The sequence below is a fragment of the Lotus japonicus genome, chromosome 1, assembly GCF_012489685.1.
Source record: "Lotus japonicus ecotype B-129 chromosome 1, LjGifu_v1.2".
NCBI lineage: Eukaryota > Viridiplantae > Streptophyta > Magnoliopsida > Fabales > Fabaceae > Lotus > Lotus japonicus.
In genome coordinates, this window is record NC_080041.1 from 22,575,829 (window position 1) to 22,647,917 (window position 72,089).

At 36.6% G+C, this 72,089-nt stretch overlaps 5 protein-coding genes and 1 pseudogene across 5 annotated transcripts; 2 read left to right on the forward strand and 4 right to left on the reverse strand.

The window, feature by feature from the left end:
- Window positions 1-14,608: 14,608 nt before the first annotated feature.
- On the forward strand, window positions 14,609-15,029 carry LOC130731710 (uncharacterized; annotated as a pseudogene).
- Window positions 15,030-21,846: 6,817 nt separating this feature from the next.
- LOC130734156 (uncharacterized) lies at window positions 21,847-25,976 on the forward strand. Its single transcript, XM_057586484.1, has 6 exons — window positions 21,847-22,297; window positions 23,233-23,323; window positions 23,441-23,595; window positions 25,072-25,099; window positions 25,294-25,402; window positions 25,659-25,976. The coding sequence occupies exons 1-6, from the start codon at window positions 22,100-22,102 to the stop codon at window positions 25,738-25,740; spliced, it is 663 nt and encodes a 220-aa protein (XP_057442467.1). The 5' UTR covers window positions 21,847-22,099; the 3' UTR covers window positions 25,741-25,976.
- A 3,474-nt stretch (window positions 25,977-29,450) lies between these two features.
- On the reverse strand, window positions 29,451-40,284 carry LOC130734157 (uncharacterized). Its single transcript, XM_057586485.1, has 23 exons — window positions 40,154-40,284; window positions 39,841-39,918; window positions 38,976-39,569; window positions 38,190-38,392; window positions 38,007-38,078; window positions 37,797-37,931; window positions 37,539-37,657; window positions 37,113-37,421; window positions 36,005-36,092; window positions 35,829-35,934; window positions 35,623-35,736; window positions 34,785-34,948; window positions 34,554-34,674; window positions 34,129-34,353; window positions 33,852-34,042; window positions 32,844-33,011; window positions 32,620-32,725; window positions 32,320-32,457; window positions 31,705-31,866; window positions 31,421-31,621; window positions 30,719-30,913; window positions 30,441-30,512; window positions 29,451-29,914 (listed from the first exon to the last, which is right to left on the reverse strand). Exons 2-23 carry the CDS (start codon window positions 39,886-39,888, stop codon window positions 29,762-29,764), a joined length of 3,684 nt encoding a protein of 1,227 aa, XP_057442468.1. The 5' UTR covers window positions 39,889-39,918; window positions 40,154-40,284; the 3' UTR covers window positions 29,451-29,761.
- Window positions 40,285-45,230: 4,946 nt separating this feature from the next.
- LOC130731711 (transcription factor bHLH130-like) lies at window positions 45,231-46,051 on the reverse strand. The gene is made up of 2 exons (XM_057583961.1): window positions 45,610-46,051; window positions 45,231-45,526 (listed from the first exon to the last, which is right to left on the reverse strand). The coding sequence occupies exons 1-2, from the start codon at window positions 45,799-45,801 to the stop codon at window positions 45,377-45,379; spliced, it is 342 nt and encodes a 113-aa protein (XP_057439944.1). The 5' UTR covers window positions 45,802-46,051; the 3' UTR covers window positions 45,231-45,376.
- Window positions 46,052-53,603: 7,552 nt separating this feature from the next.
- On the reverse strand, window positions 53,604-54,104 carry LOC130730198 (uncharacterized). The gene has a single exon (XM_057582147.1). The coding sequence runs from the start codon at window positions 54,102-54,104 to the stop codon at window positions 53,604-53,606; it is 501 nt and encodes a 166-aa protein (XP_057438130.1).
- A 4,041-nt stretch (window positions 54,105-58,145) lies between these two features.
- LOC130730218 (F-box/LRR-repeat protein At3g59200-like) lies at window positions 58,146-58,694 on the reverse strand. Its single transcript, XM_057582167.1, has one exon. It carries the CDS (start codon window positions 58,692-58,694, stop codon window positions 58,146-58,148), a length of 549 nt encoding a protein of 182 aa, XP_057438150.1.
- Window positions 58,695-72,089: the final 13,395 nt, after the last annotated feature.

Here is a 72,089-nt window from a genome sequence, read left to right on the forward strand (position 1 = left end):
ATTTAGAGCTTTCCTTTGGAGCCAAGATCAAGGGAGGAGAAAAATAAGCTGGATTGGCTGGGATCAAATATGCCTAAATAGAGATGCTGGTGGACTAGGACTTGGATTTATTGAATGGAAAAATAGAGCACTCCTTTTGAAGTGGGCATGGCGGTATGGAAGAGAAACTCAGAATCTATGGAGAATATTCATTGTGGAAAAATATAGTCTTGATACTCATTCTTTGCTTTGGCACAAAGAACACATTAACTCTTCTTCATGCTCAAGGATCATGCAAGACATATTGAAAATTCTATTGGCTGACCATCTCCTATCCGCTGGCTTTAGAGACCATTTGATGATTTCAGTGGGAGACGGCAAGAGAGTCAATTTCTGGCATGATCCGTGGGTATCCGATGTCTCCCTCTGCAATTTATACCCTCGCTTGTTTTCCATTTGTGAAAATAAAACTGCCAAAATTTCAGAAGTGGGAACTTTCATGAATGGAAATTGGCAGTGGTCACTCTCTTATCGTAGACGATTATTCAGTTGGGAAGAAGAGATATATGCCCAGTTTCGCAACAACATCAATGGGATTATTCTAGCTGTTGGCATGGAGGACAAATTAGTCTGGTGCCTCAATCAAAATGGTCTTTTCACAGTCAAAGACATTTGCCTTTGGGTTGAAGGTCAAATATTTCACCAAGACAATTGCCATGCCCCCAAATCTGTCTCAAAATTTCTGCCCCCAAAAGTATCTCTGTTTGTCTGGCGGGCCATGAAGAACAAAATTGCAACAAGAGACAACTTAATTGCAAGAGGGATTGATTTAAATGGAGCAATCCACTGTCCTCTGTGCACTGAGTGTAGTGAATCATGCTCCCATCTATTTTTACATTGCCATCCTATCTGGAACCTTTGGTGTGAGATCCTGGCCCGTGAAGGACTCTGTTGGGTGATTCCTTCCTCACTGAATGATCTATTTCTTGAATGGGACTGCCTCCATAACACCTCAGATAAAATACTTTGGAACTTAATCCCATATGCGCTACTGTGGTCAATTTGGCTTGAACGTAATAATATATGCTTCAACCAGAAACAATTCAATAGCCTCGAGGTCTGGGATGCTCATCTCCTACGAATTGGGTGGTGGGCTCATGATCTTCTTCAGCAAAATGCGTATACTATTGATCAGTTATCCAGGAATTTTAATCATATCAAATTTGCTCCCAAACTTCAAAAGCTGAGAGTGGCTTCTTGGTCTCCTCCAGATGCTGGTATAATAAAAGCTAATGTTGATGGATCTGCAAAAGGATCACCGGGGAGATGTGGAATTGGAGGGATCCTAAGAAAAGTGAGAATATGATTCTGGGATTCTTTTCAAAGTAGGGATGGCAGAGAAGCCCGAACCCATGGGCACCCGACCCGACCCGACCCGATTTCTTGGGTGAAAACCCGAGTTAAATGGGTTCGGGTTCGGGTTTTACCCGATCACTTTCGGGTTCGGGTTTGGGTTTGGCCAAACCCGCACCCGAACCCTACCCGAACCCGGATCTGTATAAGTGAAACCTAAGTATTTTGCTTGTGCAATACAATATATGCAGCATCTTGCATATTAATTTAACAGTAACATGGCAATTACAATGTTACATTACATAATATAGCTCTCTTCACAGTCTTTTTCAGGTCGGGTTTCCGAGTTCAACTGTTTGTTTGAGGTTGTGTGCGGGTGTGGGTACGGGTCGGGTGAACCCGAAACCCAATGGGTTCGGGTGTGGGTTTAAGTTCACCACCCATTTCGGGTTCGGGTGCGGGTGCGGGTGTGGGTTTTTGATTTCGGGTTTGGGTTTGGGTTTGGCAAAACCCGCACCCTACCCGACCCATTGCCATCCCTATTTCAAAGAATATTGGGGAGGGTTTTGCTTTTGAAGCTGAGGTTTGGGCTATTCATGAGATGCTGCATTTCTGTGTTGTTAGGCAGCTCAAGTTTTTAATTATAGAAAGTGATTCATCTCTGGCAGTAGGTTGGGTTAACAACAGAAGCAATAGGCCATGGAAACTCATTAATGTCCTAAACCAAATTGACCAGTGGATGAAGGTTGTGAGATGCCTGAAAGTGATTCATATTTTCAGAGAAGCAAACTCGGAAGCGGATAGATTAGCTCATAGAGGTGCAGATTTTTTCAAAGACTTGGTATACTTCAAAGACTCCATTTAATCTTGTTGGAATCTGAGGCTAGCTTACTGGGGGGCAGGTTCAATTCCTTGATTTGTACCTTCATTTATAGTGGCTAAGTTTATAGGGGGTGGGCTGTGTTGTTAGCTACGGGTGGTGATTGGGTACTCTTTTTCCTCTCTTGGGTTTTTCCCACAGGATTTTTCTAAGAGAGGTTTTAACGAGGCTTGATCATGACTCTTCTTTTTGTCGCCCCCTCTTGTACCATGTACCTACTGTGAGAGGGTTGTTCTCACAATTTCCCAACTTTCAATAATACATCGCTATTTGTTCTCAAAAAAAAAAAGTTTTATCTTTACTACTATTTAATTTAATTTAAATTATTAAAGTTGTCTGCATATAAATATATTTCTTGATTTTTTCTCTCAATTTATGATTGATAGTTAATATTCTAACTATTTTAAGTACTACGTAATAAGTTATTCTTTTGTATAAGAAAATGAAAAGTTGACAATTAATAGTTAATAATAATGTTAATAACATAAAATATTCATCAATAATTTATTACTATCATTATTAAGAAAAATCACAAGTTAATTTAAAATTATTTTTTAAAATAACACAAAACTACATTATAGTTAATTTAAACAACATGCATAGTCATTTCACATTTTAAAAGTAAATTCCAAAATATATATTTACAAAAAGCATTCAACCATGAACTAATTGCAGTATTTAACATGTTTATTTTATTTAAAATATATTTATTTGTGCTATTTTTGTATCTATTCATATTTTCAACCTTATGTCGATAATTAATTGATATGAAAATGAAAATTTATGTAATCTTGCCGGTAATGTAGAACTCAAGTCTTATATATATATAATTTATTAAGATGATATCTATCTTTAGTACTTAATTTTTTATTTATACGTAAAATGTAGTAATAAGTTTTATTGGTTAATTTTTAAAATTTATCAACTTATGATTAATATTTAAAATTAAAATTAAAATTAAAATTATAATTATAATTATAATTTGAATATATTAGAGTTTAAATTTTTTTACAATTAGTTATACATGTAAAATTTATTTTACTATATATTTTTATTAATGTATAGGTAGTCAATATAAATTATTATTATTCAAAATTTGTCTTCAAGTTATAATTAATAGTTAAAATTTAATAATTATTAAAAATCATTTTACAATACGTGAAATTGAATTTTTTTTTAATTTCAAAATTGAAAGATTTAACAATTATTAATTAATATAATGAATAATAAAGTAGATGTAGTTATTTTTTTAGTTTTGTATTTTATTATCTATATCTATATATATATATATATATATATATATATATATATATATATTTAAAGCTCACTTGAGCTACAAGTATTAAATGCATTAAACAATAAAGTTAAAAAAATTAAATTTCTATTCAACTTTCAATATAATGTAACTTTTGAAACATCTTAATCTTTTTGTTTTTTGACTTCACACATGCCAATATGATGTAACCTTTGAATTAAATTATAATTTTTTTATTAAATACATTAAATATAAAGATTGAAAACTGAAAGAAATTAACTAAAGACTATTTAGCTACCTATACTAAATAATACAAATATTTCTTTATATCCGGAAAAAAATCATCAAGTATAAAAAAAAATACATTAAATCATATGGCAGTACTATATAATAAATAGTAAAAATAGAAAATACATTAAATAATAAAAAACTCATGTTTGTGTTAATTGTATTATCGATTAATTATAAATTCCAGTTACTTATAAGAAAATAGTTTATCCAATATTAATTAAAAAAATTTAAAATATTAATTATCAATCATAAATTGAAGGGGAGAAAATTAATATAAAACCAAGTAATATTTTGATATACAAAAAATATTGAGAGTTAAAATTAATTATAATAAAATAATATTTATTAAAAATAATTAAGAAAAAGTAGTCTTTAAATAAAAAGTGGCACTCTATCGGTATTTACGATTAACTATAATGTGTGTGTGTATTCGTTGAAAAAATTCTTAAAATATAATTTTTGATTTATTATATATTAGTAGAAATGTCTTGAGAAAGAATAACATACTAAAATAACTATGACCAAAGTTGAATAAATTTAAGTCTAATAAATAATTCTTTACACTAAAAAATCATTTCTTATTATAAAAAGTTAAAATTACTTTATTGTGGATATAAAGTGTAAAAAATATGTCATTATAACTTATTTATGATATTAAAAACTTATTACTTGAATATATTTCAAATTCACATAATGAATTTCTATATTTTTAAATGAATAAAATATTAAGACTACTTCAATACTAATTATTTATAATATCAATTACTAGAGTATAGAGAGAAATGCACGCGTGTTTAATAACAAAGTTATTTCTATTGAAAATATATGAGACTATTGCTTGGTTTGTGTGTTTTGGTGGGTCAAGGGGAAGTGGAATGATTGTCGATATGATTTGGAACAGTTTGCTAGAGGCTTTGAGCGTATTGAATGGTCATGAAAACAAAAGATGCCACGAACAATGTATTGGGAGTCACCGTCATCAGCCACTGTTTTGAAGTTTAATGTGGATGAGGCGTCGAAAGGGAACCCAATGGTGAGTGGTATTGGCATGGTTTTGAGGGATCAAGAAGGGGAGGTTTCAGGTTACTTTGCAAAATGAACTAAAATGTTGTGGGCTTTTGACGAAGGTTCAAGTAGTGTTACATGCTTTGTTATTTTTCCAGCAATTTAAATTTTCAAATATGGTGGTTGAGAGTGATTCCTCATTAGGGTTGGATGAGTGTCTAGGGGAGATAGGAGGTCAAGGAAATTGGAACATGTATTTAATCATATAGATCATTAGATGTCTATAATTCAGTGTGTTGGTGTGGTGCATGTATTGTGTCACTCTGACAAACTTTTAGGCAAATCAAGGGTGTGGTAGGGAACAACAGATATGAGTATGTTGTGATCAAATGCAATTATCTAAATGAGAAGATTGTTCTCATTTTTATTGTGTTTCAATACAGTTTTCCTTTTTAAAAAATATCAATTATTAAATTTGAGTAAACTCAAATTATATTCAATGAAATGTCTCACCTCCATTACTATTTAATTTATTATATTTTATGATTACACATATTTTAATATTTATATATTTATTAAAACTATAATAATCATATATAATTTTTAAAAAATTATAAATAAACCCGTGCGTCACGGGTATAATTTCTAGTATATATGTAAAGCACACTTGTGTTTTTGCATGCAATTAATGTATTAAACCATAAAAGCTCACATACCTTTATATTAAATACACTAAAAAATAAAAATTTAATAAACTAAAAACTGAAAAAAATTGTATTATAAAAACCTATTCAACTATTTATGTTAAATAACAACATTCATAGACTTAAAATTGACTTGAGCTTTGCATTTGACAAATTTAAAAATCAAAATAAAAAATAATATTTATTAATAAATAATTTAGATAAAATACTTTTAAAATAAAAAAATTTCTATCAATATATATCTATCTATATTGTACTTGGGGCTCTTATTTCCCAAAGTAATTATATATATATTTGGTTTTTCAAAAAAAAAATATCTATCTATCTATATCTATATATATTAGTAAAGCTCACTTGAGCTAAGTATTAAGTACAAATACACATATGTATAAAACCATAAAAGCTCACATACCTTTATATTAAATACATTAAAAAATAAAAAATCTAATAAACTAAAAACTGAAAAAAATTGTATTATAAAAACCTATTCAACTACTTATATTAAATAACAACATTCATAGACTTAAAATTGACTTGAGCTTTGCATTTGACAAATTTAAAAAATCAAAATAAAAAACAAAATAATATTTATTAATAAATAATTTAGATAAAATACTTTTAAAATAAAAAAATTTCTATCAATATATATCTATCTATATTGTACTTGGGGCTCTTATTTCCCAAAGTAATTATATATATATATATATATATATATATATATTTGGTTTTTCCAAAAAAAAAATATCTATCTATCTATATATATTAGTAAAGCTCACTTGAGCTAAGTATTAAGTACAAATACACGTGAGAACCTACATACATTAGTAAAAAAATTGGTGTTTTAATGAGATAGCTTAGTGGGTGAATGAACGGGTAGTGGAAACTTGTGCACTAATGATTTCAGTTTTAAACTTAATAAATATCAAATGTATAAGCAAAAGAGTAACATCCATGCCAAAAGTGTAACAGACCACAAAGTTATATCTGCAAATGTAGCACAGTACCTTAAATTAAAATCAAATTTAATGTTAATTTTAAACTAATATCAATTTAGTCCAAGAAAAAAAAACTATTAACAATAAAGCATACTTCCGCCAAAATTAATCTTGATATGCAATGGTCTTAGTTTGCTGTCCAATTTTCTACACGAATATATGTCTATTTTTCTTAAACTCACAAACTCTTAGAATTCCTTAACATAGTAACTCTGAAGAAAAACTAACATTAAATTAAAAATAGTAGCATGATGGCAATACCAGTGTCAAAAACTGAATAAAATTGTTAATGTCAGGAGGCTATTCAACTATCTACATTAAATAAATAAAAAATGAAATGTATTATATTGAACCATGCATCTATTATATCTCTATATAAACAAACCAGTGAAATCACTCACAAACTCAAATTATTCATATTTCTTAGACTTCAGCTGCTGGTGAGAAAAAAATGACAATTGTCTCTAACTACTTCAACAAGTATGTCATTTTTAATTATTTTAGTTAATTTCAAAATTTCTTTTTTAAATTACTCATTCTTATTTCTTTATTGCAGGAGAAAGATCATCAACAACAACAAGAAACACACATTACTTAGTGATATATCCCCGTTGCAGATAATTGGAAAATAAAACTGTGAGTTTCACATATATGGTAATTTACTAAACAATTCTTCTCATTCAATTGAAATCATACAAATATATCATCATTTCTATATTTATATGACACAAATCAGTAACAAAGTGTGAGCCACATAAATTTATATACTGCACTAGAAAGATAAGTGTAAAATGTAGTACTCACTTCTTGATAAGAAATAGGAATCTTTCACTCTTCAATATTGTCATATTATGGAAAAAAATAGCAACTTAATCATTCAAAGGGAACAAATGACGTCCATCCTGCAGTTAGATAGAATCTATTTTTATGTTCGTGAAAGTGATTTTAAAAGAACTTCTATGTCACCAGCAATGGTAAACAACCACATCAATCTTGATAAAAAAAAATTAGCACAACTGATAACGTCATTGCAACGACTAAATCAATATTAGAAAAAAAAAATAGTAAACTACCACGTTCATTTCAATACTAATCTAATTAAATAATTAAATTTCTTTTATATCAAAAAAAAACTACTCTCATTTCAATCTCAATAGAAATTTACCTATTTTTTCTTCCGATGAAGCAAAAAAAAAAAAGAAATCTACCTGTTTGATCCTTTTTTCCCTTATTAGAGAAAGAAAGTGTGAGAATATCATAACTCAATTATATTTAATTATACATATATTCTAAATATTCTTCTAAATAATAGTTTTCTTACCTTTCTGCAAATTTAAATATTACAATTAAAAAATACAAATTAAAAACGAACCCGTGCAACGCACGGGTTTAATTTCTAGTCTAATGTATTTAATAAAAAGGTAAGGTAATTAATGTAAAAAAGTTCAAATCTCCTTTATTTATTTATATATATATATATAGAAGATTAGATTGATTGAAGTTTACCATGCACTTTTCAATTTAATTTAGACCACATTTATGCTCCCGGCCCCATTTTGAGAAATCTATTGGTCTTCTTCTTCTGAACTTTATTTTCCCCTATTATTTCGTCCTCTACTAATCTCAATGTTAAATATCCATTTTGATTCACAGATCAATTAGCAGAAACAGAATGCAAAGAGCTAAGAATGACCTTGATGAAGCACAGGCCATAGATGTGTATAACGAAAAAAGAAACAAAAACAAAAAAACAAAAAGTTGCCAATTTGTTCCACTTTGTCTTTTCCTCTTAATATTCCCTTTGATCAAAGCTGCCACACTCCATTTTCTCCATGAGTCCAATGTCCTTTCTTTGATGCTACCTTTTTTCCATTTTCTGCCAATGTATTGGACAGAATACAGTGAGACCCAAAAAACTTGCTAGCAACTCCACTATCTTTCCCTTTTATTTTTAGTAATGTATCATCACTCTAGTTATGAGACTAATTCATTTTAGTCTATGATATCACATTAAGTGGATAAATCTTTTTCCAACAAATACTTCTGGATACATACAACTTATAAATCAAACCTTGAACAAAATATTTAAGGAGTTCAACCATCTACCTCTAAACCTTGTTTGTGTTTCCCACTCTATGTATAACATGATACACAGACCAAAAAAGAGGGGAGAGGTAACTAGACTACGCTCTGCTCCCCATTTTCTTCTTCAGCATTTTTCACAAAAAACAGCTTCAACAACCTTCCTCCACCGACCAAGCTACCTCCATAACTCTTCTCCCTGCACTCTTAAAATTAAATAAAATAAAAACATTAATTCTTTGTTCCCTCACCGTTCGGCACCTAAAAACACCACTCTGCACTCACCTTCATTCCAACCTCCATCAACAACCCACAAGTGCTTCCATGTTTCCATTATGAACCCAACGACAACATCTTGAGGAAACAAAACTCAACATCTCTATTTTGCTTCTCATTACACTTTTAGTTTGGGTTGTCATTACTATTTATCTTCCTCTGTTATGTTTGTTTCTTTTGTTTTTAATTTGTTCATTTTCATGCGTGTTTAAAAGCTATGGCATGTTGGTAGCCTTCCCTTTGTGTTTTGTTTTGTTCATTACACATTTACACTTAGTAAGTCTTGTTCATTTTCTGCTTTATCCGTTTCAAAATAATGGTTTAAAAAGAGAAAAAACACATATTAAAATGTGTAACTAAAATTGCTAATTTTTTAAAAATATAGTTTGTTTTTTTTAATTTACTCTTTGAAGTGTATCTATATTTCTTTTCAAAATTATATTATTGTTCTTATAGGGGTATTATATGAGAAAACATTAACTAATGCTTCTTAAAATTTTAAGTGGACACAGTTATTATGAAATAAATAAAAAACTCTAATTGAACAGTGATTTTGGAATGGATGAAGTAATTCATATTTCTTTTCAACTTCTGCAATTTATTATTACCTAATGGGGTCCGTTTAACGTGCACCATCCAATTAGGTGGTGTACGCGTCCTCCACAAAAAACTGTCATTAGATATAATTATATAATATTAGACGGACGAGATTGGTAACGGTATAAATAGAACCTGTTGCTAAAAATTTATTAAAAATTGCAATTTGGTACCTAAAAATTATTATATTAATTTATTGCCATGCATAAGACAGGTTATTGAATCCACTCACTGCCAAGGACTAGCAATAGCAGCAAAAGTAACAAGATCCATAAACAAGTTCTTAGGGGGCGTTTGTTTCACGGATTGGAAAAGGATTCCCGGGAATGTTTGGGCCGGAATCTACATTCCAGTGTTTGGTAGCAGATTTGAAAAAAATATTCCCGGGTATCTTTCATTCATGGGTAAGTCATATGCCCATCCAGAAGCATTTCTCATTCCCATGATGGAGATGTGGCCAAGTTGAATCCTGAATAGAAGGGAATGAGATTTTTGGTGTGAAATCTCTGAATTGTCACTACCCACTACCCATTACCCACTACCAACTACCCATTACCCATGTCTTTTACCGCGAAGGGTATTTTAAGAATTTTACTATCTATTTCCAGGAATATACATTTTGAACCAAACATATATTATAATTATACCCAGGAATATTAAAAAAGATTCCCAGGAACTGATTTTGTGAACCAAACGAATTTTTTAAAGATGTCTGGGAATAACATTCCCATCATAACATTCCCGAGAATAACATTCCCAGGTATCCTTTTCCAATCCGTGAAACAAACGCCCCCTTATCTTTTTGTTTGGATCCATCTTGCTAAAGAGATAGACATCTTAAGATAACCATTGTCCCGGTCAAAGAGCTTCTCAACCAGATTGGCGACACAAAATCCTTTCATCATGTCAGTTACCAAGTCAGAAGACCAACAAGGAGATCTAGAAGGGCCCTTGACTTTCTCCTACAATTTCAAAGGGAAAATCGCCGCTCCAAAGGTAGCCATGAATTTTAAGCTAAGTCTCTGCAGATCTATAGCACCATAGCCCAGATCTACAGCACCTCTGCGTGTGGGAAGCGGTGGACATGATCGGCAACGACAGTGTTTTTTAGCAGTTAGTGGTGTGGTGGTCTTCGTGGCATGCCCCGAGTTCAAGGGGTTCTGGGTTCAGGGTTGGAGGTGGGTTCTGGGTTGGGGATGAGTTTTGGGTTCTGGGTTGGGGGTTGATTCTGAGTTCTATGTTGAAATCATCTGTCAACAACAGAGCATTCCCGTTCTGAGTTCTCCAATGTCGTTCCAGTCTTTAGTCAAGTCAAAGTTTTATCAGTTCTTTCTCAAAAAATCATTTTTGTGATGTTATTTTTCTTTTCAATTCGAACTTGGAGTTTCCTTTGGCCTTGTCGGTTGTTGTCTCTTGGATTTGAAGCGGCGGATTTTGGGGATAATATGAATGATATGAACTGGGTTGATCAGCTAGGATAATTTCATGTTTTTTTCTTCAAAATATTAATCTTAATTTCATCGCTACATGAAGTAAGAACATATGATCTACAGAATCGTGTTTTAGATGCTAGTTTGAATTTTTTGAAAATTAAGTCTTGTTTGGAGGGTAAAAAAAGAATTTCCCGTATAGCTCAAACTTCTTCAATTAATAATATGTATCGGGACCCCACATAAAATATATACAAGTCCTTCCCTTGCAAATACGAAAAACTCAAATACAACCGACAAAACTCACTGCAGTAGGTTATTTTTATGGAGTACGCGCACACCACCTACTTGGATGGTGCACGTTAAACGGACCCTAACTAATGTGTTTTTCATTTTTTGGTTTAGCTAGCATTTTGTACTATCTGGAATTCTGGATCAGTCTTATATTAGGTCGTAATTTGCAGATTTTATAACCTGAGAGTTTGTGTTCTTAATTAAATTTAGCATAATAATATGTTTTTCCCAATCCGGTTTCATAAACCACTTGAAGTAAAGGCACTTTTTATTTTCTCCTTTAAAAATACTTTTATGAATGTTAAATCATTAAAATACCAAAAACTTATTTGCTGTTTTAGGGTAAAATGTATATTTTTTAAAGTTATTAATTTTTGTACAATCAATCAATGGTAACTGTTTCTATAAATGTTGTATGGGGCTAACACCTTTTCTACATGTAAATGACACCAAATCTCAAACTGCACAGAAATGTTCAAATTATTTTGAGGGTTTCAATTTCTCTAAATAAAATCGTGATTCTGATTGTGACACTTCCTATTTGGGCAATGAGTTAACCTTTCTATTGTCGTTTTGTATTATGATTTGTGGTTGTTCACTACTAGAAAAAGGACTTTTCACATCAGCGTTTTCACATCGGTGGATAAATTAACTGATGTAAAAGATAACGCGGTGGCAATATTGAAATTATATTGAACTTTTATGAGAGTTTTCACATCGGTTGGGAATATGTCTGATGTGAAAAGTAATTAGTAAACATTTTTTACAACGGTTGTTAGAATAAGCGATGTGAAAGCTAAATGCGGTGACATTTTTGAAATTTTAATGAAATACTTTTCACATCGGTTATAATATAACCGTTGGGAAAAGTCCCTTTTTCTTTAGTTTTCACATCGGTTATAATATAACCGATGTGAAAAGTCTCTCTTTTCTTTAGTTTTCACATCGGTTATAATATAACCGTTGGGAAAAGTCTCTCTTTTCTTTAGTTTTTACACAGGATACAAAGGATTAGAAAACGTTGAAAGCTTTCTTCCTCTTTCGCCGTTGAAAACCTAAGTCGCCTACGCTCTCGCCGTCGCTCGTGCGTTGTGCAGCTCTTGTTTCGTCGTTGCTCGCCGTCGCTCACCGTTCACCTCACTCTCATTCTCTCTCGGTCTCCAATTCCCTTGCTCCACTTCCGTCGTCGCTCGTCGTCGCTCGTGCAGCTCTGTGCTCCACTTTGATTCCTTGCGTTAAGGTGCGTTGCTTCCTTGTTCTTTGTTTCTTTGAAGGTTCATGGATTGGAGCATATTGTTTGATATGGGTTTTGATTATAGCCATGTGGGTTTAGTGGTTTTTAGGTCAACTGCTATGCGTTACTGAGCATATTGTGTGTGTGTGTGTGTGTGTGTGTATTGAGTGAACCAAATGATTTTGGTCAAGCTTTTTGACGTTTTTTGTATTGGTGAACTAATTAAATATTTTGATTCCATCAGTTATTAGCTTGTTTGTGGTGGGGACTGGGGTGTTTGGTTTCTGGTTCTTCTTTTGGACCTCTTTGCTTTGGAAAATTTAAGTATATCCTGTTTTAATCTCATTGGCATGAGTGTTAAATTTTTACATGTGTCAGTGTTTTTGATTTGTTATTTGAGCAGGGTTTTGTCAAGTGAAGACTTCACACATTGGTGCATAATCATATTCAGGGGAAGTAGAAGCTCTGAAGCAGAAGCTGAAGCATCCCTTGCAGAAGCTGAAGCAGAAGCAGAAGCTCTGAGATTCACTGGCTTCTGAGATTCACTGGCTTCACTTGCAGATTGTAAGCATCCCAAAACAGCTGAAGATTTTCTTAAGCCCACAACCACAAGAAACCCCAAGGTTTGATACCTCAATTTTGTTTTTTTTTTGTTAATTCTTACTTGATCTAATGAAAAAGAAAAAGCAATGAATCCAATTTTTCCTCTTCATTTCATCTTGCAGGCGAAGCTATTGAGATTTGGAAGCTTCTCTGAAATTCTTCCTTCATCTTGATTCAGCATGTGGATTGTTAGATGAGCACAAGGTAAGGCTCCCTTCATCCTGATTCAGCATGTATGTGTGTGTGTGTATCTCAGAAAATTTGAGGTTTTAAGTGGCTTCCCAATAAAACGGGAAAATAGTAGTTTGGTGTTTCTTAGCTTGATTGCGGTTTTCAGTATTCACTTATCTCTAAAATTTGGTGTGAATGCTGCGTGTCTCTAGATTGTCTTAGCCTGTAACATTCCTGATATGACAATCTCAATTATGATGTAAGTTGTATAGCCCATATATCCCATGGTGAGGGTACCCATGTAGCTATGTTGCATCGTTGGAAGCAAATGTCTAATGGTAGCTGCTATTTAATCTGGCGATCTTATTTACATTAAATCCAAGTAGTTCCAACTTTTGCTATCCATCTGCGAAGTGATGTTAGTGATAAGCCATAACTGCATAAGATGATATTTATGTGATAGTGATAATTGACAAAAGAAACTGATTGGTACTTGTGCCCCTGTACAAGAAACTGATTGGTACTTGCTATTTTATATAACATGTAAAGCACACAATGTTGCTATGGTTTTTGCCACAAACATGACACAGGTTTGTTTAAGCCTTGCTGACTAGTGTTGGGTCATTTTCTTATCTGATAGCGGTGGGCAGTAGATTATGCAATTATAGTGTGTTGTTTAATTGCTAGGTTCTATCTTTGTTTCTTTGTTGGGTTATTGTGTCACTGTGTTAGTTTTCCAGATATTAGTTGGCTCTTGTGCTAACATTTTCTTCTCATTTTCATGAACCTTGCCTCTTCATTCAAGCATCTTCTTAAAGTGATTCTTAGAAATGATTATGATGCTTTCTACATAAGAATCAATTAGATTGCTGATTCAGAAGTGATTTAATTTCACTTATTGTGGGTGGCATGACAGGACTTCTGGTGAGAACAAGCATTATGGGACACCAACCAATCCTCTGTTGTCGTCTTGCATTCCTGGAGGTTCTTCAAGTGGTTCAGCTCTAGCGGTTGCTGCTGGCCTAGTTGACTTTTCTATTGGTGAGTTTACTTGGTTACCACTTTCATGTTCCATCATTCATTTCAAAAATGCTAATCTGTCCATTTATTTATTGCCTTTCCATGTTTTTGTTATTTATCAGACGTCTCAGATTTACACCTTCATCTTCACGAATTCAGCGAACTCTTCCAGCCACTCTAGCTCCGGCAAACTCTTCCGGCCATTGCAAAACTCTTCCATCTTGCTGTAAGTTTGTTTTCACTTTAAAACTATTTTCTAAAATTGGCTCTGAATTCGTGATTCGTTTTTGGCTTATTTAATTTGAATGCTTGTTCATGTTCGATTTTCTTCAATTAATTTTTAGGTTGTCTTTAGCTTATCATTTGAAAAATGGTGATGAGTTTGGTTCTAGGGTCACAATTCTTTAATTTAGTATGTGTTAATTTTCATAACGTAGTTATGGATCGTAGTTGGATGAGAGCTAATCGATTAAGTGATGAGTTTGATAATGGAGTGGTTGAATTTCTAGAATTTGCTGAAAAGAATCTTCCAAACAATAAGGGACTTTTTCCATGTCCTTGTGTTTCTTGTGGGAACCGGGACCCAAAACTTACTAAGGATGAAATAAGGGGTCATCTAGCTTGGACAGGGATTTGTCAAAATTATACACAAGGGATATGGCATGGTGAAGTAGTAACGCCAAGTGTACCACAAAGAGAGAAAGTATGTGTAGATATGGATGATCGGCTAGAAGACATGATACATGATATTGGAGAAGAATCATTTAAGAGAGCGCATGTGTATGATACTTTATGTAAAGACAAGGAAGAACCTTTGTACCCGGGATGCACAAACTTTACACGGTTGTCAATTGTGTTAAGATTGTTTAATTTGAAGGCGAAAAATGGATGGAGTGATAAAAGTTTCACTGATTTGCTTGGATTGTTGAAAGAAATGCTTCCAGAAGGTAACACAATGCCGAATCGTCATTATGAAGCCAAGAAAGTATTGTGTCCGATGGGCATGGAGTATGAAAAAATACATGCATGCCCTAATGATTGCATCTTATACAGAAAAGAGTTTGAAAAATATGATCATTGTCCGAAGTGCAAGGCGTCACGCTACAAAAAGAAAGATGGTGATTCCAGTGATGATGTGAGCACAAAGGGCCCTCCTGCAAAAGTGTTATGGTACTTTCCAATAATTTTAAGGTTCAAGAGATTGTTCTCTAATGCAAATGACGCAAAGAACCTTAGATGGCATGCAGAAGAGAGAAATGAAGATGGAAAAATTCGCCATGTAGCTGATTCTTTGCAATGGAACAAAATTGATTTGAAGTTTCAAAATTTTGGCAAAGAGTCGAGAAACCTTAGACTTGGACTTGCTACCGATGGAATGAATCTGTATGGTAATCTAAGTTGTAACCATAGTTCATGGCCTGTTCTCTTGATTATTTACAACCTATCTCCTTTGTTGTGCATGAAGCGTAAATATATGATGTTATCTATGATGATTCCGGGCCCAAAACAACCAGGAAACGACATAGATGTTTATCTAAGTCCGTTGATTGATGATTTAAGATTGTTGTGGGAGCAAGGAGTTGATGTTCTTGATGCGTATTCTGGTGAACATTTCAATATGCGTGCCATGTTGTTTTGCACCATCAACGACTTTCCGACATACGGTAATTTGTCTGGTTACAACGTTAAAGGGCATAAAGCGTGTCCTATATGTGAGAAAGATACAAGTTACCATCAGCTTAATCATGGAAGGAAGACCGTTTATCTTGGGCATCGGAAATTTTTAGACCGTCATCATCCATATCGTAAAAAGAAGAAAGCTTTCAACGGAAAATCAGAGTATGGTGTTGCTCCAAAACCCTTGATTGGAGAGGAAGTTTATCAACGACAACAACATGTGAAGGTTATCTTTGGAAAGAAACAAAAGAAGCCTATTGAAAAAAAAAAATATGGAAAAAGAGGTCGGTGTTCTTTGATCTTCCATATTGGTCAAGTCTTGATGTAAGACATTGTATTGATTTGATGCATGTAGAGAAAAATGTTTGTGATAGTCTGATTGGCACACTTCTTCACATTAATGGCAAGACAAAAGATGGGTTAAGTGCTCGTTTAGATTTGGCTGAAATGGGTATACGACAACAGTTAACTCCACAACAGATAGGTAACAAGACATATTTGCCTCCAACATGTCACACTTTGTCTAAGAAAGAGAAAAAAAGTTTTTGTGAGTGTTTACAAGGTATCAAAGTACCGCAAGGTTACTCATCAAATATCAAGAGACTTGTTTCAATGAAAGATCTCAAGTTAATTGGCTTAAAATCTCATGACTTTCATGTTCTGATGCAACAACTACTACCAGTGGCTATTCGTGGAATATTGCCTATTAAAGTTAGGAAAACTATAACTAGGTTGTGCTTATTCTTCAATGCAATATGTACTAAAGTCATTGATTAATTAGTACCCATGGAAGAGCTAGTGAGTTTTTATTTTTTGTTGGAATAAGTTAGTAAATTTAGTACCCATGTATGCTACATGTTATATCTATTTGATTAATTACTTTATATGTCATTCGTTTATATGCTAATGATACTTATATTATTCCATTTATTTGTGCATTGATTCTGAAATCTTTTTGTTTTCTGTAAACAGATAAATGGCTGATTCAACCAACATCCCTCTTTCATCTAGTGGACCTAATCATTCGTCTAGTGAAGATAAAAAGAGAATGGTTAGAGGTTGCACTAAGATGAAGGATATTGTTACAAAGTAAGTGTATATTTTATGTCGCTTTTGTTATATATTATTATGTCCTTTTACACTAAAATGTATAACTTACTTTGATGATTGTTTTTAATTTTTTTGATATAGAGCTATGGAGGTTTATCAATTGGCCGAGGGTAATAAAAAAAGTCTCAATGGCTTCATCCAAAAGTAAGTGTAGTGTAGATTATGGTTGCGTCTTGCTTTTGCTGTTTATACTACTTGACACTAGCTGTAATATGTACTGTTTTGATATATATTCAGTGTATAAAAATCGATTCATTTGTAGGCAAGGTTGCAACCTAATGGGAATGACTGTGGATATTATGTGATGAAGAATATGCTTGACATTGTCTCTGCTAGTATTACTAAGTCTTGGATGGAGGTATTACAAATGTTTGTCTCCCTATTTGTCTCATTGTTTGAGTTCTTCATCAAAATGTCACAAAATTGGTATTTTAACCTATTGTACAAATTGTAGGTATTCAATGATCCAACGGAATTAACAGTCCAAGAGTTGTATGATTTGCGAAACAGTTGGGCAACTTGCTTTCTTGACTTGCTTAAACCTTAGAATTTATTTGGTATGTATTTAAAGTTTGTGCCTAAACAGTTTGAATTAAAGTTTGGGCAACTTGGTTTCTAAATTAGCTAATATTTCTCAACTACATTATCTCATAGATTGTTCATCTCTGTATTTATTGCATCTGTTTATAGGGTTCAAAGTTTCTTGTCTCCGGTGCTCTCCTAATTTATGCTTATGGTGCTGGTGGCTTTCCTGCTTGGGGCATTAATTTGCTGAACTGTTGTTGTTGACTATTTTATGTACTAGTTCTTTAAAGCTATTCTGTTTAACTATTTTATGTACTAATTTTCTGAACTGTTGTTGTTTAACTACATTTAAAGAACTAGAATTGCTGAATTGTTCTAGTTCTTTTAGGCTTTGTTTGGGAATAGTAAAGCTTCTCCGGGAAGATAAAGCTTCTCAGGAAAGATAACTTTGAAAATTTTGGGAAGGTGAAAAGTGGAGTAGTCATTCAACTCTGACTACCTGCCACCTTGGGTTAACTTCGGTTAACTAAGGTTAACTTAATTTCTTTTTCCCTTTTTCGGTTATTAAAAAATGAAATAACTTAAAATAAATTCCTTGCCACCTGCACCTTTCTAATTGGTCCACGTCATACCCTAACTTATTTCTGTATCATACCTGAGTAAACGTTGAGGTATCCTAGTATTCACCCCTTAAAAATACCAAATTAATATTTGCTGCAAAAGCTAGGTTGCTCAATTCATAGGCACAAATCCAACCGATGCAATAACATCATGTTTGTGTGACAGAATTTGAACAACAAATGAAATTGTTAAGTCCCTAAAACACTTCACTTTGAAAGCCCACACAAGTTAAGACTACGATTTTTTGGCCCACGACCACGAGTATAACCTCATCATGGTGCTTTCAAAGTAATGTTTTTTAGACTTATACAATTTTTTTGTCGTTCAATCTTTACCAACACTAACTTGAAATGATGCTACTCCTTTGGTTGGATCGTGACCCATATACTGACACCCCACCTTTGCAGCAAATTGCAATTTACTATTGTAAGGTGTTCCACAGAGTAAGACTACAACTGTCAGATAATTTTTACAGCAATGCAGAACAGTTCCCTTAAATTTTGAACAATTAGCATAGTTCATTATGTGAAAGTGTGTTTACAATTGTTTCTGTAAAATCAAATTTCAAAATTCATTTTGATGTAGAAGCAATAAAGTGTAGTTAAAATGGTGCAGATTTTTTGTTCACCACTCAATTATAGTGATGAACCTATTGAAGATTGACTTCACACCTTTACACCTGTTCCTATTCCTATTGTTGAGCTAGAAGACGATTTTGAGGGATCAATTAGGCATGAGGTAACCTCTTTCTTTCATGGAGATCCTTCAAATCCCACTATATGTGTACCAAGGGGTAACTCCACTCTTTATGAATCTTACACATATGTGTGTATTTTTTTACTTTTGTTTTCTTTTTCTTGAATGTAGTGTATGTGCTTCTATTGTTGAACAACTTTGCAATGGAGCTTGTAGATTTGTCTTGTGTGGTCTTCGTTTATTCATACATATGGAAATGATAGGTACATATTTTTTTATTATTAATCAGTTTAATTGTTCTTTATTTTTCTATGCTTCTATTAAATATTTTACAATTTGTTGGGGGTTTGCAATCACCGGTAAAAGTTAAGTATGACCATTACAAATGGATTTTATGGCAGCATATCTAGTGTTTCAGACTGCTAATAGTTGCTAAACAATAAAAAATTAGTTTTCATTTTGCGACGGTTTCTAACAACTTCTACAGTTATTCCAGCGATTGGTCAAAACCTCCATAAATTGAACCGCTGCAAAATGAAGTTTTTCAGTGTTAGTAACCATAAAACTTTAATTTAAAATTTGAAATAATTCATATCAATCTTGAACATATAAATGTCCCAATGAAAGGAAAATATGATCAATATTTGGGAATATAGATTTAGGAGGATATTTTGTTAAATATTTTAGGGATTGTTTGCTTTGAGAAATCATTTCATGTTTTCATTTTTTAAATCAAGAGTTCTCGTTATTTATTTTATTCATGAACCCAATCCAATTCAACATGATCTTTCATTCACAATTTTTCCGAGTTTTATAAAACTCTTGGACTCACAAATTTGAGTATCCTACTTCCAAGCAATTCACAACCCGATTTTAAAAGGGGGAGATCCTTTCCAATTTTTTCGTTTTCTAGACCCGTAGTTAAAAAATATATTTTCTTACGATTACGAGGTTTATTTGAATATGAAATCCAAGCCTGGAAATACAATATTCCACACTTTTTTGCTACCCAAGGTTTTGATACATTTTGAAATCGCGAAATATCTATCAAACATGTTTGTTATAAATTTATATTTTCTAATTTTATATACAAAAATAAAATAGTGAAAATTTGTTTGGTTTGACTGTTTTAAATACAACTTTGAAAAATCTTTTTATATAAAGAATTTATGTTTATAACCGTATATTTATATACTTGTTAATGAAATTTTATTTTATATTGGTGTATTTGGGTTGATTATGTTGTTTGAGAGTCTTTATGTCATGGGCAGTTTTTGCTTTAATTTTGGTAACATTATATTTGGATGGGGTGTTTTTCTTTTCACTATTTTATGAGAAAGTTTTTCTCATGGAACCTTATTATATCCAAAAAATCTACTAGCTTTCCAAAAAATAATTTTGGTATGTCTTTTTTATAACGAATTCCAACTAGAATACCATATTTTTTCAGTGGCATGCAACAAATTCAAAATAAACAAAGTAAGCAACATATATACCAAAATCTAAAGTATTTCTCAAGTAGCATGACAACAAAATGTTGAAACCAAAAGTGATTGTAGTGATCACAACGTAAGAATGACATGTATATTAAGGATTAAAACGACGAACCATCAGTGCTATAAAGCAATGAGATATCAAACTATGATTATGCTCGATGGTTTTACATCTTTTTTTAAAGGGAATACAAAACCATATGTGTGTTGGTCTGCCATTGTTACACCATACAACCTTCCACCTGAAACTTACATGATTAGACCAGAAATGGTTCTGACTTGTCTAGTTCAGGGCACAGACAACCCGAATCAATTGACTGATGTGTTTCTAGAGCTGTTAATTAGTGAATTACAAGATTTATGGAACATTGGATTGGAAACATATGATATCTTTAGGAAGAAAACTTTTGTAGCGTGGGTGGCTGTAATGTAGACTGTAATGACTTTCCTATTAAAGTTATGTTATCGGGGCAAAACACTCATGGAAGATTGACATATCTATACTATATGTATAACACAATGCCCAACGACGGTGACCATGGAAGTGGCGTCGACCAGCTCCTGGTACAATAAAATGCAATTTTAATGCGTCTTTTCGTGATGGTGGCACAACAAGCCTGGGTATGGTAGAATAGTGAGGGCGAAGTAATGGCAACAACTTGCTCTTTTCCAGTTTCCATTAGCTCACCACTCCTTGCAGAGGCTATGGTATGAGGTGGTCGATTCAGTTGGCTATTGATTTGGGCTTTCATCGTATTTGTTTAGAGACTGATTGTTTGCAACTGTTTAAGTCATGGAAGACGCAGGAGGATGAGAGATCTTATTTGAGTTCCATTATTAGGGATTGTCGTTTGTTAGTTTCTGCTTTTGATTTTGTGTCTGCTTCTTTTGTTCGTCACACGGGTAATATCTTTGCGGAGTTTTTGGCTAGGAATACGGACACCTATGTCAATATGGTTTGGGTGGAAGAGATTCTAATTGATGTTGTTCCTTTAGTGAACTTTGATGTAATGACTTCTTTGCTGGTTGGCCTTTAATATATTTGCAGTTTAATTTAAAAAAAATACTATAACTTACACCTATTATTTCTTTTCAATCACAACCCTCCAAATTTATTGTTATATCTAAAGAGTAAAACATACTTCATCCCCATGAAGAAAAACCTAATTTACTCTTCAACCTTGACTAGTTTCTTCCGATATTAAACAATTGTGCATTATTGCTTGTTTGGTTTTTATGAACATCTGACAAACCAGGTTTGTTCACACACTTATCTAATTGAATTACAACACATCAGAAAATCCATATTTATAATATTAAATAAAAATAAAAACTATTAAATATGCTGTGATTGATTATGAGTCAGTGTAAAACAGTTTTACATTTACCGTGCATATCCATTAAACTCAAAAACAATAAATAATCAAAAGAGATACAATACACTCAAGCCATCGCTTTCCCTTTGCAATTTGCAAGGTTGGATCATCGTAAGGGCTGCGCCACCCTCTGCCACCTTCGTTTTATTCCTTTTTCTTCCTTCCCCACCACCACCACCACTTCCCAACACGACAAACAACAACAACAACATATTACAAATCAAAATTAAACAAAACAACGTAAAAACCAAAACCCACGTTTCTTCTCTCTCTCTCTCTCTCTCTCTAAACCCAAAAACAAAAAGATAAAATAAAAACAAAACAACCTTTTATTTTCCCCTTTTTCTTGTGTTGTACCATTCTAGGGTTTCGAAATCCGAAACCATCGAGAAGCGAATTTCGCCGGCGGGATCCGATTCTCTCCGACCCGGAATGGATGCTGTTGTTGTTGGAGTATCCGATCCGGTGGACCCGGTTCGGGTGAAGAGGAAGACCCTTCAGGCTGTGCTGGAACAGTGCCAGAGAGCCCTTGAGCTCATCAACAACGCTTCCGATGATGACAACGACGACGTTTCGGGTTCCTCCGATGATTCCACCCCTTCTACGAGACCTGATCCAGAAACCGATCAGGTTAGGTTACTCTTTCTGCTTTTTTGTTTTCCCCAATTGTAGCAATACAACTGAATTTTGATTTTGAATTTTGGTTATGTTGAGTGTTTTGGGTGTTTTGTGCTGAATCAAGTGAATGAAGCTTGCAATTTTTTAAGAGGATTTTGGGGTTTTTCTTCTGATTGCAGAGGAGAATTTTGATTCTGGATGCATTTTTTTTTGTCAAACGAGCTAGTGTATCTGTTTCATTGTGTTGACACATTTATTACTGTGGGAAAATTTAGAGAAATAGGAATTGATGATTGAAAATTACTGTGTTGAATGTATTAGTAACTGAAAGCATTTAGCTTTTGTGACTAGTTAGTGTTTTTGAAACCTTAGCCACTGCCATTTTAGCATTTGCTTTTCCTTTAAAAAACTGAAAAGAAGCAAGCTGGTCCAAGTATCAATTTATAATGGAGACAGACAATTGCACTAATACAAGTATATATGAGTGCTTTGATATAAGTATGTATATATTAGCCACTGGCCCACTGCCATTTAAGCATTTTTTTTTCCTTTAAAGAACTCAAAAGAAGCTGATCCAAGTATCAATCAGTGTTGCCAAATAGTGGTTATAGCGGCGCTATATCGTAGCGCTTTTTTGGCTTGCCGCTATTTGCCCCTATTTGCCGCTTTTTCCCGCTATTTTCTGCTTTAAGAGCCTGGAAATAGCGGATTTTTGGCTTGCTGCTATAGTCTGTGATCCGCGATTAACAACAATACTATCAATTTTTAATGGAGACAGACAATTGCGCTGAATTGCTGATACAAGTGTTTATTATTGCTGTGATATAATCATATAAGTAGATGATGATGTTGTTGTTCTGTTGGTCACTGCATGATATGTGTGAGAGTCTTGCTTAATTGTTTGTGATTATTGTTCATAATGTGACATTTTATTTGCCCTGCTGCAGTTGTGTGACCTGCTCAAATCTAGAGTTGAGTGCCCTGACTTTCTTCAGAAGTTAGAGTGTGCTCAAGCATCGGTTTTGCTGAACGCAGCTGGTATGTTATTTGTCTGAATTATTCATGTGTTGAACGTGGTGCTTGGCGTGTCAATGTTTCTCTTTGTTGTTTGGATTTCGGAATGCTAACGAAAGGAAAATGCTTGGGTTGTTGCAGAAGAAGGTAACTCTTGGGATTTGGTCAGTGAAAATGATCTTTGGGAAGGTTCTGAGTTAGACCAAGAAGATTTTGTTCTTGTTAGACAAGAAGATATAGTGGAGGGAATTGCTTGCTTCATGGCTGCATATTTATTGTCCCTTAAGCAAACCAAGGTGTGTTACCCCTTACCTATATATTCTCTTGTTATGCCAGAGGCTCTGCCATACACCCTCCGGTCACTATTATAAGCAAAAGTTAGTATTTTAGATTCATTCAATAAATGATGTATGTAGTCATTAAAATGGTCACATACATCATTTATTGAATGAACCTACAAAACTAACTTTTGCTTATAATGGTGACCGGAGGGTGTACCTGTGAATTTAATACATTGGTATATGATAGCTTCATTTTGGTATAGTCAGCCTGAATGGTTGCAATGATTTGAAAAAAAAAAAGGAAAAACCTATATGTTATGAACCATGATTTAACGAAATGCAAGAACAATTTAAAAAACTAGTGTTGGTTTCTTAATCTACTATCAACATGGCCCACCGTGTATGGTTGTCAAAAGCTGATTGAACAATTTTTAACTTTGTAAATATGCTTGCCTGAATCAGTCATACTAAATAGGGGTTCTCAAAAATAAAAATGAAAATATAAATTTAGGCTTCTCAGTTTAGATGCAAATTCCCGACAGGGAAAAATGTCTTATATGTTTTCTGAAAGGTTGTGGGGATTTGTTCTTCCCCAGCCATTTTTAAAGTTGTCGTATATGTGTACTTCCATGGTATTTGAGGAATCAGGATTATTTGGTATTATAAACTGTTCCTTTCCTTGGTTCTTCTTACCATTGTTGAAGATTGTCAAAACTAATTTTTAACTAATATTCGTAAAGAGCAATCATAGTTGATGAATTCTCATCGACTTGATTTTTGTCTAACTTTGTAGCAGTGTTTTTTTTACCATGATGCTATAATTTTGCTGGAGCTCAATGGCAAACAATGGTTTATGTGTTTAGTGCTTATTTCTTTGCATTAAAATAAGTTCAATCACAATCACTTGCACACAGGGTCACCTGAAATTACTAGAATAGTATTTTTTTTCTTGTTTGCCAAGTCGGACTGGAAACTTGCACTTAACGATAAAGTTCATAATGCTCTTTTTTTCTCTGCAAAGATATCCACTTTGAGGTTGGTTATATTTGAATATCAGGGAAAACTGCAAAATGAAAATTTCATTAACAACCACCTCCAAATAACAGATACACAAAGAGAGCATATGTTGTTTTCCATTCTTCTTTGGCTTTCATGTTGCTGTCCCTGGTGATATGGATACAGATTTGCCTTGCAACCCTATGCTCATAAAGTTATCCCTTTAAAGAAGAGGGCCTTTTCCATCATATGGTTCTCTATAGGTGCTTTGCTTTCTAGTTTAAACTTAAAAAGCTCTTTTCGTGCTTCTGTAGCCTAACGACCATTCCTATTGAATAGTGTTTTTCTATTCTCCTCTTCTCTGTCTGTAAAGAAAGTGATTATAAGCATGTCGACTATGATCATTAACAGTAAATATATTGTATAAATTTGTCTGTTCTATCTGAAATTTCCATTGTTGCTTGCCTCTCTAACTGATTCCTTTGCTTTTTGCAGGATTTGACCCCAAATCAACTCCAGGAAGGTGGGTCTGACAGTTTCCTTGTATGATATCTGATTAGTCATCTATATATTTGAGTAAAAAGCAAAGAGACTCAAATCCTTAGCTACATTTCTCATTCCTGATAAATTGTGGTGCTCCACTTTGAACAATCTATTGCCAGTTAGCTAAAAAAATGGGAAGTGATTTCTGACTTGCTTTTGGCATGTTTTTATTAGCTCTCAGCAAGACATTCTCTCTGAAAAAGAAAAAGGGAAAGCTTCGAAAGGCATGGGATGGGAGCAAAGTTATTTATAATGTTGCTTCATGGGGGGCTACAGCTATTGGGTAAGTAGCTATACGCAACACCCCTTCTTTTCTCTCTAAATATTAAGGAATTGATTCAACATGGCAAAATCTTGCTTCTTCGATCCACGTTAAAGTTTAAACTTATGTGACACTTCTCTGTTGATATCTTGAGATATCTGAAATCACGTTTATGTCTTGCACAAAAACCAAAACAAACATGCAGTTAACTGTGTAGAAGATAGAATTGTTTTCCCTCCTCTTTTCGGCTAATAGTTTCAATTTTCATTCTTGACAGGATATATCAAAACCCTGTTATTCTAAGGGCAGCAACAAAAGCATTCTGGACTTCTTGCCATGTTATATCAAAGCTACTCTGATTAGTCGATGCAGTTCCGAGAATCGTTTGATGTAGTTATTTATATAACGTACTTGTGCTTGTGCTGCTGCATTGCTTACAGCTTGGTCTTCCACTCTCTGCTTGATGTACAGTTCAATTTGTTTGCAACACAGATCAATTGATCTTAGTGTAGTTTGATCTTGTAAATATCTCTACTCAAAATGTTCAGAGTGTAATTCAAATTCTTATTCACTCAAGCCGGAAATGTTATCTTTATTTCCCCATCTCAGAATGCAACCTGCCATTTATCTGCATCAGTCATCTATGGCAAAGTTGCAATCATTATTTTCTTAAAAAAAGTAAGACTTCGTATAAGTTCATACTAAAAGGGGCAATATCTGGGTGTATGCAGTGATTTAGTTGGGACAAAACTACTCCAGTTAGACTAACTTCTGCTATCCAATTTTACTCTGAAAGTGTTATAAACAGATTAACTTAATGCAGATTGAAAAATTGATTAATAAAAAAAGTTGAATGAATTTAATTTTTTTTTATCCCTATTAATTGATTTTCAGATTTGATTTCAAACATTAATCAGGTTCAGTTTAAATTGATTTTAGACTATTTTTTTTCATGCCCTTCATCTTTTAGTTTGCCATATATTGTAAAAATTATCAGGTTATATTCAATTAGAAGTATTACTTTGTAAAGATAGATTTTGTTAGTAAACAATTAAGAAAATTATGTGAATGGAGACAACTGTAATTTATATTATAATTTTTTACTGATTATGTGAAGGGAGACAACTGTAATTTATATTATAACTTTTATGATTTGAATTATTAATAATTATGGAACTGTCTGGATTGTTTTCAAATATATAGATTTGAAACCAACAAGTGCTAAATAATCTAGACTTCCGAAAGAATGAGAACACAAATTCAAATGCCCAAAAAGTTAAATTCTTTTTGTGGCCTAGTCTGTCCGCAGAAGTTCAGCATACTGATTTGTACAGGATGACGCATGACATGATGCAATCAAGTATTGTTCCAACAGCCATAACTAGCCCCATTTGCATTTTCATCCCTATAATGAGCATATGGCCAAATAAGTTAAAAGCATGTAAACCTTATTTGAAAGATAACTCTTTTTTTCTGTCAAAAAAAAGAGTTATTTGAGTTTATCTTATGTTATAAGTGTTTGGCATACATATAATCAATTCTTAATTTATTTTTAGCTTATTATTGTAATATCACAATACTATTATAAGATACTTATTTCCTTTCTGATGTGATTGTACAATTGTAATTAGGGGATTTGTATAAATTTTGAGCTTAATTACACACTTGGTCCCCACTTTACATGAATGTGCAAACGAGGTCCCTACATTTTCATAATCTCAATTTTGATCCCACATCTGTCGTTTGCAATTTTGGTCCTGCCGTCCATTTCCATTAAATAAAACCAACGTTTTTTTTGGGTTTTAGAAATTAATTAAAAAAAAACCACTCATCTCTTTCTTCTAGAGGTGTAATCGGACTGGATTTGTTCGAATTTAGGGTGTTTAAATGTCCAAACCAATCAAATATGCTCGATTTAGGTTGGTTTGAATTTCTTGATTTTTGCTTCTGGACTGAACCAAACCAACCCGATTTCAATTGGATTGGTTCGGTGTGGAGGTCGAATTCAGAATGAAAAAGTATTATTTTGAATTGGAAGAAATTTATTCTAAAAATGTGACAAATTATAGAAACTTCATATAATCCAACATCTATATAAAAAAAATCCATAATCATATAATCCAACATAAACAAACTAAAACCAATATCTCTAATACAAACCTAAATGATGGCTACCAGGTTAAAGCAAATCTGTAAATGTGTTAGGGTGTAAATCAAAATTAGTAAATGTAAATTATGTAATGGGCCAGAGCTCTTTGGGCTGAATGGTAGTAAAAAAAATTCTAATACCCTTGGGTTGGTTCGATTCATCGGATATTCAATCCTCAACTTCGATACTCGAGCCGGTAGTGATTAGATTCAGTAAAAAATATGAACCGATCAAATAACCAAATCCAACCCACCATAATGTTTGGGTCGGTTCGGTTTAATTAGGTTGACGGATCGGACTGAACGCACTTACACCCCTACTTTCTTCCAACATATTCTCCATCGTCATCTTCCCCCAAAGAATTGAAAATAAGGTATAAAAATTGAAGAATGAACTATATCGGCCCCAACAATCTCCTTGAGGTTGGTTTGGGATATAGACCATGTTGTCTTGGGATATAGACAGAGGCATGGTGATCATACCCTCTTCATAAAAGATGCTAAGAATGGTAAACTCGCAATCTTATTTGTCTATGTAGATTGCATGATTATTGCAAAAGATAATGAATGTGAAAAGCATAATCTGGAAGAGAATTCGGCTTCTCAATTTGAAACGAAGGATCTTGGGAAGTTGAAATAGACCCTTGGAATGGTGGTCGCTTACTCAAAACATTGGAAATTCATTTATAAAGGGAAGTATGCCTTGGATCTACTTAAAGAAACTAGAAAATTGGTGTGTAAAAACATAGGAGCCCCTATAAAGAAGAATCACATGATTACAAATTTACAAGTGATAAGGAGAACCTATAGGTAGAGAGAACCCAATATCATAGACTTGTGGACAAGCTCATCAAACTATATCACACCATACCAGATATAGCCTACTCAGTGAGTGTTGTTAGCAAGTTCATGCAAGACCTACAAGAGAGTCATCTACAAGCTGTAAATAAAATTTTACGGTACCTAAGAACTAGTCCAGGAAGAGAGCTATTATTCAGAAGAGGGGGAAATTATCTAGGGAAGTTTACACATATGGAGGGTCAATCATTGATAGAAAGTCTACTGCTGGATACTGCATGTTCTTTGGTAAAAATTTAGTAACATGAAAGAGTAAGCAGCAAAATGTAGTTGCAAGGTCAAGTGGATAGGCTGAGTTCAAAGCTATGATTCAAGAAGTATGTGAATTATAGTGGATCAAAATTATATTAGATGGTCTCAAGATAAGTATGAGACTCCTATGTAAATGTAATTATATTGAGATAACAAATCTGTCATTAGCATTGCTCATAACCCAATACGTGATAAAACAAAGCACATCAAGATAAATCGGCATTTTATCAAGGAGAACTGGGTAATGTTCTCTTATTTACAGAGTATGTATCTCCTAAAGATGTGTTCACCAAAGGACTTCCCATATAGCAGTTTTGAGATCTTACTTGCAAGCTGAGAATGGTAAATATACATTCACCGGCATGAGGGGAAGTGCTGTAATTTCACAATATTTTTATGAAGATTTTTTTTAAGGAAACTGATATCAATTAATTAAGTAGAAACAAGCCAAGAGGCCAATACGTCTACTGCTCACTACTACGGCTCTTAACAAAATAAAAAGCAATAGAAAAAGTACAACAATTGAAATCATGAAATGTGAGACATTTATTTCCTTATTTAGGTGGTTTTACAATTGTAATTATGTGACTTGTATAGATTTTTCCTATCAAAAAAAATGTGACTTGTATAGATATTATTCTTTGTAATTATTTCCTTAATTATGATGGCCTTATTTATCATAAACGCTTAATTAACAGATTATCCAAACTCACCATAATATAAGAGTTTTGATGAAGGCATAATAGAATTGTGAGTCTGTTTTAATTAAGAATCGTGTGATTAGGATCAAGTAATGCTGGACACAACCTAATGATTAGAATACAGAGAACATGTTGAACAGAATATGAATGCTGTTAGAACTGCATTTCTTAACAAACAGGCCAAGGTTTGATTGAGAGAATGCAAAAAATTAATAAAGCTATATATTACTGCCCAAGTAATACAATGAATCAATTACTGTATATATACCTTGTACTGGTAGAAGACACTATTCCCACTGAAGAGCACATTAATCTTCCTATGAGCAGTTGAGTTGCTTGCTCCTGCTACAAAATTGGGTGACCACCATTGATTGTTATCTTTTTAACCCGTTTCCCTCTCATGATATTTACATGTATTTGCCTAAAAGTAAAAACTATTATCCTTGTGGTTGGCAGCATCCTTGCAAAGCATGGAACGAACTTCCATGATGCATCTAGGAGGATCCAGGTCTTTTTCTTGTAATGAATTTCCTAGAAGCTGTTGCATTTGTGAGGCAAATGTATCATCCAGAACCTGCATAGATGACTTTAAGTCAGAAATCACTAGCCTATTTATTCAGCACATAAAATAAGGCAAAGCAAGAGGAAAAAGCCATCTGAAACTTCAATAACTAAGTTGGCAACACAAGGTAAGTGTGCGGGAAGAGTTCTCAGATTCGTTCCCCGCACAATACAACTAGGGGGAGGGATGAAGAGCCTTAACTGTGACTAAATCCCAAATCCGGAATAGTCAGCATCCGAAGGGTGACCGGATACCGGGTGTGTATACCCAAAAAAACTAAAAATATAACCAAACTTGCATTTAGAAATTAATGGTGAGGTCTTATTGCCACTGCGATAATCAACAATAGGACAACTCTACTGACTGTAATCAATCAGCCGCAATGTGTACTTTTGGCACCTCAAATCTCACGGACAGAAACTGATGCAATTCTGATATCAAGCAATATATAAAAATAAAATAACTTCTTTATCATTCTTCATCCCTATGTGCAAAAAAAAAACACTGTTAAATAATAAAGCAGAGGTTAGCTACTTACAGAAACAGCCACCCTTGAACCCTTGTACCACGATCTATTCTCTTTTCTGTTCTCCAAGAAACTTAAAATTTCCTGTCAAAGAAAGAATACCATAATATGCAATCAATGACAGAGTCTTACATCTAAATATGTCTGGATTATGACATACTGTATTCAACATATAATCAAAAACTTCTTGGAAAGGCATAGAGAAAAGAAAACACAATTTTTTTAAACAACCAGCTAATCCAAATATGTTACGAGGCAAAGTAAGGAAATCCAAATGAAAGTAAATTTACCTGCCCCATACGATCCCAATAACCTCGACATATTGCAATAAAAACATGAGTCTCAAAGACACTGTGAAGGTGACTTATGGTATCAACCAACTTCTCTTTCAGTGGCTGCATTCTACTTCTTAAATCAGACTCTACCACAGTTTCCTTGGACTCTTGGAGAATCTTTTTTAATTTGGTGGTGTTATGCAACTTAGTCTGGAACAACATAAAAGATGGATATCAGGGGTCACATTAACATACACGTGTTATGTTTAACAATAGGCTACAAAAAAATGCAAGAAAGATGAGTAAAACAAATTTAATATAACTTGCACTACATAAATATGAAGGAAACAGGAACTCAACAACCAGCCAAGTCAGTGGCAATCACAATTTGATTTTCCTATATGGACATTAGTAATATCCTGTTATTGTATATACAATTTCTAGTTAGTATTACTAGAAAGATGAGTTACAAAATACTAGAAGAAACATAATGTCATGTATATAAATATCCCGGCTGCAGTACTGCTCTACCCACACAAGTCTTAGCAGACATTAAAACTTTTTTCTCATAGGTGAAGTTCATCATGTCCACACGTTGGGAGGTAGGTCACAAAAGTGCTTGGTGTTCCTAACATAGCTTTAATTATGATTTTACCAAGGGCATCAAGTATATTGTGGTAATATCAACAATAAATTTGCTTTTAAAAAGCTACTAACATTTTCCACAAGTTTCTCCACAATAGCCTGAAGGTAGTTCCTGAACTTAGCTCTCAGCATCACTGTCACTTCACTAAGTCTCTCACCAGGTGCTGTGTTTCCAGCATGTGGCAAGCACGATCCCCATGACTTGAACTGTGATTCTACCCTGGGACGCAAGATGTCAAGCATTCTCTTTAAAGAATTCAATAGAATTCCGAGCTGAAAAAGGTGACATAAGATTAAGAACAAATAAGTGTATTCATGTCCCAAAGAACAAATAAATTTTAAGAAATTCAACTCACCTCATCAGGAACCACATAGGCACATGTAGAGCGTTTGGCAAGTTTCTGGACATATTTAAGCCCAAACTTCTTAGGAGTCATGCTTTCTTTGAGAGGAGATAAAACATCTGCATATTGTTTGTCTAAAGCTTCCACAATGGCCTTCTCAATATCAGCAATGGCCTGTCATAATTTATTAAAAAAATTCTAACTTGAATTCTGCAATCTTTTGTTGATCTAATTTAATACAATAAATAATGCATTCAGGATCATGAAATAAATAATGCATTCAGGATGATGGAAATGTTGAAATGTAAAATTTTCAAGTTGAACTAATGACTGTATCAGGGTTACTGTAGTAAGAACTATGGACTAATTACATGAGCTTCTGCTTACCCCAGACACTTCTTAAACAGAAGGGAATAACTCTTGCCAAAATACCAAGTATTTTTTACCGATACTACATTGTAGCACAAATTTCAATGTAAAATAGATTCTCAATATGTAGGTTACCGGTTGACTAAATTAGAAAGATGAAAGCATGAAAATGGGAATTGATGACATCTGAAATTTATGGGAAAAAAGTTAAGAAAGAAAGATGCAGTATGAGGAAATTGATAATAAGATCTGACATACATTTTCTAAAACCAGGGTATATTCTGGCCAGCGGCAAATGATGACCTCGTAGTCTGTCAATGTCTCCTTCAGACGTTCATACATGTCATCAACAAAAGGAGTAGTTGAATGCTGTGTTCTAACTCCAGACCATTTCACCTGCAAAAACACAACAAAAAGGATGCATTCCAAGACATGATTAGTTTTAAAGTATCCTCAAAAGGTTTTTCAAAACAATGATTAACAAAAGGGAAAATGACCAAGTCATAATGATACACAAAAGGGACTATGACAAATATGCGATATGATGAAAGTAAGTACCTTATCTAATTTGCATGATTCGAGTAAAGATAGACGTTTATCTTGGATCCACACAAGAATATACAAATGGAACAACTCTTTTGCATCCACTCCACCTTTTATAGGACTGGAAGGAAATTCAAGAAGTTAGTGGGTTAAATTATCTAGTAGCAGGGATTCATAAGTTCACTACAAAACTTAGGATAAACACCTCGAGTGTCCTACTAACAGTAGAATAAACTAACCTAATTTTCCAGCTTGAAAGATCTCTTTGAAAATCAGATGTAGCAATAACAAGTTCTGCTACAGGTGATGATGGACCTGTTGGTGGACAAGATACGAGGAAGGCTCGTAACCTACTGCAAAGCTCTGTGCTGTATATGGCAGCAGAAAGATTTGGAAGGTCTACAAAGCTGCAGAAATATTGAACCATATTATATTAGAACCTTTAACGTTTTAATCTACTACAGTAGCTTGTAGTAGAAGCTTGACAAACTAACACAACATATATGTTCGAAATGCATCAAAGTAATTCACATGACGATTCTTATGAGGAAAGTAACCATTATACCAAGAGGAGTATACAGTCATATGTGAATACAATTCTCGACATGGTTAAAGCGAAAAGCAAGCAATAAAAAGGATGAAAGTGAAATTCTTTCAACATAACATTCCTCATGTTCTTTACATGTCCAAGTTATCCTTTAAGAACTACTTAAGCAACAAGCTATTTGGTATTGTTCATATATGCTAATTCAGTCACTTATCAGCTGTAATGCAAGGTTGCAAGCTTTTCTTTTGTTAACTTCAAACAGTTAGATCAGAATCAAGATCAAATTTTGCAACTTCAATTATTTCATTGAGAAGAACTTCAGCACAAGCCACTAGACATGGCAAGAAATAACATACCGGCATATTATCATCTAATACCCATATATCAATATGATATTACTCATTCAAAAACTGGAAAGCTTAGAAATCAACTTTCTCATGAAGCAGATAGCAATTGCGTTGTGTATTGTTGTCATCAAAGTAGCCATGCAATAATAGATATGTATTCCATTATGTAGTCATTATTGAATAATGAATAGAATGACAGATATTTTATGTACGGACAGCCACGTTTATAGATGAGAAGTGGTGCACAACAACATATATTTACAGATAAGCACAGTTCAATATGAGAAACAATACAAAACCAATTAAAATTCTAACAAACTAAATACAGACACAATGAATTGAGAAATGAATACCTAGGAAGTATATTTTGATTATGAATCTGGATATCAGTATGGATCTCATTTCTAAGATTTAAGCATAGGGTTTTCATCTTCTGGTAAGCAGTAGACATGGTCATGGAATCCATCAAACTGCCTTCATTAGTCTGCGTAATATATTCATCTGTTTCACTGAGGTTCCTTCGGGACCGCTTTTTTGCAGCAACCTGGGAAAATCAATTGGTTGTCAATTAAACAGATCTGTGAATTCAATTAGCAATCGTCACCATGAAAAAACTCTAGTCCCTCCCACCTGGAAATAGTGACAGAATGCATTTTGGGCCTCAGGAGATAGGATATCATGAAGAAGCTTGTAAAGTTTAACAGCAGGTTCCAACGCAGGTGCTGCATGACCAGTTGCTGGTCTGAAAACCTCTATGATGCCAGAGAAAGATGATTCATCAAGTGACTTGTAATTCTCAAAGACAATAGAGAATATCAGTTCAATTTGATCCTTGGTCTCTCCTAGTATTCGGTTCTGATGAGAAAGCCAAAAAGCATAGCATGTTAACAAGATACAAAAGAATATATTTCAAAGTAAACAAATTACAACAATACAATCAGTTCAAGTATATTGATTTATACAGTTAATTTTATCAAAGAACTAAGAAAAGCTACAAAAGTGGACTGCACTGATCAGTTAAAGTTACATCACTTGAAAAAATAAGTCAATGATACCTCCTGGTGGCTCAAAGAAGTCTTGCCATTGCCCTTCATGATAACAGGAGCAAGCAGATTGTACACTAAATTAAGGCAATCTGCTGTTGGTGTAGCCACATCCATGACATAGGATAGGTATCTATTAAAGTAGAACATAATGAGAAACACTAATGTAATAAACTGGGAAAAAACTTAAATGAATTAAATATTTTTGCAGAAAATAGCTGTAGCACATCAACTTCACACTACCTCAACTTGGTATATATCTCAGATACCCCATAATATGATGCAAACTCTGTCAAAAGCCATTTCCATGGACCATGTAACAATAGGTTCCTTTGCTGAAAGCCCTGAAGTTTCATTGCAACTTCTAAAACTAAGTCGTATGCAACTGTCTCTGCTACAGAGCCACACTGAGACCACAAAAAAAGAGACAAGTGTATATGAAGGACAATGGATTATGAAACTCAGAATGAATTTAGATAACGTGATTTTTGCAAATGAATAATCTAACATAAAACTCATACTACAAGTTTCTATTCCCATTGCTGATATGTTGTCAAGGAATAATTATATCTAACAGATTTTATTCGGTTTTCTGTTGCGGATAAATCTGACTGGGGAAGGGGGTTGAAAGGGCAGAAAACCTACTACCCATAATTTGAAATCGTTACATTGTATCAGTGAATTCAATTATGCAATAGATATATCTCATGAAGGTAAAAGCATTAGCATAAAATCAAATTACTAACACAAAATGCAGTTCAGTACCTTATGTCCCAAAAAGTTAATGGCTTGTTGTGATTCAAGTATTATTCAGTTAAAGAGATCTTAACAGACTCCCAAAAATAACTTTAAAATATCTATACAAGAAGCACTGGGAAATTATCATGCTGCATGATTACCTTTCTAACTTCAAGTAGCTTCAGTCTTTTCAATATACAAAAGAAAGACTAGAAAACCAAGTTTTATATGTTCCCATGATTGTATGATCATGCTATTAGAAAAGATAGGTCACAAGATTTGAGGCTCTCGCTGGTATAATTTACATGTTAAAAAAAAATACTGAATATTCATAGATGCGAACCTTAAGGTGACTATGGTCATCGGCACTTGTTGAATAACTTATATTAAGTTGTATATTGCCCACAAGCTCATGGTCTGGCTCGCGATATATAGGCCACCAACGTACTTTGTCAGCCTGCGTTCAGATTGAACATGAATTCCTTTATAATGATCATAACTCAAACAGGCACCGCAAACTCCCAAAAAAAATACAGTATAAAACATTACCGGATCCTCAGTTATAGTAGCCACTTGGACAAGAACACGGCCAAAATGCTTCCCCTTGGAATCTTGAACTTCAACGATCAAATCATCTCCAAGGCTATCTGGAAAACTGTAAAGTAGTCAGAAATATACTCAGGCAGTACAATCATAAAAGATGGGAAAGATGGGGAAAAACTTACAACACATGGACTTCACTAGATCCAGGCTGCAACCTAACAGCGTCCTCTTCAACTGAGCTTTTCAGTCTTAAATAACACGCGTACGTCTCTGATGATATGCCAAGCATAGGCAGAATAATAAATAGAATGAAACAAGCTAAAGTAAAAACCTTAATAAGTGAGATGAGAATAACACAGGCATTTATAACTAAAATATCATGAATTGCATAGACACACGTAATAAACAAGGATGTGTAAAAGTTAACCAAAGATCTCCAAATTTACCAATGACTAAGGGCATGACAAAACTATCAATCTCAGCAATAACTATATGTCTACATATGTAAATGTTCATCTTAAGTTGGACCATCACAGGTCTACTGTAGGCAACCTTAAATTGCAGTGCAGGAGACTAATTCCACAACTCCAGATTGCAATAGGAATAGCTTCAAAGAACTAACTCAACACCATGGTTTAGGTTAATCTACACTGCAATTCTTTTATTGTGGCAATAAAAAGTTAAGGAGGAGGGGAGGTTGCCCTTTCTAAGGCCAGGGCATGCCAGAAGCCTCACAATGAGAGCTTAAAGACCACAGTAAGAACTGAACCCCAGGATCTTTATATCAGCATTATTTTATCCCACTTTTATGCCAATATCTATAGATACAATAACAAAGAAGTACAACCGCAAGAGTTTAAAGACCACTTTTATGATAAAATTGTACAATTTAGTTATAATAAAATTTTAAGCTCCTAACAATTGAAATGTATCACATGTCATGAATAGTCAGTCTAACAACACCAAAGAAGTACATGTAATTTTTTCACCAAAATCGTAACAGTTATGAAGGGATGGATAATGAAATATTAGTCACGGGTTCAATTGTAAGGTGTGAAACACCCAACGACCAAAATAAAAACCAAGCGCATTAGTTAGTCACTTAGTCTTACAGAGGGCCAAAATTGAATTCAACCAAACAGCTTCCTTAAGTTAGGAAGATGTCTACTCTAGATATTTCTTAAATGATCACAAATGAAAGACAGAAAATAATTGTTTTCCCATGATTTTCCCCTTGATGCATGGGTAGCAATAATTAATAATTATAGTGCAGGTTGCATTTTCATATACCTTGCACAACTTCATAGGACGATGAACTGCTGCGAAGAGATGTTGTAACACCAGCCTTAAGGAGTCCAGACACTTGTTGTATGTAGCGAGTGCTAGCATGCACATATGCCAAGCTTTGTCGTGCCAGGGAACCATTTGCATGCAAACGTGGTGCAAATCGAACTTTCTTGAGAGCTTGCCATCCAGAAGATAGTGTTGACTGCATATTGGAGAGGTGGTATCGCACAGATTCCATTTTAATTTTATGTGTCATCAACGATGACACGCTACAGCCAGTAGGAGGCTCCAAGCCAACTTTAATTTTACGTACTGCAAAGTGAAAAAATGTATCAACAAAGAATCACCACTTTTTTTTATAAGCCAAACAAAGAATCACCACGTGGAAGTAAAATAATTTGAACAGTAAAAGAGAACATCCGAAATTACCTTGCACCTTCATTTTCCCAATAAGTTTTTTGGGTTTTGGAGCAACACCCTCACTTGAAGGCTCTATATTGCACTTCACCATTAGTTCCTCTTCTGATTGTAATAGCACCTGTCGCAATCTACAAATTGAAAAAAAAAAAGAATCCAATAAGAACAGAAGTCACTATCTAGGACAAAATACTCAAAATGCTTAAGCTGTTATATAACACATGAATGGAGGAAAGAGTAGTGGAGGAAGAATCTCAAGTCTTAACTCACCCAAATGCATCCCTGAGTAAAGAGCATTCGTTCTCCAAAAACATAGGTGCCTCCATGTTTTGCATTGCCCAAGCATGAAGGCAAAGACGCACACAAGCATCATATGCAATCACTCCATACCATGGCCCAAGAGCACTGAAATGAATTTGCATAGTAATGTTAGCCCACACTTAAGGATATTAGTATCCAAAACAATTAAAAAGGATATACCTTGCATGAAATGATGGAAGACGAGGTGGCTGTGAATTTGAAGAAGCAGCAGCCTCTGAACCAGTGGCAGTTCTGTGAACAAATAGACATCAAGATTAAGATATTATTGAATTGATATAAATTTGTATATGTTGAGTGACATGGAACTGTGAATTTTTAAGAGGAAATCAAGAGTGTACTAACCTAACAAATTGATCAGAGCTCTCATTTCCAACATGCTTCGCTATCTTATCGCTAGACAGAGTACTTGATTCTGCTTTATTGGGAGTAGTATGTGTTCTAGAAGTGGGAATTTCATCATGTGTTGGTCTGATCTCTTGAGTAGAACCACAAAATGGGGGTGCACTGGGAATGTCATCGTCTTCATCACCGGATACTCTTCCATTCTGAGGATTTTCAAAGAAAAAATCAGGAAGCTAGGCTAATTTTAGTCAGCCAAGATATTTCATTTGTAAAGAAAAAGAAGCAAGAACTTAAAATCCAAAAGAAATGAGAAAAACTAGTAGGTCATAATGGCTGAAGAGTGAAGAGAAAACACTGCTCATAAAAAAATAGTAGGTGACCACTGCAACTATCTGTCTTATCAAATATAACCTTTTATATTACTGTAAGCATAAGTCTTGATGATCAAATCAAAGCTGTATTAATTGGTGAAAAAAATAAAGCTTCTACCACCATCCGAAGTTCCATAAGAAGATTTGAATGTTAAAATTATCTTCGAAAAAATATAAATGCAAGATTTACTAGTAACCTTTTATTGTAACAATTATAGAAGCCTCATTATCCCTATCTGGAAACTAATAAACTTTAATACTTAAATTAGCTATTTGGAAGTTATGTATGAGAAGGGCTCCAGATAACAGTTTTAGCAATATCCCTTCCTAATCTATCAAGGTATAGTCCTTGGCAGTATGCATTCACCTTATCGGCATGCAATTCAGTACATTATATCACATCTACATTCCATACCTTGGCTGCTGCACTTTGCACATTCATCCTTGAAGGCACACTAGAAGTATACCCTTCTGACACATAAGCTCTACTTCTTGGCAGTGTGCCATTGATACTTCCTACTTGTGTAGAAGAGAATTCCGAGCTAGCTGCAGAATCCGATGAATCATCTTCTGTGAAACCACTTTGCCTTCCATTTGAAGCCCCCCTCATCAACACTTCCCGCACAGCACCAGGTCTGCCAGCCAGGGTTTCCCTGGAAGAACTGACCTCGGAGTATGTATACTCACTCCCATACCGGGACGCCCTTTGAGTGAGGTTCTCATATTTCCTAGCAGCACCGTTGGGGGCTCTATGATCTTGAGGTGACGAATCCAATGAATATCTGCTACCATAAACTTCTTCCTCAGAACCAATGCTGTCATCATTATCAGAATTCGAACAGCTATCGCCAGTCTCAACCGTCGACACAGGAATCGCATTCGCAGGAAGATGCCCACTTCTGAATTTCGCTGGCGGCGGCAGCCCAAACCCTCTTCCAGTACCACTCTTCATCGCACCGATGGGATCGTTGCGAGATCTCAATGTTGTGCTTGAGAATGGAACATCCTTCTACTCACAAACGAAAAACAACGAAATCAAAAGCAGAATTTCACAAATACTAATATAAGAATTGAACTTCCTTCTGATCACCATCAAAACTAAAAAAAACCCACAAAATCAGAACTTCACAAATGTGAATCCAAACTTCTAATCACCAACAGAAAAACAAAAAAATCAAAACTTTACTACTATTAATGAAAATCAAGAGAACCCCATTTGGATATACCATAAAAAGATCAAAATTTGAGAAATGGGAATCAAAATAAGGGGTGAAAGTTACCTCTCCAACCCAGCGAAGAGCGTTTTTGTCAAGGCCTTGTGTGAACATCACTAACCCTACCACCAAATCTGAAACAACCTGTCAATGCAGAACAACCTACAAAATGAGAAGGTGATACATAAAAAGGACAAAGCTTGTTCTCACACAGTGGAAGTGTTTTAGAAGAAAAAATGTGACATGTGAATGGAAGTTGAGGGTTTTTGACTACACAGAGAAAAAGGGTTTTTCACAATGAGAGAGTGGAATCAGTTTAGGGAGATGGAGAAGGGTAATGGGGTGCGAGATTTGAGGGAGAAAAAGAGGGTTTGCTTACTCAAAAAGCTTTCTTTGTTGTTGTATAATAACCCTCACTCTCTCTTTCTCTCTCTCTCTCTCTGAGACTGTGAAAAAAACCTTCTCTTCTTCTTCCTCTGCTGCTGCTAACAGTTGTCTCTTTCTTTCTTTGGTGGGGTATAACGCGGTTCTTTCTTTATTTCCATAAAACCACCCAATTATGATTTTATTAAATTAAAGCGTAAATAAAATTAAAATACGGTGGATCTTATCTGGCGTGTGAGTTTTTGTCACGTTCCGCGTGAGGTTCATATGTGTGTTGACAGACTTGTCTCCTTAGGGTTGCGGCTTCAGGTCAATTTTCGAAAATGGTCCTTGCCCCTGTCGAGTTTTGTCATTCACTTGGTTCGATTAGGCGTTGTTCTGCTGATCTGTTTAGTTTGCTTTTTTTTTTATGGATGACATATTGTACACGGCTGTTTACCGTTTTGTACAAGCATTCACGATGAAGGGATTAGTCAGCTAGTCACGGCTGTCAGCGATGGATAACCGGGCTAAGAAAAACAAATTAGATATTTTTTTTCCTTTTTGGTAAGATTCTATTTTGTAATAAATAATAAATAGATACTAAAAATGAAAGAGTCATAAAATTATAATCCTAACGCAGCTGTCAAAATATTTACTACTTGATCCTGAATTTAATTAATAATAGTTTTCCATTTTTAGTTATATTTTTCTATTTATTACTTAATATTAATGATATTTGATTGTGATACGGCACCGTTTTTTAGCGCAGGGACAACTTAAGTAATTAACAAAAAAGGGAAAATTCACTGACTGGTCCGAAAATAAAGCCCACGTAGTTTAGAATATACTGGACCAAATGACCAGTAAACAAAGTGGGGGATTTAAATTTATTTTATTTGCTATTTAAATTGGCTTTTTTTTTAATTATTTAATTGAAAAAGACATTAGTTTGGATCGAAATTCGAACGTTGTAGTGGGGACACTTTATGTTGTTTTGGTTTTTCCTATATTTCCCAGCTAGCACATGATGGTGGGTCACACTTTACCCTTTTTCTTTGGTCTTGTGTTAAATATTATTATTGGCTAGAACTTGGTGAGGACGGTGACCGAACATGAGTTTAAGCAAGTAATGATGAAATTTAATATTAATTAATAAGTGTTTATCAAATGAACATTTATAGAGATGTTGAAACTTATTGGTTTCAAAACTTTAATCTAAGGTTAGAGAAGTAATAAGTTGGGATTGAATTGTTTATCTCTTGAGATTAATTTCTATGCACTGACAGTGTACAAAGCTCTACTTTTACACGGTAAATACATAGAAATTAATCTCTTATATTTTATATTTTATCTTGAGCGTAATGCGATGACAGATACTTTGGTTAAACAAACTTTCTAAAAGAATATTCTTCTTTAGAAAAATTCCTCTTAATGTGATTTTCTTTATCACGATTAAATTTTGTTATTTCTGTCTTTTGTTTTTCAAGTTGTAAAAACAAATTAACATTTATGCTAAAAGAACTTTTTGAATAAATTTATTTAAGAAAAAATGGGATAACATAATTTAAAGTAGGGGATGATTTTGTTAGTTCAAAAAACACTTACAATATATTTACATTTATCTCACTGCAAAGAATAAAACTTAAATCTGCAAGATGTCAAATACGAAAAACTCTGTCATGCTCAACTCAACCAACTCTCTATATGTGTATTTGAAAAATTTTATAAATCCTACTCAAATGCTTTATGTCATGAACTTGAGGTGAACTTTTTGAAATGCTTCTTTTGTGATAATGGTACTGAAAGGAAGATCAATATTGAGTATGACAATAGCTTTGGAGAAATTTGCTGTCACAACCACGAGGAATATTGCTTCATGTTGACGGCTAGGGAAGTGACTTTAGTTTGAAATTTTTTGAATGTCTTTTTTTTTTTTGAGGTCAATATAACGATAAAGTTTTGATTTAATGATATTTGACGTTTCTTATTTCAAATATTGAATCATGATACTATCATTTGTACATAGGAATCTCATTGGGACATATGGTTGGTGCCTTCTGGACTCAACAGCTACAAAATGAATGGTTCACGAGCCCACCGAACCTTAACATCAGCATCAACCTATCACGTTTTTACTCACCAAAATAATAATAATAATAATAATAATAATAATAATAATAATAATAATAATAATAATAATAATAATAATAATAATAATAAATGTGTATTTTTGGCCCCTTGTTGTTGTGTGGTGTGATTTTGGTTCCCCTAATTTTTCTTTCGAGCTAATAAAATCTCTTGACTTTTAATTTTTTTTTTGTCTCTCTTAATTTTCATGTGCATAAAATTGTTAAATATTTATTCTCTTTTTAGTTATTTTATGCTTTATAATATATTTGATACATGATGCAATTTTAAAAGTAAAAAGTTGGATAATCTTTTATCAATTTTGAATATTTTTTAGGATATCTACCAAAAAAATGATCTTTTATGATATGAGGTCAGAGTTTAAAGAGGTAAAAAATTGGGGTTGTTTTTAAGTATGACATTTAATATTTTGATTACTGATGTTTGATGGAGTAACGTAGAATGATTCAATTTGTGAAGATTTTTCTGGAAAAAAGATAATATTTTACAATTTTAAGTGAAATCATATGATAGATTGACTTAATTTGCGACAATTAAAAAATTGAGCTGATTGATAAACCAAGAGGACTAAAATCACATATAGTCCAATAAGGGACTAAAAGTTTAATAAAGCATAATAAGAGTAATAATAATGATAATGAAATAAGCAGAAATTAGGTACGAGATGAGGGTTCATGTTATGGGCATGATGTGGTGTGATACACATGAGCACCCATTCAGCATGAAATAAGGTGAAGATCAAATATACAATTATTGTTGTGATATAAGAAAAGGAAAAAAAAAAGATGAAAAAATAAAATGGATGAAAGGAGAATGAACGTGAATGTTTCAAAACTTTTTCTCCTTGGATTGGATAAATGTGAACGCGTTTTTTTATTATATAGTATTTAATTTGAACTTCCAAGCTCCAAGATAGCCAGACAAACAGCATTCAAATTTAATTGACAGCTGCATTTGAAAGCTTCATCTACGAAGGGACAAAGAACCGAGGATTTACAAATAAAAAATGAAGAACAGACAGAACAATGAAACAATTTATATGGTTGAACGTTTTTTTTCTTTCCAAGATAAAAAAATATGGTTGATCGACCCAATTGTTATACTTTTTGCCTAATAAAAACGTGTAACATTTGATTTGTCCCCTTATATCTGCTTTATTAGGTTACATGGAACAAAACTCATGAATGCATGGAGCATGCCATGTTGAGTATCACACAGTGTATGTTTAGAAAATCTTCTTATTCCAAATGCAGGAAAAAAAATTGGAATCTTTATAAGTTAGTTAGCTTTAAGATTTATGTCCCGAATGCATGATAGCTGAATGATAAGAGCTAGGGGACATATGAGTTGGGTGAGGGAGGACCAGGAATCAATCCTAGAGGCTGCAATTTATCTTTCTGAGATAACAAAAAAAAAAGTAGCTTTAATATTTTTTTAAACTGATTCTGAAAAAAAAAAGTTGATCATGCATGTTTGAAAATTATTTTACAATTGATTTTAAAGACATAATCAATTGAATCAATTTAAGGAGAGACCACGATAGATAGCTTTTGAATGCCAAAATTAATTTTTAGAAAAGAGAATCTGATCATGCTAATAATATTTGACTTAAATATGTTTTTGGTCCCTTTAAAATCAGAGTCTTTTGGTTTAGGCCTTCTATTTTTTTTTGGTGTACACCCTAAATGCAAAATAATACTGAGGTTTCAGTATTTGCCGTCACTTTACGTCCTTTAGAGAGACTTAAACTAAAGAACCATGATTTTAGAGGGACCTAAGACATGATAAAAATTGAGTTTTAGGTCCTTTAAAATCATGTTTCCTTGCTTTAGGTCCTTCTAAAATATGTCACGTCAACGTCAAGTAAAGGTAACGACAGGGGCTTATCCCTCCATATTATTTTTCAAAATAAGGGTGTATGCCCAAAAAAATATTTATAAGGGCCTAAACCAAAAGACCCTAATTTTAGAGGGGTCAAAAACATATTTAAGTCAATAATTGTTTTTTGTTTTTTAAGGTATCTTGCAACCGACAACAATATGCGACTAAATGAATCACATCAATTAATTAAATAAAATAAAAAATTGGTATTCCCTCATCTTTGATATCTGACTGGTCTGATTGTATAAATCTTTTATACTCTTAATGGATAGAAAATTATTCTCTAATTTTGTTTAAACCACTTTCAGCAACCCGTGGAATTCTTTGTGAAGCTTTTTATTCAGAAACCAACAATGACTAACTCAGCAAAGCTTGACTTGCATGAGGGTGCACACATGTAAAGGAACGTAATTGAGTAGGAGCATCACACAACACACATTACTATGTGTTTCATGACCTGAGTCACACCACATGAAGCTTCTTTGATGCACTGCATGTGCTTAACTTTGTAGAACTAATTTTGATAACAAAAAAATTGATTTGTCTAATAACTTTCACTTTGAAGTATATGTTGATAAAACTTAATATGAAATTCTCAATGTAAAAATTAAAATTTAATTTTGATCTAAATCAAATATGCTTTTCACAAGAGACTTATTTTAGCAAAGTGTAGCCAAACATAAATCTATGCACAGAAGGTCCATCATGAATTCATGATTCTTTCACTCATAAATTATGGTAAAAGGCCAAACCACCTTATTTAAGTACATGTTACGTCCTTTGTTCTCCATTTGGTTATATGGTATTCAAATGTGGTTAACATGACTCTTTTCAGATAAACAAACTCAACCACCCTTTCAAAAGTTTGACTCAACAAAAACAAAAATCATTTTAATTTAAGATGGAATGATTCAACAACCAAAACAACTTAATGCAACCTGCTTCCTTTCTTTTGATGGGGATTCAAACACATCAATGAACATCATGGAATGTGGATTTTTATTAGTCTAACTCAACCATACAGTTCATCAACATTACACTCAACCAAATATATTCTTCTCAGATAATCTTCTAATAGTTACTTTTTCCACTAGTTAAAGAAATTATAAAAAAAATATCACTACATTGCCAATAGTTTTTGTTAATTCATCACTGCAAGATTATAATATGCTTTAAAAACAATTGCTTTTTGCATATACAAAAAATCCTACTTCGGCAATGCTTTGAAGATGACTAGAACAACCTCGTTTGCTCTGATTTTACTGATCTGGGATTGAAGCAACTTCTCCATAGCAATCAGACTGCTGAAGTTTTTGGTAAAAGATAACGTATGAACTTGACTACCTAGCTCTCCATTCTGAGTACAACAATATATTTGTATTGAGAATAAGGAATGAGACTTAGAAAAAAATAACAAAAAGTTAACATTTCTATATATACCTGAACATCAGAAAACATCTTTTCATTACCACTTTGCCCTCGTTTCAAGCCACTGAAATGCTCTGAGAGTTGTGCAGTATTATTCCAAGAACCATAGAGGAATCGATGAACATAATGTCGAGCATCACCAGTGCTACCTCCCTGCCTCCCATCATCAGGGCAGGTTTCCCCAATGTCATCCATCACCTTCATCTGATATTACCTCTCATGATATGAGAGACAGACTTGTTCTTCCAAGTCATGTAACTGAGCTATCTGTTGATGACCCTACTGATCCAATTTCAGCTGCTAATTCAATTCCAGATGTTGATCCAATTCTAGCTGCACAAGTGAGTAATCAAATTCACCCAGTTGTCAGAAGATCCACTCGAACTATTAAGCCTCTGTCACATTTACAAGACTACATATGTCATACACCTTCTCTCACTGCTCATCTTACATATGATCGTGAAGGAAATGTTTTCCATGAATATTATTGATGGGTAAACACCCTATTTATACAAATACATTGTTGACTATTAATAAAAACTAAACCCTAATTATAGGCATATTTACATAAGAATTAATGCAAGAATATTCTATTCTATCACACCCCCGCAGTCGAAGCGGGAAGTTCACCGACGCTGAGACTGGAACGAAAATCATCAAAGAGGACCCGAGGAAGGCCCTTAGTAAATATGTCCGCAATCTGATGGCGGGAAGGAACATGAAGGACGCGAGCCTGACCACGCGCGACCTTTTTCCGAACAAAGTGGATATCCATTTCTATATGTTTAGTACGTTGATGGTGCATTGGATTTCCAGACAGGTAGATGGCACTAACATTGTCACAGTGGACCAATGTTGTCTGAGAGAGAGGGAAATGAAGTTCGAGAAGTAAATTGCGGATCCAACAGGACTCGGAGACAACATTAGCAACACCTCTATATTCAGCTTCAGCACTAGAGCGAGAGAGGGTGGGTTGCCGCTTGGAGGACCAAGAAATGAGGTTGTCGCCAAGGAAAACACAGTAACCAGAAGTAGAGCGCCTGGTGTCAGGACATCCCCCCAGTCAGCATCAGTGTAAGAAACAAGTTTCTCAATGGGGGAGGGATACAAATGTAGACCATAAGTCAAGGTGCCACGAACATAGCGCAAGACACGCTTGAGGGCAAGCATGTGCTCGGTGCGGGGAGCATGCATATATAGGCAAACCTGCTGAACTGCATAAGAAATGTCAGGACGAGTAAATGTAAGGTACTGGAGAGCACCAGCAAGACTCCGATACAAGGTGGCATCCTCACAAGGAGTCCCTGAAGAAGAACTGAGCTTCTGCTTGGTGTCAACCGGAGTAGCAGAAGGGTTGCACGAAGCCATGCCGGCTCGAGCAAGAATCTCACTAGCATAAGTGCTCTGACTGAGAAAGAGGTCACCTGCATGTCGAGCGACAGCGATGCCAAGAAAGTAACTCAGAGGACCAAGATCCTTCATAGCAAATTCTGATGCAAGAAGTGCCATAAAGGAGTTGCGGAGAGCATGCGACGAAGCAACCAGAATGATGTCATCAACATAGAGAAGTATGTAGGCAATATCAGGACCCCGCCGGAAGATGAAAAGAGAATGATCGGAAGCGCTGTGCCGAAAACCAATAAAGGAAACATAGTCAGCAAACCGCTGATACCAAGCACGAGGCGCCTGTTTCAGACCATAAAGAGACTTCTTCAGGCGGCAGACATAGTCCGGGTGCTGAGAGTCGCGGAAACCCAAAGGCTGATGCATGTAGACAGTCTCATGGAGATCACCATGCAGAAAAGCATTCTGGACATCCAACTGATGAATGGGCCAAGATTTAGAGAGAGCAATGCTGAGAACTGTCCGTATGGTAGCTGGTTTTACCACGGGGCTGAAAGTCTCGGCACAATCCACACCTGCAATCTGAGACCTGCCATCACCTACAAGACGAGCCTTATAACGCTCAAACAAACCATTAGACTGCTTTTTATGGCGAAAAATCCACATACATCGAATAACATTAGCATCACAAGGACGGGGAACCAACTCCCACGTATTATTTCTAATAAGAGCATTAAATTCAGACTGCATAGCGGACTTCCAATTGGGATCGGATAAGGCTTGTTTTGGGTTACGAGGCAAGGGTGAGATGGACGGGTCATCAATAGAGACCGAAAGACTAAAAGGCTTTTTAGGTTTGGAAATACCGTGCATGCTACGGGTGGTCATGGTCCGAATTGGAGGTGCAGGTGGGACCGGAGGCAAGGGTAAAGACGCAGAAGAAGTAGGCGAGGAGGTGGGGGCCGGTGAGGGCGGCGTAGAGTCAGTGGGACTCGACGGTAGGATCAAAGGGTCAGGAGGGCCTGTGGATGTCGTTTGCCAATGATGGATCAGAGAAGGAGGTAGGTCCTCGGTGAAACAATCATAAGAGGAGGTAGAGTCCAAAGGCAAATCAGCAAAAGGAAATCTAGTTTCGTCAAAGATAACATGCCGCGAAATTATTAGTTTTCTGTTTGACAAATCATAACATTTATAACCTCTGTGATTCATCGGATACCCCAGGAAAACACACGGAGACGAACGTGGTTGTAGTTTGTTTATTGTAGCGGAAGGAAAAAGAGGAAAACATAGACAACCAAAGACACGTAAGTGTGAGTATGAAGGGTCACGATGATATAACAACTGAGTAGGAGAATCATTTTGAAGAGTCTTGCGGGGCAGAATGTTCAGAAGGTACGTTGCCATTTGAAGGGCATGATGCCAAAAGGAAGGAGGAACAAACGAATGAGCCAAGAGGGTGCAGATCATGTTGTTAATGGTGCGGATTTTTCGTTCTGCTTTGCCGTTTTGAGACGAAGTGTGAGGGCAAGAGAAGCGAAAAATAAGACCATTAGCATCACAATACCGGCGAAAGGAATCATTGTCATATTCACGTCCATTATCACATTGAAGACATTTAATATTTGCTGAAAATTGAGTTTTAATAAGTGTAGCAAGAGTGGTAAATATCTCATAAACCTGAGATTTCTTACTAATCGAAAACGTCCATAAAAAATCAGTGTGATCATCCAAAAACAAAACGTAATAACGATGACCAGCAGTGCTTAAAACAAGAGACGTCCATAAATCACTATGCAAAATATCAAATGGCCTCAAAGTAATAGTTTCAGAGGAACTGAAAGGCAACCGAACATGTTTGCCTAAAACACAAGAATCACAAACAGTACTAGAACGCGAAGGTTCATAAGAAATAAGTTTATTATTCCTAAGGTGATTTAAAGCTGAGGAAGCTGGATGACCAAGACGATTGTGCCCGACACCAGAAGCAAGACCAGCAAAATGAGAGGAACGGGTGACTGGGTAGAGGTCGCCGAGGCTGTTACATCTCAGGAGAGGCATCCCCGTCTGGAAGTCAGACACCGAGAATCCAAATGGATCAAAAGAAACAGAAACATTATTGTCAGTAGTGAGTTGTCGCACAGAAATTAAGTTTTTAATAATTCGCGGAGTGTGCAAGACATGGTTGAGTGCTAAAGGTTTGTGAGGGGTGGGAATAGAAGTGTGTCCCGAACCCTGAATTGGAATGCCCTGACCACTACCAACTATCAGTTTCTGATTTAAATGACTTAAATTAGAATAAGACGTGAGAGTACCTTGAGATGCCGTAGTATGGGAAGAGGCGTCGGTGTCCATGTACCACGTGGTGTCTGGAGGAGTCAAGGACATGGTGTGCATGACAGCAGCGATATCAGTGGGTGCTGGAGAAGCAATAGCGGAGTAGGCCTGAGGACGCTGACCCAGAACGCCGGGTTGCTGCGGAGGACCCATGGGACGCGACCACTGAGATGTGGGGTAAGGACAAGGAGGCATGCCCCAAGGGGAAGGAGCCCAACCAGGGGGAGGAGCCCAACCCCAGGGATGCCAGGATGCTTGTGGAGGCGGGCGCCATGGTGGAGGGGCTGCAGCAGGGGAACCAAAGGAGCCAGATGATCCAGTATAGCGGGAGCCACCTTTCCTTTTAGGTTTACCAGAACTACCCTGAGAGTTACGATGTTGCCCTGACCCAGAACGGTAGTTAGAGTGTCCCTGATTGCTGCGGTTGGTTGTGCGCTGTTGAGAAGAGTCAGCAGGGTCCCGTGGAAGAGAAGCAGAGGTGTGCAAAGCAGTCTGAGAGGCAAGGCTTGACATCTTGGCGAGACCAGATTCCTCTAGAATTAGCATGGAGCGAACCTTGAGGAAAGGAGGCAAAGGTTCACTCTGACGAATCAGGGTGGCAACACCACGGAAAGGCTCAGTGAGACCAGAGACCAACTGGAGAACAAGACGATGATCACTAACTGGGGCACCAACATTCCTCAACTGATCAGAGATGTGTTTCAGACGCTGACAATAGGCCGAAACATTAGGAAAGTCCTCCATGCGAGTAGAGATGAAATCTTGGTCGAGAGCGACCGCACGAGAGTTCTGATTGTCCTCAAACATAGAAGCTATACGGTTCCATGTAGCCATAGCTTTAGAACCTTTCTCCATAACAGTGGAGAGAAGGTCAAAGGAGATGGTGGAATAAATCCACTGTTTGACAGTAGAGTCAAGAGTGGCCCACCGGGCATAGGAAGCATCAGTGCGCGCAGGAGGCTCCATGTCAGCTTGAGGAATGATGTGGTGGAGCACCTGAGTGGCGTGAGCATGAGTTTCAAACAATTCAGCCCTTAGAGCATAATGATCCTTGTCTATCTCGAGTTTGAAGGGAATGTTGTTTTTGATATTGGTGACAGCAAGGGCTGGATGAAAGTCGGACTTAGCCGGCGGGACAGGTGGAGGGACCACGGTAGTGGTCGTGTCACTAGTAGGGGCGCCGTTGGTGGAGCTTGAATCTGCCATTAAAACAATCAGAAGAAAGAAAAAAAAAATAAGGATTTTTTTTTGTGGACGGTCCAACCGTGTGGTCAAACCGGTCTGGTTGACCCGGTTGGAAGGCTTCTCGGGTCTGAGAAGCAAGCGGGTCGGATCTGCCAAACAGATCCTGGGCCGCGGGTTGCAAGGAGATGCTAACCCTAGGGGCGGCGGCGCACGTCCGTTCTAGAGGAAGGGAGTGGTGCGCGAGGGGCCGGCGGTCGTCGACGGGCATGCGGCGGCGGTCGGAGGCAGATGGTGGTGCGGCGGCGCAAAAAGGAGGCGCGGGCCTGGGGAGATCTGGAGCGATCGAAAGCAGAGGTTCGTTGGGAGCGAACGTGGAGGAGCTACGGCGCTGCGAAGAGAGGCGCGGTGGCTGGCGTTGTCCGGTGGCGCGAAGAGGAGGCGCGGGGAACTCAGCGGCGGCGGCGGCTGCACTATGAGTGAGCGGCGGCGGCGGTGGCTATGAGAAGAGAAGAAGAAGAAGGAAATAAAATAATAGTAAAAATTAGGTCAGATAAGGAAGGATCTGAACCTGCTCAATGATACCATGAAGGAAATGTTTTCCATGAATATTATTGATGGGTAAACACCCTATTTATACAAATACATTGTTGACTATTAATAAAAACTAAACCCTAATTATAGGCATATTTACATAAGAATTAATGCAAGAATATTCTATTCTATCAGATCGTTTTCTCTTTCTTATAGAGACTACATCATACAAGTCAATTGCTCCTACGAACCTCAGTTTTATCAGCAAGCTGTTAGATTTCTACAATGGAGGAAAGCTATGGACTATGGTTGAAGAGTTGGCAGCTCTTGAACTCAATAATACCTGGTCAGTTGTGATGTTGCCTTAAGATAAAGAAGCTATTGCTTGTCTTTGGCTTTTTAAAATCAAGCCCAAAGCAGATGGAACAAATGACCAGTACAAGGCACGACATGTAGCCAAAGGCTACACTTAATGATGACCCTAATTTAGTAGTGTTTTTAGGGTCATTTCTTAGAGTGTTTTGGGTCTTTTTCTTTGTCTCATGTAGTGTTTCATGCATTCTCAGGCATTTTTATGTTTATTTGAGTTTGAGTTTAGTTTTAGTAATTTTATGGTTTTATGAGGGTTCTTTTTGCATTTTTATAGAGTTTAGGACTTGCATGTGTTTTGTCATGGTTTTGTGAGGACTAAGGTGATTAAAAACTCTTTGAATTTCTTGATTTTACTACTTGTCTTGGTCCTTTAGTGCTGCAGCAGGTTACTCTTGAAGAAAGAATGCCAAAAGGGTGAAGAATTGATGAGAACATTCAAAGGAGGGTTACAAAAAGCTGGAAAGTCCCCAAAACCGAGTGTATGGCGCTCAAGCGCCCTAGCCTGGCGCCTGAGCGCCATCTTGCCAGAAGGGAAAGTGAAGCTTCTGCTTCATGGGCGCTCAAGCGCCCCAGGTCAGCGCTTGAGCGCCCTGGCTCGTACAGAATGCCTATAAATAAGGTTTTAGGCCATTTTGTTCAGGACTTCTGATTTTTACTTAGATTTTTACCAAGTATAGAAGCTTAGGAAGTGCTTTTGGGGCTTGTGAGAGGCTTCCACCTTGTATTTTCCAGGTTTTTTTTACATTTCTTGTATGGATTCACTAGCCATGAGTGGCTAGTACTCTCTTTTGCTTTGGGTTCAATGTGATTTCATGAATTTCTAGTCTTAAATCCTATCCCTGTGCTCTTGTTCTTGAATCTACCTTGTTTTTCAATTCTATAATGCATGATTAGCTTGGGTGCACATTTGCTAAAGGCTAAATTACAATCATATCGGAAGATTGTTGTGGTTTAGGGACTTGGGTTGAAATTGATCTCTCTATGCTTGCTTCTAGGAATAGAGTGGGGGAATGGTTTTGTTGGCCTGAAAATTGCACGCTTTTAATCCTCATATAAATGATTAGGTACACAAGGAATTGGGCTTAGCTTTTAGTATGGGAGAATTGCTCATGTGAGGAATCAATGAGTGAGTATCTAAGCTATAACAACAAGGGGTTGATTCAAGGTTTCATTTGCATAGGGTAGGTTGATTATGGAGGATTGGATGAGCATTAACCCAGAACATCTTTATCAATTGATATTTTAATCTCTTTACCATTGCTTATTTTGCAAACTTTTGTTACAAACAAACAAATCCAAAATCTAAATTTTACTTGCTTTCAATCTCACAAGCTTCAAGCTTAAACCATAATTCTCACTCACGGTCCATGTGGATTCGATATTTAAAACCCGGAGATATCTGTGCACTTGCAGATTGACCAACACTTAATAAGCAAAAATTGATTTTATATAGACTTTCACTCTTGTTGCCAAAATCACATATGTAAGGGTCTTACTTTCTATTGCAGCTTAAAAGAATTGGCATTTGGCTTCAATTAGATATCAACAATGTCTTCTTAGATGGGAATTTATCTGAAGAAGTTTACATTAGGGATATCCTGCTGCCAGTCCCAATCTTGTGTGAAAGTTAAATAGGTCTTTATATGGCTAAAGACAAGCTTCTCAAGAACCACTCATTTACAAGTTGTTCATCATGTTTTCCAGTACTTAAATAGTTCTTCTTCTTCAGGCCCAGGGATCATGTTTTCTGCAAACTCATCCTTTCTAGTCGCTACCTATGTAGATGCAGATTGGGAGTTGTCAAGTTTCTCGCAAATCCACTACAGGCTTCTCCATCTTCATTGGTACTTCACTAATTGCTAGGAAGTCCGAGAAGCAACCCACAGTTGCAAGATCATTTGCAAAGGCAGAATACATGGCACTTGCTTGCCTTGCTAGTGAACTCTTGTGGTTTAAACAGGTGCTAACATCTTTTCAAATATTCCTTTCGGTTAGTGATGGTTATTTGTGATAGCAAGTCTGCATGCCAACTTGCCACAAATCCCACTTGTAATGAGAGATCAAAGTATGTAGATATTGAGTGCCACTTCATCATGGAACATGTGTCCTTTAAGTTCCTCAATCTCATTCATGTCTCTTCACACAACCAACTTGCTGGCATGCTTACCAAGGCCCTTCCTGAAGTTCCTTTTCAACATCTTATGGGACTTTTTTTTTTTGAAAGCAACAAACCATTTCATTCAAAGATCAGGCAAATCTGCAGCTAGGTGTAACAGGATACCAACAGGAGGATCTCCCCACCAAGCACAGTCATGATACAAGTGACTCTCAGCTGCAAGAGCATGAGCTACTACATTTGTTTTTCTACATTCAAAAAGAAAAGAACAACAATTAAAGCTAGAAAAGAGCTGCTGACAGTCCAGCAAAATCTGCTGCAAAGAGGGGAAGCTATGACACTGGTGAAAAGCTGTAACAAGCTGTTGACAATCGGACACAATGACTAAGTTGTCCAAATTCCATTCTGCAGCTAACTTTAGGGCCCATCTGAAGCTCAAAGCTTCAGCAACCAGAGGATCCGATCTGTGATCTTCATAGTGGGAGGCTGCAACTTGAAAAGCCCCTTTATCATCTCTGACAACCAACCCAAATCCTTGGCCACGAGGACCCGCCCAACCAGCATCAAAGTTTAGCTTCATAGAACCCGAAGGTGGAGGAGTCCACACAGCACTAGATGATCCCATTCTCTCAAATTGTGGTTGATGACATAGCCATTATGTCCTCAAATTAACTGCCAATTCCAGAGACTTACACACATCATGCTTAATTTTCTTAAAGAAACTCTCATTTCTTGCTTTCCAAATACTCCAAAGGATCATTGCAATCTGGTCCATAATCTCACCACCAACTGAACAAGCTAACTGCTGAATCCACTTATCAATCTCAAGCTGAATGTCGCCAGAACGGATAGACAGAGTAGAGGCAAACCAAACCTGTCTAACCCAATGGCACTGAAGGAAAATATGAGAAAGGGACTCATCCAAACATTCATCACACAGGGGACAGAGAGGGGCTAAAAGAACACCTCTTCTTTTTAAGCTTTGTTGGCAAGGCAGGGATTTGTTCACCAAGCGATAAATAAAATGCTGGACTTTTTTAGGGACTTTTAGTTTCCAGACAAACCTGCAGTCAGCTCTCAGAGAAGAAGATGAAGCATGATTAGAAATGTTATGTTGGAGGATTATGGAGTAAGCTGACTTAACTGAAAAAACGCCATTGACAGTATGTTTCCAACACAAAAGATCTTTTCTATCAGCCCAGGCAAGCGGAATGGTCTTAATTCGGGCAGCTTCAGCTCTATTGAAAATCTGGTCCACCAATACGCTCTTCCACCTCCTCTGCTCATTATCAATAAGGGAATTTACTTTGGCTATTGAAGGGAGTTCTGTAATTGGACTAAGTACTCTTCCTGAACTGGAACCTGGGAGCCAAGCATCGTCCCATATAGAGATCAAATTCCCATTACCAACCTTCCAAACTGACTCCTCCTTGATTAAGTTCCTAGCTGAGCATATGCTCCCCCAAGCATAACTGGGTCTAAAACCCACAGGTGCAGATAGCAAGGAGTTTCTTGGAAAATACCTTGCCTTGAGGCACTTAAACAGTATGGATTCCTCATTCTGAATCAGTCTCCAAACTTGCTTAGCTAGCAAAGCCTCATTGAAGCTCTTAAAATCTCGGAAGCCCAGCCCTCCACTTGCCTTTGGTTTGCACAAATTTGCCCAACTCATCCAATGGATCTTTTTTTTCTGAATTCTTTTGTCCCCACCAGAAATTAGCCATGAGGGAAGCCATTGAAGAACAAACATTCTCTGGAAGTCTGAAGCAACTCATAAGATAAATAGGAATTGCTTGTGCAACCGATTTGAGCAAAACCTCTTTTCCAGCTCTTGAGAGGAACTTTTCTTTCCATCCTTTTAGCTTCTTCACCATTCTCTCTTGCACCTTGAGGAAAACAGCCTTTTTAAACCTACCAATAACTGTTGGCAAGCCAAGATACTTGTCATGAGAGTCTACAACCTTAACCTCCATCCTATTCCGGATTTGAGTACACAACTGTTCTGGCACATTTTGGCTAAAAGACAACTCAGTTTTGTCAAAATTGACCCTTTGCCCTGACGCTTCCTCATATCTCCTAATGGTGGCAAGAGCATGATCAGCTTCCACCATATTTGCCCGCATGAACATGCCTTACCAGTGCTCGAATTTTTCTCCCAACTTGAGGGGGTGTGCTAGATTTACTAGCTATTTGTTAAATGCAGTTATAGTAGTTTCAGTTAAGATCAGTCTACTGTTAAAACTGATACCTAACTTTCCTTCTCATTTCCTATAAGCTGTATATAAGCTTTTTGTTAGGAAAGTTGTATATAAGCTGAATTGTAATGAGTTTTACACACTTCTTAATTGCACCAACAGTGAAGAACTTTCTTCTCCAATTACTCTCTCTTACTTTGATACAGACTATAACCTGTATACAAGCTTTTTGTTACTCTTTCTTAACAAAGACCACTTAACGTTTGAAACATGAAGTTATTATCCACTTGGTCAAAATATAATAATTAGCCAAGAAGATGCACAACATATGTATATCACTATTTCTATTTCTAAGTTTGTCCTTGCTCTGAATCCGGTCAAAATAGATTTTTCCGTCAAAGGTAAGGGTCAGGATACCCATGGGTACATATTTGATTGCCAAGGTAGGGGTTGGGATACCATGGGTACATATTTGATTGTCATACATAACGAGTTGATAATCTTGTTTGAGTCGGGAACATCAACATCCTAGTGAGGCTGATTCTCCTGAATCCGAGACATCACTTAAAGTGAATCAAGCATGTACTATTATTTGGTGTCTACTATATGCGTGTAAAATTCAAATATGATATTTTACATTGATAAGTATATGCACCCAAATTGAACACAAATTTAATAGCATTTGTATGTTAACCCAATCATTCTTTAATTGAGCCTTTCATTTTCTTACTCTTTTTATGCAAATGCAATTGTTTTACATAATGTGATGTTTCCATACTTTGTACTTTGTTCATCTCAGGCAGTAAGATGGAACAGTATTTGTAACAGAAAAGAAATGAACCAATATATGTAAAAAAATTGCACGATTATTTTAAAAATATTGAGAAAATAACACATTATATTATGATCTTATCTTATCAACCCATAAAGTCATCAACTATAAGAATCTAAAACAAAAACCTATGGCGATATGGCACAAAACTTAAATAGTTAAATCATCCAAATGACCATTTATATCATTAAAAATAAAACTTAAATAACTAAGAATGCGGTTAAGCCTTCTAACTCCCTTCACTATGACTGACCTCTATTAGAACAGCAAACTGTTCTGCTCAGGAAATAATACCTTAAGTGGCACTTCGCTTTTCATGTTCTTGTTGGTTTATTTCCTTTGTATCCCAAAACAATTTACACGTTGGAGAGATCCTTGGACACCTGGATAACTGTTTGAAAAATTGGTCCTTCTCAGATTTCTTCTTGTCGGGGTTGTTGTAAAGGGTCATCACTTGCAAAAGTCTCGCATTCTCCATTATATATGCTGCAAATTCAAAATCATGATACACGCAGTTTCGAATAGAGCATGTTCTGAGATGTAATGAAACACATTCTGGAACAGGTTCTGTATATGCCCATTTCTCTTTGTCAGATTGAGCACGCTGCTAAACATAGATAAAATTATAAGATTTTGAAAAATTATGCCGGCAAACAAAAATGAGCATAAATGCAAGAAACCTTTTCAATGACAAGATTTTGAAGCTTGGGACAATGAAGGAGCACTTCCACTACCCCATCCCAGCCATCGAAGATACAATAACATAGCTCAATGCTGATTAAGTTTCGAAACACGGGCATTCCTCTGTAGTGGGAGTTGATTGTGAAAATACAGAATCTCTGAGGACCATTTACTGAACATAAGTGGACAGAAGTGAAGTATAGGGACTTAGTTGTAAACACTGATAGTTAGTGCTCATAGCTGAGCTGGCAAGTAGCTAGCAAGTAATTAGTGTTAGTTAAAACTGATTAGCAGTTAGTTACAAGTTTGTTATTCTGTTTTAGTATAAATAAGCTTTTGTCTTTCTTCTACATTGTAACGAAAATCACATTCAATCAATTGAACTCAGATTTCAACTTCTTCTTCAAGCTTCTTCTACAAGCTTGTTCTCTCTTTTCTTTTGATTGATGTATTTGTCCATCTGCAAAATTTTATCAAGATCAATCTCAAAATGCAATTGAATGAGTATATATAAGAAATAAAAACTTATCCTATCATATTTTCATCATCATATTAAATTGTGATCATCCGGCAATGGCCAACATAAACCTCCATTTATCTAACATTTAGGTCCTGTTTGGGAAAATAGCATAATTAATCGCTTATGGCTTTTCATAAGCTATTTTAAAAAAATTATTGATTTAAATTGAAAATAAGCTCAAAACAGATCTTCCAAACACTGACATAAGCGCTTATGCTATTACATAAGCTCAAATAAATTCTTTCAAACACGGCCTTAAGACATAACTGTAATTGTAATTGCGACCGCAATATAGATCCCAATTTTCATACCCGCGTTACGCGTAGAAACTTGACATTATAGACAATAGTGAAAGGAACATCCAATGCATTGATACATGCTTTCTCCAACTTGTGCAAAGTTTTAAAGTGGATGTAGATATCATCTACAAATATAACTCTAGCTAGGAGCATACAGATCGACGAGGTTGGGACACCCAGAAAGAACTTTCATGAAATTATCCCTTACTCCTATACAAGTATCTTCTAGCAAATGAAGAGTTTTGAGTGAGGGAAGATCAACCGACTCAAACTTATGACCATATTTCGCTATGTGAAAACACCCACTGAGCTTCAAAACTATGAGGGTTTGTGAGGTGAAAAACCTAGGCGACAAGAGCGCGCAATAGATGGAAAGGTGGAGATTCTTGACGCCGCGGCGTTTGGCGGCTTCAGCCCAGTTGTCAACTTCGAACTTGTTGAAGGGTTTAGCGCGAGAAGTGAGGCAAAATGTTTGGAGGGGCTGGTGGTGGAGCTGGACGATGGGCGGGGAGGGAAGAAATCTGTCCACCATGCGAGTGAAGCGAGATATGGCGTCTTGGTTTTCTGCACCTTCATCGTCGAAGTTGAGGGTGGTGAGGGAGTGGCAGAGGGAGGTCCATCGCTTGGAAAGAATGCTGGTGGTGAATGCTGATTTGGTTGGGAGAAAAGTGAGGATGTGTATTAGCATTTCGTTCGGTAAGGTGTAAGGCCCTAAGTTCAATTTGGAACAATTTTAAGAAAGTTTGAATAAAATTGAAGTTTTAGCTAATGTTTGATAACTGGCAGATTACAACTGTCAACTTGTGTAAATTTTTAGAGGGTCTTAACGACTTCATTTGGGAAAACGTCCTTCATGAGAGTTGTAGCCCTTCAAGTCTAGAAAATTCTCCAAGTGGTTTCGAGTCAATCCGATATCTGTAGCTTCAGATATCCCCGTTTTAGTGAGCAAAGGTCCAGCTGCCCAGACCTTACGAGCTCTAACTTAAAACTTTGGGCTTAAGCCTTGGTTAATGCGTTATTTGCGTTGGTTAGTGAACTTATGAGATCATGATCAGGAGATTAAGAAGAGGCTAAGTGGGCCAAGTGACTTGGATGAGAAGGAAGGAGCTAGGGCTATGAAAATCCTAGCCCATTAGTGGTGATGCCGCAGCCTTGCAAAGGGAAAAGGGAGGAAGATTCTGACTTTTTTTCTGAAGTAAAGAGTGATTAGTACCAATTAAACCCTGTCCCCTCTGACTTAAATCAGCATTAAACCCAAAAACCACAACCCTAGCCCACTATTTTCCCTTGACCGCCAGTTTTGTAAGTAAAAGGGGAGAGAAAAATCAATTTCTCTTTCTTTCTTTCATACTTCAGAAAAACAGAAGCTAATCACGTAAACACACCCTCATCTCCTTCATCTTGCTCCAAGAACCACCACCATCCAAGCCACCGCCGGCCACCATCACCACCCATAACACCTTGCGCGTGAAGGAGGAGCTGCGAGAGGAAAGGGAACCGCAAAGAGGGGGAGAAGAAGGACGTGGACAGCAAGCCTTTTGATCTTGAATCTTCATCTTTTCTTTCTTTTCAGGCCATTAATCCAAGGTAAGGGCTGGTTCTAGGAATGGGTAGGTTCTTTAGGGAATATGCCTTGAATTGCCATGAGAAACAACTTGAGTTTTGGACTGTTTTTGCATGATTTCCTGTACATGCTTGCTTGCTGGAATTTTTCTCTTGAATAGCCATGAATATGATCCTCAAACGTTGTTTATGATCTGAATCTATGATTTTATGTGAGTTGCCATGGTATTTGTTAAGTTTTGTGCTATTTTGCACTTGTTATAGCATGATCCTTGCTAAATGTTTGGTTCTGAAATTTTGAGTGGATATTTGGGTTGTTGGGGCTGTACCAAGATTGCCATGATCAAAGGGGAAGGAAGGAAAATTATTTTTGAAAACCATAGAGCCATGGGAGTTTCGCTGCCAGTTTCCTGTACTGGACAGCGGACTTCAGAGCCCCTTTTTACCTGTTTATGGTTATCAAATGAAAAAGTGATTAAAATGAAAGTTGTATATTTTCGAAATATCTTTCCAGACATATAAAAATCATAATTTTTGGTTTAGTAATGTGATCTGGGGGTCGTGTTTAGTAACTGTCACACCTGCTGTTTTTCCTGTTCCGGACAATTAGCTTTAAGGCCTAATATCACCTAATTCTGGGACTCAAATGAACAACTGTGTAACTAGAGAGTTGTAGATATTTAAAATAGCTTTCTAGAAAGGTATCATACGTGATTTTTGGTTGAAAGATGCATTCTGTGGCTCTATTTTTGTGAAAGTTGCTTCTGCTGTCAATATGTTGAAGTTGCGATGATATATTATGCATGAGTGAATGTTCTTGCGTTCCTTTACGTGGATTATATTTATTTTCTCAGTTAATGGTTCAAGGGTCGCTCACCTAGCCGTAATTCCCTTGTAACCTGTGAATGTTGTGTTGTGAAGGTTGTTGTATAAAGAGTATGATAAGACTCTAGGATTGACTTTAGAGACTTAACAAAGAGAAAAGTGTAATAAACTCGCTTGCAAGTAAATGTGAATAATTTGGACATAGGTCAGGTAGACTATGGTCCATGAGAACGATGGTACCTTGCACGCGAGGGAGTTATTTGGGTTGACTGCGGTCTCCCGTGAACCTTGTGGGCCGGTGTGGCTTCACGTGATTTGGTTGACTGCGGTCACCGTGAACTTTTGTGGATCATTGCGGCTCCACGTGATTTGGTTGACTGCGGTCACCGTGATAACCGTGCCTCTGCGGAAGCACGAAGATGGCCATGGAAGTTTTGGTGGGTTGTGTGAAGTGAGATTCCGTTAGTAACTGACTCTTTCCCATAAAAGACATATAATGTACTTATATTATATATGTTGTTGTTGATTTTGTCATTATCATTCTTTTTGTTGGACCTGACCCTGCTTGTTTGCCATGTGTTTATTTGGGGGGGGTAGATGGTCGTGAAGAAAATGGCGACGACTCATTCTTGGGAGTTGATGCTACGTGACGAGCCACTACAGATGACGACTACACTTCTGATGACGACTACACTTCTGATGAAGAGGAAGAAGATAAAGAGGAAGGGGCCAAGGATATGGTTGGGTTGTGAGACATCCATTTTTCTTTTGGGTTGAGAGTACCGAGTTTTGGAAGTATTGAACCATTACTTTATTTTAGTTGAGATAGTTTAACTTGATGTAATTTACTTTGAAGTTTTCTTCCGGATATTTATTTGGCTTAATACATCAGAAGGCCCCTGTAATTGTAAAGGGAATCAAATCCAGGGCCTGAAAAATTTTCGCATCAAATTGGGTCCCTAAGAAATTTTTTTTAATTCAATTAAGGCCAAAGTGTGCCAGCCCTCAATTTTGTCCCAGTCATCAATACCACGTGGCTTTTATTATTATTTTTTAATTAAAAAAATTAAAAAAATTTATTTTTCATTCCAACTCAATAATTTAATCAGAAAAAAATTTAAAAACTTAATAAAAAATCTTTATCATCATCATCCAATCCCTGATACATTTCCTCATCCTCTTTAATTAACCCCCACAACCCTGCATCCTTACCCTGCATCCTCACCCGCAACCCAACCTCAACCTCAACCCCACCCCACCTGCAACCTCACTTCACCTCCCCATCCGCAACCTCAACCCGACCCCTAACCCCAACCTCAACCTCAACCCCACCACCACCATACCCACCCAAATCCTTTTCTGATTTTCGTTTCACAGATTTGGGGTTTTTGAGGGTGAGGTTGCAGGCTAGCTTCACCGAAAACGAAGAATCTGAGAAGAAAGAAGGAGGAGTAGAAGCTTCAGTGCTATCGGTTTCTCCTCGTGGGTTCCTGAGAGAGAGAAGCACAGGGATGCGGAGAAGGAGCTTCACATTTAGCCAGATCAGAACCAACAACACGTTCTTGGAAGTGGGTCCTCAGATTTGGTTGCATATGGGGCTGGGGGTGGGGTTGGGGTTCACTGATCTGGTTGCAGGTGGGGGTAGGGCTCACAGATCTTGTTGCAGGTGGAGGAGGGTTTGGGTGAGGAGGTTTGGTGTGAGGTCGTGAGGGTGATGCCGTGGAGTTGGATGGAGGATTCCATGGCGTCGAAGGGGTTGTGGTGTTGGAGGAGGATCTTCGAGACCAACTCGGCGTCGGTTTCGTCAGTGGAGGTGAAATGGCGAAGAGCGAGGAACGTGGTGGAGGGATTATGTGTTTCTGGGTTTTTGTTGCTGGGAAATGGGTACTCAGATCTGGAAACGTGGTGAAATGGTGGTGAGCGAGGCACAAAATTTGCAGAGATTATTGGTTAAAGATCCAAGAATTGAGGTTCTCTTTCTCTACTCAACTCAGATCTTTAACGTGGTGGAGGGATTATTCTGATCTGGGTTTATGATATCTAGTGTTGCTGGGTTTCTTCAAGTTGGTGCTGGAAATTGATTATGTGTTTCTGAGTTTTTATATTATTAGATTAGTTTATTTAAATTATTAGATTGTTTAGTTAAGGGATTATTAGATTAGGTTTTTATTAAGTTTTTTTTTTCTGATTATTTTGTTGACTTGTAATTAAAAATTATTTTTTTTATCATTTTTTCATTAAAAAAAATTATAAAAGCCAGGTGTAATTGATGACTAGGACAAAATTGAGATTTGACCTTAATTGAATTAAAAAAAATTTCTTAGGGACCCAATTTGATGCGAAAATTTTTCAGGCCCTGGATTTGATTCCCTTTACAATTCCAGGGGTCTTCTGATGTATTAAGCCTATTTATTTCATACTCTTTTCAATGATTAATAAAGTTTGAGGTTTAGGTTGATGTTTATTTCCACAAGTTTGAAATGGTTAAGTTTCGAGAATTTTGTAAAATTGAACTTTTATCATTAATTCAAGATTAATAAGTGAATCGACGAAAACTCTTTATGAAAATTGGTTAATTAGTTACTGTGTAACACTCGAGAAATCGGGGCGTTACATTGTGGTATCAGAGCTCCGGTTGAGAAACCAGAGCACTAAGTGTTTTGGGTTTACGAGTTTCCGAACTCGTTGATGTTTTTGTTTTGATAAAGATGTTTTCAAAGTTCCGCGGTGAGGTTGGGTAGACTTGTTTGCTAAGATGTTTGCTTGGCTGTGAGATTGTCTGTAGTTAGTATCATTGCCGTGATACTTAAGACTAAGTGTTTGATTATATTAAGATGTTTGAACTCTGAGATCGATTGATGGAATGTCAATCGAAGGAAGAGTGGGCTTTGGAATCCCTTTTGCGCCCCAAGGTGTACGCCTGTGTGCGTTTGTGTGCACCTGTGCTATTGGTAAAGAAGAAGGATGGGAAGTCCAGATTGTGTGTGGATTACCGGCAGCTGAATAAGGTGACAGTGAAGAACCGTTATCCGATGCCTCGGATAGACGACTTGATGGATCAACTTAGAGGAGCGGTGACCTTCTCGAAGATAGATCTTAAGTCAGGATACCATCAGATCCGAGTCAAGGAATCGGACATCCAGAAGACCGCATTCAGGACCCGATACGGGCATTATGAATATCTTGTGATGCCGTTTGGGGTTACTAATGCACCCGCAGTGTTTATGGACTACCTGAACAGAGTGTTCATGCCATTCCTGGACAAGTTCGTGGTGGTGTTTATTGATGATATTTTGATTTACTCGAAGAGTAAGGAAGAACACGAAGAGCATTTGCGTCAAGTGCTAGGAGTATTGCGGGAGAAGGAGCTATATGCTAACGGCTCGAAGTGTGAATTCTGGATGGAAGAGGTGAAGTTCCTAGGTCATGTCATATCAAGTCAGGGTGTGGCTGTTGACCCTAGCAAGGTCGAGACGATTCTGTCATGGGAGCAACCAAAGACAGCAAGCGACATCAGAAGCTTTGTTGGGCTTGCTGGCTACTATAGGCGATTCGTCAAAGATTACGCAAAGTTGACTTCGTCGTTGACCCAGTTGACAAAGAAAAATCAACCGTTTGCGTGGACGGAGAAGTGTGAGGCTAGTTTCCAGGAGTTGAAGAAGCGGCTGACCACCGCACCCATACTAGCTTTACCTAAGGAAGGAGAACCTTATGACGTGTACTGTGATGCGTCACACAATGGTTTGGGTTGTGTAATGATGCAAGATAAGAAAGCAATTGCCTATGCTTCAAGGCAGTTGAAGACTCATGAGAAGAACTACCCCACACATGACTTGGAGTTGGCTGCCATAGTTTATGCTCTCAAGATTTGGAGACACTATCTCTATGGCAGTACGTTCACGATCTACAGCGATCATAAGAGTTTAAAGTACTTATTTGATCAGAAGGATCTGAACATGAAGCAGCGAAGGTGGATGGAATTCCTTCAGGACTATGAGTTCACTCTACAGTACCATCCGGGGAAAAGCAATGTCGTAGCCGACGCTCTCAGCCGGAAGGCTATACATGTGTCCTCAATGATGGTCAAGGAGTTAGAACTGTTGGAGGCTTTCCGAGATCTGAGCTTGGACGTTAAGCTCGCACTAGGAAGACTGAGTTTCGGAATGGTGACGGTGTCAAGTGGACTTTTGGAAGAGATCAAGTCTAGACAAGAGACTGATGAAGGGATAGCTGAGTGGCGAGACCGTGTGACTCAGGGAAAGGCACCAGAGTTCTCTATTGGGAATGACAATATTCTGCGATGCAAGGGACGGATATGTGTGCCTGACGATGCAGAGATGAGAAGATTGATCCTGGATGAGGGACACAAGAGTAGACTGAGCATCCATCCCGGAATGAACAAGATGTATCAGGACTTGAAACTTCACTTCTGGTGGCCTGGGATGAAGAAGCAGGTTGCTGAGTATGTTTCTACTTGCCTGACATGTCAGAAGGCGAAGGTAGAGCATCAGAAGCCCGCAGGGAAGCTGCAACCACTAGATGTCCCAGAGTGGAAGTGGGGCAGTATTTCTATGGACTTCGTGATGGCTTTACCTTTAACTCGGAGGAAATTCGATGCAATTTGGGTTGTTGTTGATCGTTTGACAAAGACCGCTCATTTTATCCCGATCAACCTGAAGTACAAGGTGGAGAAATTGGCGGAGATTTATGTGGCTGAGATTGTGCGTCTGCATGGTGTGCCGACCAGCATCGTGTCGGACAGAGATCCGAGGTTTACCTCTCACTTTTGGGGAGCCTTACAGCAGGCCCTCGGAACTAAGTTGAGATTGAGCTCTGCCTATCATCCCCAAACCGATGGGCAGACAGAGAGGACAATCCAGTCGCTGGAAGATTTGCTACGGGCCTGTGTGTTGGATCACAAGGGCAGTTGGGATGAGATGCTGCCACTGATCGAATTCACTTACAACAATAGTTTCCATGCGAGCATCGGCATGGCACCTTACGAAGCTTTGTACGGTCGGAGGTGTCGTACGCCCTTATGCTGGCATCAAGATGGAGAAAATTTGGTGATTGGCCCGGAATTGGTGCAACAGACCACCGAGGAAGTCAGGAGAATTCAGGAAAAGATGAGAACCGCGCAGAGTCGCCAAAAGAGTTACGCCGACAACCGACGAAAGGAGTTGGAATTTCAGGCCGGAGACCATGTCTTCTTGCGGGTTACCCCGATGACAGGTGTCAGAAGGGCAATCAAGTCCAAGAAGCTTACTCCGAAGTTTATTGGGCCGTACCAGATCACGGAGCGAGTTGGACCGGTGGCGTACAGGATCGCCCTACCACCGTTTCTATCCAACATCCATGACGTTCTTCATGTGTCGCAGTTGCGAAAGTACATGGCAGATGATTCGCATGTGATTACGCCAGACGATATACAGCTGAGAGATGATCTGACAATGGAGGTGCCACCCATCAAGATCGTCGATCGAAGCATAAAGCGCTTAAGAAACAAGGAGGTGCCTTTAGTGAAGGTCGTGTGGAACCAAGAGACCGGTGACGCGACCTGGGAGTTAGAGGATAAGATGCGGGAGTCACACCCCGATTTATTTGTAAACCCTTAAGTTTCGAGGGCGAAACTATTTTAAGGGGGGTGGTATTGTAAGGCCCTAAGTTCAATTTGGAACAATTTTATGAAAGTTTGAATAAAATTGAAGTTTTAGCTAATGCTTGATAACTGGCAGATTAGAACTGTCAACTTGTGTAAATTTTTAGAGGGTCTTAACGACTTCATTTGGGAAAACTTCCTTCATGAGAGTTGTAGCCCTTCAAGTCTAGACAATTCTCCAAGTGGTTTCGAGTCAATCCGATATCTGTAGCTTCAGATATCCCCGTTTTAGTGAGCAAAGGTCCAGCTGCCCAGACCTTACGAGCTCTAACTTAAAACTTTGGGCTTAAGCCTTGGTTAATGCGTTATTTGGGTTGGTTAGTGAACTTAAGAGATCATGATCAGGAGATTAAGAAGAGGCTAAGTGGGCCAAGTGACTTGGATGAGAAGGAAGGAGCTAGGGCTATGAAAATCCTAGCCCATTAGTGGTGATGCCGCAGCCTTGCAAAGGGAAAAGGGAGGAAGATTCTGACTTTTTTTCTGAAGTAAAGAGTGATTAGTACCAATTAAACCCTGTCCCCTCTGACTTAAATCAGCATTAAACCCAAAAACCACAACCCTAGCCCACTATTTTCCCTTGACCGCCAGTTTTGTAAGTAAAAGGGGAGAGAAAAATCAATTTCTCTTTCTTTCTTTCATACTTCAGAAAAACAGAAGCTAATCACGTAAACACACCCTCATCTCCTTCATCTTGCTCCAAGAACCACCACCATCCAAGCCACCGCCGGCCACCATCACCACCCATAACACCTTGCGCGTGAAGGAGGAGCTGCGAGAGGAAAGGGAACCGCGAAGAGGGGGAGAAGAAGGACGTGGACAGCAAGCCTTTTGATCTTGAATCTTCATCTTTTCTTTCTTTTCAGGCCATTAACCCAAGGTAAGGGCTGGTTCTAGGAATGGGTAGGTTCTTTAGGGAATATGCCATGAATTGCCATGAGAAACAACTTGAGTTTTGGACTGTTTTTGCATGATTTCCTGTACATGCTTGCTTGCTGGAATTTTTCTCTTGAATAGCCATGAATATGATCCTCAAACGTTGTTTATGATCTGAATCTATGATTTTATGTGAGTTGCCATGGTATTTGTTAAGTTTTGTGCTATTTTGCACTTGTCATAGCATGATCCTTGCTAAATGTTTGGTTCTGAAATTTTGAGTGGATATTTGGGTTGTTGGGGCTGTACCAAGATTGCCATGATCAAAGGGGAAGGAAGGAAAATTATTTTTGAAAACCATAGAGCCATGGGAGTTTCGCTGCCAGTTTCCTGTACTTGACAGCGGACTTCAGAGCCCCTTTTTACCTGTTTATGGTTATCAAATGAAAAAGTGATTAAAATGAAAGTTGTAGATTTTTGAAATATCTTTCCAGACATATAAAAATCATAATTTTTGGTTTAGTAATGTGATCTGGGGGTCGTGTTTAGTAACTGTCACACCTGCTGTTTTTCCTGTTCCGGACAGTTAGCTTTAAGGCCTAATATCACCTAATTCTGGGACTCAAATGAACAACTGTGTAACTAGAGAGTTGTAGATATTTAAAATAGCTTTCTAGAAAGGTATCATACGTGATTTTTGGTTGAAAGATGCATTCTGTGGCTCTATTTTTGTGAAAGTTGCTTCTGCTGTCAATATGTTGAAGTTGCGATGATATATTATGCATGAGTGAATGTTCTTGCGTTCCTTTACGTGGATTATATTTATTTTCTCAGTTAATGGTTCAAGGGTCGCTCACCTAGCCGTAATTCCCTTGTAACCTGTGAATGTTGTGTTGTGAAGGTTGTTGTATAAAGAGTATGATAAGACTCTAGGATTGACTTTAGAGACTTAACAAAGAGAAAAGTGTAATAAACTCGCTTGCAAGTAAATGTGAATAATTTGGACATAGGTCAGGTAGACTATGATCCATGAGAACGATGGTACCTTGCACGCGAGGGAGTTATTTGGGTTGACTGCGGTCTCCCGTGAACCTTGTGGGCCGGTGTGGCTTCACGTGATTTGGTTGACTGCGGTCACCGTGAACTTTTGTGGATCATTGCGGCTCCACGTGATTTGGTTGACTGCGGTCACCGTGATAACCGTGCCTCTGCGGAAGCACGAAGATGGCCATGGAAGTTTTGGTGGGTTGTGTGAAGTGAGATTCCGTTAGTAACTGACTCTTTCCCATAAAAGACATATAATGTACTTATATTATATATGTTGTTGTTGATTTTGTCATTATCATTCTTTTTGTTGGACCTGACCCTGCTTGTTTGCCATGTGTTTATTTGGGGGGGTAGATGGTCGTGAAGAAAATGGCGACGACTCATTCTTGGGAGTTGATGCTACGTGACGAGCCACTACAGATGACGACTACACTTCTGATGACGACTACACTTCTGATGAAGAGGAAGAAGATAAAGAGGAAGGGGCCAAGGATATGGTTGGGTTGTGAGACATCCATTTTTCTTTTGGGTTGAGAGTACCGAGTTTTGGAAGTATTGAACCATTACTTTATTTTAGTTGAGATAGTTTAACTTGATGTAATTTACTTTGAAGTTTTCTTCCGGATATTTATTTCATACTCTTTTCAATGATTAATAAAGTTTGAGGTTTAGATTGATGTTTATTTCCGCAAGTTTGAAATGGTTAAGTTTCGAGAAATTTGTAAAATTGAACTTTTATCATTAATTCAAGATTAATAAGTGAATCGACGAAAACTCTTTATGAAAATTGGTTAATTAGTTACTGTGTAACACTCGAGAAATCGGGGCGTTACATAAGGCGCTGATCCGATCAATCTCCGACGGCGGCAGCGGCAGCGGCGGCGGAGGCGGCATCATCTCCGGCGGAGAAGATGAGGGTTTTGATTAATATGACAGCAGTAGGGCTCCTTTATATACGTTTGCACCGAGCTAATAGATTGACAAGAATAATGTTTTTGGCCAAGACTATTTGTACCATCCCCCTTTACTATCCACACCATCCTCATTTTTTTTAATCCCAAAAATACCCTTAACATAGAAAACATATAAAGTAGTAAAAAAAAAATACTCTCCCAACCTCACCTTCTTCTTCCTTCTTCCTCTTCCACTCTTACTTTCCCCTATCCCTATTTCATCTTCTAAATCAACACATCACACACCTTAGAGCTATTTGAAGCTCCAAATCAGTGTAGAAGATAAGTGGGTGAGATCAAGAGAAGAATAAAAGCTCAAAATAGGTGAGATTTTGGAATTTTTACGGTTTTTTTCGCGTAAATCTGGGTAGAATATGTGGGTTATGGTTCGTTCCGCCATTTAAACTGCGGACGTTTTATTGCTACCGCTGTCTTAGTAGCGGTAACTTCCGCTATCTTAATAGCGGTAGCTTCCGCTCTCTTAGTAGCGGTAACTTCCGCTATCTTAGTAGCGGTAACTTCCGCTATCTTAGTAGCGGTAGCTTCCGCTATCTTAATAGTTGTAACGTTCCACAGTTGCTTCTTCTTCCTCCTTGTTCCTTCAAGCACCTTCTTCCTCTTCCTGGTATGACCCTCCTTCTTCTCCTGGTATGACCCTCCTTCTTCATTCCAATCAACAGATGGTGTGGTGCTAAGGTTTTTTTGATTTGGGAAAGTTGAGAGGAAGAGAGAAGGTCGTGAGAATGAGAGAGGGAGATGGTGTGGAGTGTTTTTTTTATAATTGAATCAGTTTAGGTTTTTTAAAATTGGGGGTATAATTGTATTTTTGCTCATAAGGGGATGGTGTGGATTGTAATTGGGGATGGTCCAAATAGTATTGGCCAATGTTTTTTTACAAAGTGTATTTAGTTTTTTGAATGAATTTTTAGGATATCTACCAAAAAAAATGATTTATTAGGATATAAGGTTAAGGCTTAAAGAGGCAAATTTTTGGATTTTTTTTGAATGATATTTAATATTTTAATTTTTTAATGTAATATATTAAATTGAGTGTGTCAAAGAAGCCTACTCATCCACATGCAAAAAGCTTGAAAAACCCGGAGGACCGTCATTCGTCCTCCACCTAGACAACATCATAAAGGGTAAAGGCGTTTCGAGCCAGGTAGTCAGCACATGAGTTACCCTGTTTCTGGACAAAAGAAAGATCAACACGATCAAATAAAGTCAAAAAACCAAATGAATCCCAAATAAGAGTGAATCGCCATTTTTGTCCCCGAGAAAGTCAGTGTCGGTCATAATAGTCCCTTGAAATCATTAATGGTTCAAAAAATCCCTGAAAGTGTTGACGTCGGTCATAGTAGTCCTTATCTAAGTTTGGCCGTTAGTACCTGAGACGGAAAGTGCCCATGTGTCACGTTATATGCCACGTAGGTTTCAATTTAGTCCCCGACGTTATCAATTTAATCTCTGACAGATAATTAAATTTAATTAAAATAATTAGTTAAAAAATAAAAAATAGAAAATCCTAATTAAATTTAATTAAGATTAAAAAATAAAAAATTATTAATTACTAATCCTCCTCTTCACCTTATCTTCAACATCTTCATCTTCAACCTCAAGAACAACCAAACCCAAAAAAAATCTTCAACATCATCCATCATTTTTCATCCTCAAGAACAACCTTCATCCACCACCATCGATTCTCTCCTCAACACCTTCAAATACCCTTTTCAAAAAACTCATTTATTTCTTCTTACTTCTTTAATTTTTAAAACAAATCTCAATCATAATATTCCATCTTCATGTCTGATTCCAGATCCCACCTCCAATTCCCTTCCCCCAACACCCAGACCCAAAATTTCCCTCTCCCTAATCTGATAAAGAACCACCACCATCAGTTTGGGAAAACCAATCGCAACATCTGTTACAACCTCCAGCACCTGATCTCGATCCAACGCTGCAACCTTCGAACTTGTTCACCATGTTAGAACCGTACTTTCACCCAGCCAATCACCGCAAAATTGAAGCTCAAATCTCCCAGATCTGCTACATGTACCATCTAAAACCCCATAGAGAAGGAACTACCCCAGATGGGAGCCCTGGAGGGGAAACGATGGTTCAAAATCGCGGCCCAAATCTCTCTGATCTGCGACCTCACCGTCAAAAAATCCTTTCTTTTTGGAGTGGCAAATCCTTTCTTTCTCTAATGGGTTTGGTTTTTTCGTTGGGGTTTCTGGAATCCGTCAGTTCTAATCAACACTAGCCATGTCTCCACCTTGATTTTGTTCATTCTGTGACAAGAGATTTGAATGGGCACCCGATTCTGATTTTGATATGTTCATGGTGTGGGTTTTTTCTTTGCAGAAGATAAGAGATAATGATGGATAAACTATTCAATCATGTTTCTTGGTGTGGTAGGGATTTGGGTTTGGTAGAGATTTTGGGAAAAAAATTAGATCTGTTTGATTGAGATCTGGGTTTTAAATCTTGTTCATGAAAAGATAGCTATTGAGGTTAAGCAGCCCAACTCTGCCATTCGAAAATAAGCCAGGGTTCAACTCATCAAAAATGGGAAGAAGATTGTTGCATTTGTTCCAAATGATGGTTGCTTAAATTACATTGAAGAGAATTATGAAGTCTTGATTGCTGGATTTGGACGTAAAGGCCACAGGTGGTGCATTAGTGACACAAATAACTGGAACATTTAGCATTTACAGCACTCCCCAAATACAGAATGAATGGAAGAGAAGATTTGATCTGTGCAGGGTCATTTTTTTATGTTGTGTTAATTGTTTTTTATTTTAATTAAATGAATGATTTAATTAGGTGAACGATTAATTAGGAAGAAGAGATTTAATTAAGAATTTTAATTATGATTTTTTTCAGAATTTTTAATTAAAATAATAATTAATTATTTTCTAATTTGTATTTGTATTTTTTTAAATTTTAATAAAATTTAATTACATGTCAGGGACTAAATTGATAATATCGGGGACCAAATTGAAACCTACGTGGCACATAACGTGACACATGGGCACTTTCCGTCCCAGGTACTAACGGCTAAACTTAGATAGAGACTATTATGACCGACGTCAACACTTTCAGGGATTTTTTGAACCATTAATAATTTCAAGGGACTATTATGACCGGCCCCTTCTTTGTT

Coding starts and splice junctions, on each gene's coding strand:
- LOC130734157 (XM_057586485.1), bottom strand. CDS start 39,888: ATGTTCACACAAGGCCTTGACAAAAACGCTCTTCGCTGGGTTGGAGAG. Junction 37,932..38,006: donor CTTCCATCATTTCATGCAAG/GTATATCCTTTT, acceptor AATTCATTTCAG/TGCTCTTGGGCCATGGTATG. Junction 35,935..36,004: donor TCTAGTGAAGTCCATGTGTT/GTAAGTTTTTCC, acceptor ACTACTTTACAG/TTTTCCAGATAGCCTTGGAG.
- LOC130730198 (XM_057582147.1), bottom strand. CDS start 54,104: ATGGGATCATCTAGTGCTGTGTGGACTCCTCCACCTTCGGGTTCTATG.
- LOC130731711 (XM_057583961.1), bottom strand. CDS start 45,801: ATGAAGGTGATGGATGACATTGGGGAAACCTGCCCTGATGATGGGAGG. Junction 45,527..45,609: donor AGATGTTTTCTGATGTTCAG/GTATATATAGAA, acceptor TGTTGTACTCAG/AATGGAGAGCTAGGTAGTCA.
- LOC130734156 (XM_057586484.1), top strand. CDS start 22,100: ATGGATGCTGTTGTTGTTGGAGTATCCGATCCGGTGGACCCGGTTCGG. Junction 22,298..23,232: donor CTGATCCAGAAACCGATCAG/GTTAGGTTACTC, acceptor GCCCTGCTGCAG/TTGTGTGACCTGCTCAAATC. Junction 23,324..23,440: donor GGTTTTGCTGAACGCAGCTG/GTATGTTATTTG, acceptor GGGTTGTTGCAG/AAGAAGGTAACTCTTGGGAT.
- LOC130730218 (XM_057582167.1), bottom strand. CDS start 58,694: ATGCTAATACACATCCTCACTTTTCTCCCAACCAAATCAGCATTCACC.